General features: G+C 38.3%; 3 protein-coding genes across 3 annotated transcripts; all 3 read right to left on the bottom strand.

Moving 5' to 3' along the window:
• Nucleotides 1-2,025: 2,025 nt before the first annotated feature.
• SLC9B2 (solute carrier family 9, subfamily B (NHA2, cation proton antiporter 2), member 2) lies at nucleotides 2,026-13,507 on the bottom strand (the record flags this gene model as incomplete). Its single annotated transcript, XM_009867987.1, has 8 exons — nucleotides 13,415-13,507; nucleotides 11,749-11,932; nucleotides 10,096-10,266; nucleotides 6,871-7,013; nucleotides 5,041-5,168; nucleotides 3,974-4,149; nucleotides 3,331-3,437; nucleotides 2,026-2,175 (listed from the first exon to the last, which is right to left on the bottom strand). Coding segments are annotated over exons 1-8 (1,152 nt in total), but the record flags the coding sequence as incomplete, so codon positions are not given.
• Nucleotides 13,508-21,007: 7,500 nt separating this feature from the next.
• On the bottom strand, nucleotides 21,008-29,289 carry BDH2 (3-hydroxybutyrate dehydrogenase, type 2). The gene is made up of 10 exons (XM_009867985.1): nucleotides 29,215-29,289; nucleotides 27,752-27,830; nucleotides 26,693-26,789; nucleotides 26,066-26,174; nucleotides 24,825-24,885; nucleotides 24,077-24,190; nucleotides 23,510-23,568; nucleotides 22,735-22,827; nucleotides 21,223-21,427; nucleotides 21,008-21,067 (listed from the first exon to the last, which is right to left on the bottom strand). Exons 1-9 carry the CDS (start codon nucleotides 29,284-29,286, stop codon nucleotides 21,374-21,376), a joined length of 738 nt encoding a protein of 245 aa, XP_009866287.1. The 5' UTR covers nucleotides 29,287-29,289; the 3' UTR covers nucleotides 21,008-21,067; nucleotides 21,223-21,373.
• A 4,768-nt stretch (nucleotides 29,290-34,057) lies between these two features.
• CENPE (centromere protein E, 312kDa) lies at nucleotides 34,058-71,243 on the bottom strand (the record flags this gene model as incomplete). The annotated part of the gene is made up of 42 exons (XM_009867986.1): nucleotides 34,058-34,155; nucleotides 34,793-35,055; nucleotides 35,508-35,670; nucleotides 36,241-36,338; nucleotides 36,861-36,973; nucleotides 38,153-38,356; nucleotides 38,980-39,201; nucleotides 39,767-39,976; nucleotides 41,405-41,614; nucleotides 43,013-43,225; nucleotides 44,697-44,843; nucleotides 44,926-45,126; nucleotides 45,774-45,911; nucleotides 46,957-47,174; nucleotides 47,387-47,549; nucleotides 48,706-48,927; nucleotides 49,812-49,970; nucleotides 50,083-50,367; nucleotides 51,221-51,430; nucleotides 53,071-53,229; nucleotides 53,441-53,752; nucleotides 54,578-54,892; nucleotides 55,709-55,863; nucleotides 56,299-56,476; nucleotides 57,095-57,229; nucleotides 57,593-57,715; nucleotides 60,142-60,309; nucleotides 60,384-60,440; nucleotides 60,717-60,811; nucleotides 62,054-62,195; nucleotides 62,575-62,733; nucleotides 63,708-63,827; nucleotides 64,079-64,205; nucleotides 64,405-64,492; nucleotides 65,286-65,337; nucleotides 66,664-66,735; nucleotides 66,811-66,878; nucleotides 67,075-67,156; nucleotides 68,099-68,218; nucleotides 69,266-69,384; nucleotides 69,457-69,546; nucleotides 71,150-71,243. Coding segments are annotated over 42 exons (6,567 nt in total), but the record flags the coding sequence as incomplete, so codon positions are not given.
• Nucleotides 71,244-71,277: the final 34 nt, after the last annotated feature.

Genomic DNA, 71,277 nt, shown 5'->3' with positions numbered 1-71,277 from the left:
TTTGAGTTGGGCCCCTGATGGATTACCTGGATGGATTATCAGTCGTGCACCTTTTGAAGGTCGGAGCATACCTAGCTCTGCTAGTAAATAAATGCTTGCTATCTCAAGAAGAGCAAAATCACTGACATTTGAACAGTAACAGAACAGTTTGCAGACAAGGAGAAGGAAAATAAAGCATAGTTGATTTTCAGTATTTAGGAAGATGTAATTTTAACAGCCTTGCCAATAAAGTTTCTGAGCCTTTGGGAACTGCATGCTTAAACATGTTCTGTTTGTGTCTGAGCAGTCAGACCCTCAGAAGTTTCAGTCACGACCTAACTCTGCTCTTGCTCCTCCGTGTGAGCGCGAACAAAGTTAGACTGAGCAAATCAGAAATCCCATACTAGTAAAAAGCGTTGAACTTTCTAGTGCAATGTACTGTATAAGGGAAAAGCCATCCTTTCTCCTTGTGTTTGAATGTTACACCTAACAATTTTTCTAAAACTGGTGCTGTCAGAGTAAACAGGAATCTTCCACTTATGTGAAAAGGTACACATAGAACAATATCTAGTAGCACTGCTTTTTAATTAAGTGGGTTCTACAGTAGCTAATGAATGTTCAAGCTGGAGTGTGTGGAAAATGTAAATGCAGTGCTCTATCACTTAATAATCAATCCAGAGCCTAGACACATTCTGTACTTGGTGTTCTGTCTGAAACTGATCGTGCGGTATCTCTTGCTCTTCAGTCCATGGAATGGTAGATGACTGTAGTACAAAACCCTCTGTAACTATAGAACGAGGTGGAAACGTACAGACTTCTTAACAGTTTTCTGAATTTACCTTATTTCTCCTTTTTATCTCACCCTCTTCTTTCTTGGCAGAAAAATAATTCTCCTTACAGATATTAGCATTATTGCAGTCTGTTCACTGCTCATTCAACTGCTCCAGCAATAGGTACAATGTTCCTTATTCTGTGGACAGTATTTGCCAAGTGACTTCCACCAGGGACCACAAGAAAACCTGAGCAATATGTTGAGTATACAGTATGCAGACATCTCTGACCGTATCTGATAAAAAAGAGCCAAAGTATTTGAAATCAACATCCTTAAGGCCAAGAAGCTTAATTCACTGATCAAAAGAACTTAAACTAGCATTTACAGACTGCATAAACTCTTTTAAGGTCCTTCCTTCTGAAATGTTTTAAAAGCCATTCAATAAAAAGCTTTATCAGTTGTAATGTCCTTAAGTATTTAAATCCCAAGATGAGTTTTTCTTCTAAAATTGGACAAAAATGTAATACTTTAAATAGAAGCCATGGTTTCTTTTTTGTTGTATTAACGAACCTTGAGATCTTAATGAAGTCAGGATCTAGATGGGGATAATAATGTGAATTCTACTATATCTGATGTCCTTTCTCTTCTTCTCTCCTTCTCCTATTGAATGCCGCAAGGCTAAAGCTGTGAAGAGAAAGATGCCCTTAAAAAAATAAGCATAGATAGTATCAAGCAAAAGAGGCAGCAACACGTGTCAAGGTACAGAAATGCAGCAGGCCAGAAATAGTAAGAGGAAGCAGGCTTAGTAGCTAAGAGAAAGTGACTAAAAAGCAGTCTTTTGTGTGGTTTTATATCACCATTTTTTGTAAGCACCCTGCTCTCTAATTTCTCCATAATACATTGGCTGGGATTTGGAAAAGAAGAGAGAGGATGGTGAATTACTCTTTTCCATTTCACCCCCCACCAAAACCTCAGGGAACAAAACCTCGTGGTATTCAGGCTATATGCACAACCCTATTTTGGACACCTTTTGTAAATCTTACCATAGAGAGACTCTGTATCTATATATATTTGCATACATTTTCACTTTCTATCATGCTAAATATTAAGGACCTTGAAAATAAACATAGAATTGTTTTGGTTTTTTTTCATCCATACACTCCCTAAAGATTTACAAATGCACCATTACCACTCCTGACAGAAATTCAAACTCCTGTCAGGCTGTACATTCAAAGGAGTTTTGGTATGGTATGCTTCTTTATGTAAACATTCACCTTTTCATCAGACCATCCCACACCTGCAACAAAAGCCAAGACTAACGTGCAGAGCCCTCCTGATCCAGGGAAGCCAAAGTAGATGCTCCCGAAAACAGCAAACATGGACAGTCCATGTACAAAATATGATCTCTTCCATGCCAAAGATGCCTGCAGCCAAGGAAAGAGACAAAAAGTAAATTTCTTTTAGAAATGGAGGAAGAAGGTTACTTAACTTTTAAAATACAAATTAGAAAAGTTGCTATTAACCATTGTGAAACAATCAAAGCTTTCAAGTGAGACTTGAACTGGTCAGTTGAGTTGAGGTGAGTTTTTTTTTTTAAATTTAATTTCTAAGAAGTTTAAATTTTGGAAATATAATACTCTCTTTCCTTTGCCCATCCAAAAATCTTATTGCCTATAGGCTTTTTGTATCACAAGGAACATGATGCTCTGTTCTAATAGCTCTGCTTCAACCTTGTGATAACAAGATTCTCTACCTGTGCAGTCACGTACTAGAACAGTTTATTCAAGGAGAGGTGAAATTCTGGCCACTAGATGTTTCTAAGAACAAACATTTGCCAAGGACAGTTTAGTTTTATTTGATCCAGTCTCACAGCAGACACTTATATCTCTGCCATTGTTCCCCATTTCTATTTATCCATTTAGCTCCTGTATCACACTTCTTATGTTTTTTAATAACAAGAAAATTTTGTCCCACAGAGGGCAATAAATGCTTTGCAAACTGAATTCGATAGTCCAGAGCATACCTACTTTCTTCCTTAATTTTCTGTTCACTTAATTGCTCCTTCATAGTAAATTAATCTATCACTTTATGTAATTTTTATTGAAAGTAACATATTCTAGTGAGCACTAATGATGTGCCCAATCACTTAAAGCCTCCAGTGTGTCTGCTTTACTCATTTTTAATATTAGGCCTACTGGAAACATCTTATAGAACTAGATGTGTCACACATCAATCTACTTGATGATTATTTGACTGTCTGAAATAGATATCAGACCCTTTCTCCTTTACATGTGGACTTTTCCACCACCTTCAATGAGAGCAGGATGGTGAGCTGGGTTCCAGACTCTGCATCAGAAAGGCCTTTGAGATCATACATTGTCATATTTGCAGTAAACAAGTAATCACCTCCAAAACACATCCTCACTTGACAGCCATAGCAACCGGGAAGCTGTTAGCGCTGTACACAGCTTTCCCAAAAAGCAGCTTCACATGAAGCTTGGAAAGGAGTAACTGAAGAACATCATCCCTTAGCAAAGAATCTCTATTTTATAAAAAGGTTTTTTTCACTGAGTTTTTACCTGATCATGGCTTGGAAAATATCGAACAAACATTCCCAGAATCCCCCCCGCTGCTATGCCAACAGCAACCTCCAGCACTCCACGGAGCACATTGTACAGAGTAGAACCTATTTGGAAAAAAACCCCCCATGTTCAGTGAGCCACACACAGACCCTTCATGCAAAAAACCACACTGTAGACCTACAACTGTGATTCCAGGACAGTGTCTGCATTAAATTACTTGGGGGCAAAGGACTTTATGAGGGAATCTGTGGGCCTGAAGGAACTGGATAGTGCAACTTTCTCTGAAAGCTCATGCCAAGAAAGTATGCCAGAGAAGCAAGAGAAAGAGCCACTGTGAGAACACTGCCAAACCCAGGGAAATTTGAAAGCATTACGTTGGGCATGCAGGGACCAGACTTGGCAGCTAAGGGAGCAGACAGGTAAAAAATGTTCTCTGAAAGTTGTTGTGACCCACAACTCAGAGCAGACAACATTACAGCAAGACTTTTGATCGTGGGCAATTTCCCTCTCAATATTCAAGTCCATACATGAACTTTATAAGGAGCTGTCATTAAGTTACAAACCATTCAGTGAGAGCATACATTCTCTGAAATATCACTGTTTATTCTGGATTTCACCATGTACAGATTAACCAGCATACCAGAAGAGAAAGCCATCCCAAGACAAGTGTTGAAGCCTGTGATAGCCAGAATGTCATCGATACTGCCAGCGGCCATTAGCAAAGTTGGGACACCTTTCTCCACTCCGTATCCCCCAGCTTGTAAAATCAGCATTGAGGGAACCACCACGGCAGGGGAGACTGCACCTAGAACAAAACTGAAAACACACAAGTTCAGCCCCTCTTAAAAAGAAAGCACTGAACTAAAAAACTTCAAAAAACTCTGACCCCAATTCTTTTATAATATAAATATACAGACCTTTACATAAGGTATTTTCCTTACCTTTCCCCTGTTATTACAAGCAGAGATATTTTTATAAAGATTTGCAATCAGCTCTTACTTCCTTACTTTCTTACTTCCTGCCCAACTCAATAGTATTTAAAGTAAGTGGCTCCACAGTCTACACTGCATGCCCGTTAAGCTTCCTGATACATGCTTTGATTGTCCCTTTTATGAACCTGGTCTAGACATGATTATGACACAGTAGCCCAGTTCCTTCTCACAAAAATCTGGCAAAAGAGAAGTTCATCCATCTTACCCCAGTATATGGGTCCGGACCAAGTTTGCCAGTTTAGATAGGACTAGATGAAAAACTTATCTTCTTCAAGGATGTTACTCCAGAATATAACATGCCCTATCCTTATGCTTGACTTGTGACAGAAGACTCTCATAAGTGCACATCCCTACGAGGATATTTTGAATTCATGAAGATTCTCTAAATTGTGGCATCATTTTCTCTCCCTAAAAGCTCCCTGCGTTCTGGATAAAGACTCAGGGATTGCACCATTCTTATTCCTTAAAGTGCTCAGATGACAAAAACAGAAGAGTAATGATGCAAGTATTCCTCCACAGCCTGGAGATGTGACCTTTAACTTGGCCACAGAGTCAGACATGAATGGTAAGCAAACAACCACAGGGGCTCAGCTGCGCTTCCTAACTCACATTAAGCTGAGGTCTCTGCTTGGTGCAGAGAAATAACTGCATGTAGATCTAACTGTAGCATGAAAACATGCACCTTTGTCATACAGAAGAGAAGAGAGTACATTACCCTAATATGAATCCCCATTGCCAAGGCAAATGCATGAACAAGTAGGCAAGAACAGCAGCTGTGCATGTTTCAGAGGCGCAAGGTCCAAAAGAAAGACGTAAACAGACTCCTTTGAGCTTCTTAAGAGCCTGCAACATACAAGCACGTTGAGACATTAGTTTCAGTACCCTTGGCTTTACAGAGAGGAAATATATTTATGATCTGATACGGTTTATTCAAAGAATCCCCTCTGAGCTGCAGTACAGGATGCGACAGCTTTACATGGCTTTAAGCCAGAGATAGGCTCAAGCACAACTGGACTTGGATATAACATACCAAGTGTGGGAGTAAAACCCACTGTATCTAGGTTCGACAAGGTTCCTGCATGTCACAGGAATGAGTGGCAAAAAACCCTGTTTGGCTTTTTGTGCAGAGCAAATTAAATATGAGAGGCTGGACTAGCTGGGATCCATTTGGAAAGCACACCCTCAGCCCAGATGACTTGAGGACATTTGCTCCACCTATAAAAAGATTTTGCTAAAACACAAGAAGTTGCACAGACATCCCCAAAAAGTTGTCCCAAAAATCATGCACGAATAATGGAAAGTTGTAGAACTACAAAAACTTGGCACAAGGAGCCAAGCATCTCTTTCAGCTGTCTCTCACTTGATATCCAGAGCATAATAAGCTCCATTTGGCTCAACAACTTCTATTCAAAAATTTCTCTAAACCAGAGTATTTACTTGTAAAAGCTTCCCTTAATAGCTGGTCACAAACATGACTCTGCTAGGACAGATCCCTGCATCAAAGCATTGCTACACACAAGAGTTCTGATTGCCACATGTATCAAAGATGAAGTTCCTTTGGCAAAAAAAAGTTGTCACTGAATAGAAAGAAAGGCAGTCTCACAGAACTGCGCCTCCAACACATAGTTCATGCTCATACAAGCTTCAATGGTTTGGAAATTAAGACGATCATAATCTAGGAAACCAGGCATTTTTCAAGAATGACAAAACCCTGTGTTCCTAAATATCTGAAGCATTGGCAACTCCCTAGCTTTTTGTGGTTAAGAAAAATCAGTTTAGTTGTTCTGCTGAACTAGCCATACTTGACCTAAGTTTTATATAAAGCAGTCCCTTAAAACTGAAATAGACAGGGGCCACAATGGTACAGCTTTATTTCAGCCAGCCATACTGCTCAAGCAAAACGTTGCTTTCATTTAATTTATGCGTAGTGGGGAGAGCAAGACTATCTTTTTGTTCACTCTGATGTGAGGCATTGTGCAGCAGGACTCATCTTTGCAATTAAAATATTTGCATTAAAATGGCAATTACTCCAAAAAAAAAAGAAAAAGAAAAAGAAAAAAGTAAAAAAGACACACAGGTTTGGATTTTTAGTGGTGTGGGTTGGGTTTTTGGGGGGTATTTTTTGGTATTATTTTGTGTTAACACAAGCAACATTCTCTTTCAAGGAATAAGGATCCCTTCCCTTACTGATTTTAGCTCACCAGTGTAAACTGACAGGGAGCTTGTCAGGGAGTGTAAACTCTTCCTGATAGACCACGATAGAGCATATGCCCTCAAGAGGTTCTGCTCACAAAATTCAGGAAACTGTTTTAAGGCAAGGAAGTTTTCTTCAGGTATTTTTTTGGATTGCTTGCCTATGCTACAAATGTAACCGCCAGTATTACTATATGTATGACTATGTAATAGAAAGTATGCTTTCTGTAATGATCTAATTTGCAGATCTCTTCTAAAACTGAACAGTTCAATATTTTTAACTTAACCAAATATTCAGGGATTTTTGAGGGCTACTGTATACTTTGCCTCACACAAAGGGCTGGTGCCATACCTTTGGATCCAGGCCGAGTCCTGCTCGAGTCAAGATAATTGAAAGAGCAATATTCCTCAGTGCTGCAGACCAGCGTAGGTTTATCTGGACGATGTCACTAATGAACGGGGTATTTCGGATTAGGAAACCAGCAAGCAGCATCCCTTAAATGAAAGCAAATAAGCTCCTGTCAAACAATTTGTTTTTATTACATGAGAAAAGCTTGCATAGCATTCTATAAAATAGATACCTTATTATGTATTTATGAGAGACAAAGAAACAACTCCTGTTCTGAATTATTAATCATGTTTTAACACTGGCGACTGAGGCATGAAAGAGAGAGACACATTTAAAGCAGTGAAGGTAGCCTAGAAAACACACCAGGTCACCAATTAATAAATCTGCAGGATGCAGATTTATTCAGCTTTGTTCACCAGGTGCAGGTCGTATTGACCATAAGCAAAGACACCTCTGCATCCTTAAAGATATTTTTCTTATCTTGTCTTAACACGAAAAGAGGAAAATCATCCAATATTGCATATTTATCTCAGAAGTTGGAAATCGTTGAAAATACTCTTAGGTGTAAGAAACGCAGGTGTCACAGAAACGGTAATACTGAGTTCATTGGGAAATACAGTCTAAACCAGCTAATCATGGACTACTGCATTTTAAAATGCTCTTGCAATATAACTGTTATGCTAAGAGGGGGAAAAAAGCATGGGGAAAAAATTAGAAACTTGGTCTTATCCTCCATTTGAGGTACTTGCAGGATCCAACATTTTGCAATTAACAAAACTGTCTAATCAGAGACTTCCTGCAAAGCTATTGGAACTGTAGTTCTGGAAAGATACAGAAAAGCACACAAAAGGCTGATTATAGATCTGCAGAGATTCATTGTAGGTCCTCATGATTTTTGTGCCCTGATTTTATATTAGCCACATTAAGAAACAGAAAACTAAAAAAGACAAAAATAAAACAAACACTGTGCTCAGGTTGGTCTCAGCTTGGTGTGAGCCTTTCCTGTGGACTTGATTTGTCCCAAAAGACAAAGTTTTGGACATTGTTCTTCCCACCACGTCCCGGAAAAAAAATTTAAAAAGTAAGATAATTAATCTGCAGTACCTCATGATGATTATTTCAGGCTAGCATAATGATCATATGCTATTTGCAATGTTTGCATGAGGTTCAAGTCAGTGGAGCTACCCTGATCTAGAAATATATTTAACAAAGCAAAAAAGCTTCACCTCAAAGGGTATCTTCACTCTCCTGCTCCATGTTGCCTTCTGCAGAAACTTCTCTGCAGCATATACCTAATGTATACTGTGTGACTGTTTCAGTAGCAATTTCACTCCTTTTCCTGAGACAGGCTCGCTATAAAATACTGAAGTGCTCAGCAAACCACATCACTCTGAACTGCACCTAGCACAAGTGGATTAAAGGCAGGTAACACTATGAGATTTGTACTTCTAGTGTAAAACAGAATACTCAAAGACCTTGTCTATCTCTCCTTGACTTACAGATTTCTCCAATTTTCCTAAAGACTGTAGGTCTGAACATTGAACTCTGTCCTAAGCAACTCAACAGACGTGCTGTCATGCTTGTTTCTGTTATTCGGTATTACCTGTCTGACAAACAGTTTCATGCTAAACTTGTAACTTTTAGATAAAGTGGGAAATATTTTTTTGTTTTAAAAAAGCAAAAGGTCAGAACCTTTTTTGTTCATAAGAGGGGTGTTTAACTGGAAAGGGCAGACTCCCTGTGTGTTACATTTTGTATTCATATTATTGCAGGCATGCATGCTATACACAACACTTTGCTCCCTCTTATTTGAATGTTTTTCTCATTAGTGAAACTAAGCAGTGCAAGAATGCACAGGCTACCTGAACAGAGCCCCATATTAAGCCACCTAGCGCTTCCGTAAGCAGTGCTACCATGTCAGGCACACCACCAGCTAAGCTAAGCAAGCTACAAAAATCACATCTGTGCACTACCGGCAGGTATTTGCAGCCCATTCTGCCATGGTGAGAAGAACCTGGAGCATCATTTTTCAGCTTCATTAACATCAAAGCATTTCACAACACTGTGTTGATCTAATCAAAACATCCTCTAGGAAAGAAGTCTGAAAAGAAGATATGGACACGCTGGAACATGTCCAGAGAAGGGCCACGAGGATGATCAGAGGGCTGGAGCACCTCTCCTATGAAGACAGACTGAGAGAGTTGGGGCTGTTCAGTCTGCAGAAAAGAAGGCTCCGAGGACACCTTGTTGTGGCCTTCTAGTATCTTGAGGGGGCCTACAAGAAAGCTGGTGAGGGGCTTTTTGGGATGTTGGGTAGTGATAGGACTAGGGGGAATGGATTAAAGCTAGACATGGATCGGTTCAGACTGGGCATTAGGAAGTTCTTCCCCATGAGGGTGGTGAGACACTGGCACAGGTTGCCCAGAGAGGGGGTGGAAGCCCCATCCCTGGAAGTTTTTAAGGCCAGGCTGGATGGGGCTCTGAGCAGCCTGATCTAGTGGGGCATGTCCCTGCCCATGGCAGGGGGCTTGGAACCAGATGATCTTTAAGGTCCCTGCCAGCCCTGACAATTCTATGATTCTATGATGTCAGAATTGATTTAATTTTCATCTCCCATTTCTATTTTTCATTTTTAGGTAAAATCAAATAAGATGTTGATATGAAAAACAATGTCATGATTGGTTCAAAATAACAGTCTTCAGAAGAATTATTCCTTGTGGTGAATGTATTTTCTCAGGTTTCAGCTACTTTGAGAGACAGAGAAGAGTGAGGAAATGCCTGTAGTGTTTTCTTTGGAAAACATTTTCATTTTGCAAGATACATGTGAAATGGCTCAGCAATCATTTCTTTATGAAGTAATTATTGTACTGTAACAGAATATTTAGATTAAGACCTCTGTTTAGTGATATTAAATCCAAATATTAAGTATCTGTGACAGAGGAGACTGAGGGACAATAGCATTTGAATCTGTAGGAATATAGTTCTCTGCCCCCCAAAGAATTAAGAGGAGAGCCTTAGTATCATATGGGCAGTTTCAATTGAGCCTGTTCAGGGAATCTTGCATTCCCAAAGAAAGGACCAGATAAAAGCCACTTAAAAAAGCTACAGATTTTGAGCATGATGCAGTTTGTTTCTTCCAATCCAAACATACCTCGTATGCAGATACTAAGTATTTGACAGTTTAAACAACACAAATATGCAGGAAGAAAAGAAGGAAGGGTGTCTTACCCAGAAGAGCAGGGAGAGGCGGTAGTGTTCCTATTTTAATGAATCCAAAAATTTTACCTCCAATGACAGCAAAAAAATAAAGAAACATAATTCCGAATAGATTTCCACCTGGGAGACACTCAGTCCCAGTGATGGACCAAACCACAGCCCATACCAGGACAATGGCTGCAACTGGAAAAAAAACAAAGAGATGTTCATATTTAATGCTCTTCAGGAACAATTTTCTTTGCTATGAGACTCACATTTATTCTTCTACTAATGAAAAAGGTACTGTGACTTTCACTAATAAAATTACTTACCTTAAAAATTAGTTTAATCATAACTGTGTTTAATCTTTGATGCTCCCTAAACTGATGTTCTGATTTTATAGATGCTAAGCTACTTAAAAAAAAATGGTAACAGGAACATCATTAGGGACTGAAAAGTACTAACTGAGCCTTAGGCCACTGTGAAAAGCACTTAAGAGGTGCCAAACTTGCAGCAGAGACATCTTGCATTTGCTTATCTTCCTTCAACTACTTCAGAACCGCATTTTGAACCTGCTACTATACAGCCTGGCAAATCTTCTAATGACTGCAGGCTCCATGCCAATTTTTGAAAGGATTTAAGTATCACTTTTTTGACTGGATGTGCTGGTGCAATACATTGCCGTGTATTGCAATAAAAATCTGGAGGGAAAAAAATATTCTGAAGACAGTCACACCTCTGCACAGCCTGAAGCAGTACAGATACTTCTCTTGATACAGCAATCAAAGAGGGATAACACACAGGGAAGAAAAATCCTGAAAAATATTATGAGAACATTAAGTGAAAATAAAATATGTGAAAATGTTATGCTCTTTCCAGGTTCCCAAATCTGTTTCTACAGTTATCCAACAGGCATGCATAGATACAAAAGCAGAAGACTGAAAAAGAGCCAAAAATGCATTGAATAAATCCCTCTTCTCATAATCACAAGACAATGCACTGCATTTTCCAGCTGGGTTTTTCTTAATCTTATTTGACGGTGACAGGTGGCAAAGAGAGGACCAGTAGATTTCCAAGCATAAAAGATTAAGAATTCCAACTGAAAATGGAGACTGTGGAAGCAGTCAAAGCTACAGAAGTGTCTTTTGTTGGGAAAAATCTGAAATAACTGGCTAGCCAGGCTTTTCTTCTACAAGCCTTCAGCATAAGGCAAATCTTAAATAGAATGGGTCAGTTTGGCTTCTAGTTTGGACTCTTGGCTTTGCAAGCCTGGTGTATTAAGGAACAAAAGAAGGCATCACTGCCTCGTATTTGCTGCCTTAACAAAAAGCCATCCAGTGTGCCAAAAATACCACTCTGTTTATAATCATCTTAAACACTAAAATGAACTATCAAGGTGAGAATTAGGAGGTCTTTCTTCTGATGAAAGCAATTTGCAATGCAAAAACATACCTAAGCACGTTAAACACAGAAGAGAGGATGGAGGAAAACACCCTATACATTCAAACGTTTGGTTTGTCTCTTTTTTTTTTTCCCTGCTAAAACACTGAAACAAAGATGTGATATGTAAAACATAGCTGTTTCCCTTCATTGTTTTTAAGGACAATAGACATCATCACATCCAAAGAAATGAGTACTTCATTTGCCATTTGTCATTTTAATTAAACTCGTGTCCTTCTTACATACCATTTGTCACTGTTCGGGCCAGTAAACCCTGAGGAGGACAAGTAAATATTTGCCTCCATGTTCTTGCAGGTACTGAAGACCCTGTTGTCAGTTCTGGAGGTTGCTGAGCACAATGATTCAAGAGAGCAGTTTCTTCTGTTTGCGTGTTCCCCTCGGTACCTTTGGCATCTCCTGTTGCTCCCTCCTGAATGAAAATGAGACTCTCAGAAGTGACACTGTATACATCTGAAGTAGTGTACAAGACCTGAAATCAGTTGTATGCACTAGATCCACATTAATGAAAAAAATGGTGTAGGAATGGTCCAGCTTTGTAGTATATCCGGGAATTTTGGTTGTATGTTTGTTTTTGCAGGGCACAAAGAACTGCACGTGAGAGACTGCAGGACATTTGCCTCTTTATCTGCAACTGGCAAGGCTCCTGTCCCATTACAGCATCTGTTCAGCAACAATATCAGCAAATTTGATAAAGAAACAATATTAACAGGTCAGGTTCAGCTTGTCTTGTGCACAAGCTAAATAATTATTAATATTTTGTACAGTTTGATAAGGTTCGGCTTCCAGATGGGATTTCACAATATGGTTAACAATTAGCATAATTCCAGCAAAACAATGTCTTTAATATAACTCCTGAATAACTTCTGTTGCAAAGCCTTAAACCACAATAACAAAACCTGCTTTTGATTAGGCAAAAAAGAAACAGAACAGCTGGCCAGTGCAAGCATTACTCACATGATCCATTGCTTGAAGGCTCAAGCTGGTAAATCAAGGTAGAGATGGATAAATACTACCCTGGGAGTTGTTTCCTTGAAGAACGGTTTCTTGGAGCTGTTCTCTTATACTGGTTCATCTACTTATCCATATTCATAGCCAAAGCACTTTTTGACCATTTTTGGATATGTCTTGCTTCATTTTAAGGTCCTTATTTTTGACAAGTTAATCATCTACCTTCTCGTACGATTATTCACCTTCATGTCAGCTCATTGTCATAGCATGGACATGGAATTCTTGCCTATACTGTGGTTTGGCCTTCCTCCAGTAACAGTTCCACATTTCTGATTATTTTTGTCTCATCTCTTTCTCTCTGAATCTCTCTCTCTCCCCCTTACTCAGAGTCACAGCTGGAACACAAATCTTGTGAGTTTTCCGCATGGAATTACTTGTTTATCAACCCTGTGATTCTGTGATCACCAGCTACCCGTGTGTGTAAAGATACGCCATACGGTACTTATCTTTACGGTCAATACTTTGTTTACTCTGCCCTTTGTTTATTCTGCCCTTTATGTTAAGAATTTTATTCTTACTTGCACTTACTGTAGATATTTTTTAAAGCTGTAAGTTTCCAAGATAGAAAGACACGCATGAACAACTTTCAGCAAGTGGACCAACAGGCACAAATTGAAAGCAAAGAAGCAATCTTAAGTCCATGCAACTCTCTTCCACTGCTGACTGTAAATCATACGCTGGTGCATTTTCCACTTCAAGCTGAAATTGCAACTACTGATTTCCAGCAATCTAACACACCAGTGACTTTTAAAAACTGAACATTAGTTAATTGTAAGAAATTCCAGCTGAGGAGATTTCTCTTTGTATTCTCTTCAGATGTAGAAAGAAAGGAAAGGAGGGTTCCCTCTCACTACAATTGTACTTTGAAATCCTAATTAATTACCTCACTTTGCTCATGCATGGGAATCATGTCATTTCTCTCGCATACTGATGGCTCAGAATCTTCATTGTTATTTACAGTATCCTCCTTTACCATTGTTGCAAACCTAAGGAAAGCAATAAAGATAGAAAATCTAGAGAGAAGCAAATAATACGGTTTTCCGGACAGAATACTTGTCAGTGATGTTGTCTCCCTCCCCATACACGAGGTACAAAAACCCTCACAGTCCAATTTGTAAGGTATGGTTTTTGCATACCTGTGTATGCTGTATGTAAGAACAAGAGACAGAAACCAACAGAAGAACAGTGTTAAGTGTATAATGCTAAGCAATAGAAAAATAACAAAAAATCTGAGATTTAAAATCACAGTGACCTGTGCTAGCCTGTTACTTCCTGCTTAAAAGTATGGCTGTAATATATGTATCTATTTGTGCCTCCTGTCAGCACAAGATAAAGGTTATTTGCTGTCAACACCATCTACCAGGACCACTAGTTCTGAAAGCGTCACAGGCTCTGTGTGCACAGCAGTGCAAGCAACCATTTTATACAGCTATTAACTGTAGTTTCTAAGTTTCTAAAGTATACACAAAAAGAGTCACTTTCGCCCTATCTTAAATCTGCTCAGATCCAGCTTGATTTTGAGGGGAATTTTCAAGAACGTAGTTCTGTTGGATGCCACTATTCACAAACACATTGACTGAGTATTTAAGAAGATGCCTATTTGAATAAAGCTCAGGACTCTGCACAACGTGCACTCTATATTCTGGTGAGGCAGATAAAACGTGGCTCTTTTTTACTGCTTATATCCCATGGAGATACTTCTCAGAGTGGAAAATAAGGTCTAAGTTGTTTGTGGGTAATTGTCATTGTATTTACTCAGTCTAACTGGTCCACTTCTTATCCCATAGATGCTAACAAGCGATACAGCAGCGTACTGCTCTGTATGTCAGAATTTTTTTGTGTCAATATTTACTGTAGTTTCACAAGTCTGAGCTAGCAAGAATGGCATGCACGTATCTGTAGGCGAGGCTTGCTAGTATCCTTCTCTGTTACAGGTAAAGTGGCATATATTCTCCACCAACTAAGTTTCAGTGGTAACAACATTTTAAGTCTTTTACATTGTTTGGGCCATAGAAAACATCACTCAAGCCAGAACGTTTGAGCCAAGAAATTCCTTGTTAAATTGCTGGAACCAAGTCAGAGGCACTGATTCTCACAATTATCAAGCCTTCAGTTTATAAAGATATATTTCATGTTTAGGAATGACTGATGCCATGAACAAAGACAGGGGCTATTGTAACACCTGGGTGGTTTTGTTTGAGCCATTCTGATATGAAACTGGCTTGAAACATGGCCAAGGCATAGAAGAAGAATACAGAGCCCTAGGCAAACACTTTCAATGTGTTCTAAGGTATTAGTTTTGCTTTCTTTCCTTTTCAAATGTAAAGTGTAAATTTACTCAAATTCCAGTACTTTTCTGTATCTTTAATTACTACTCGTGGAACCAAATAGCTGTGGAGTACCGGGCTCAGCTAGGACATAGTTAGTTTTCACTGGAAGCTGGGCATAGCGGGGTTGCTGAACCAAACTAGCCACTAGCCCAGGGGCTATTTGATACCATCATGACTCATGCTCGGGGTATATAGAGGGAGCTGGCCGGGCAGGAATCTCTCTCTCCTTTCCATCTCTCTGCTGCGTCGCTGGGTTCCGGGTGGCGAGACGTCCGCATTACATATTACTCGCGGTGTATCTGGTTTAACACTACTGTTATTTCGTTGTTATTGTTATCATTTATGTTTCATCATTAAAACAAACTGTTTTTATCTCAACCCCACGAGGCTTTGCCTACTGCTCCTTTCGGGCTCTCCTCCTCACTCCAGGTGGGGGGAAGCGAGGGAGGGAGCGACCGCCTGGTTCCTCTGTCTCTCCCTGCTGGTCAGTCGGCTTGAACCACAACATGTGGTCTCGGAGTTTTTCAATGAAGTGATACTTTGGGGTTTTTTTCATAGGATTGTTCATCCTTTCAGTGGGAATCCACAAAGGCCAGTCTACTAACTAGAACAGAAAGTATCGGCAACCTACCAGTGCGCCCTTCCTTCTTTCCTTTCGCTGTTCACTTCCCCAAGTTATGTGCAGCATTTAATTTTCTAATTCTGAAAGGGTTGCTTATAGGCAAGGGACAGAAGGATATTGCTTTCTATCTAGCTCTGCATGGGCAACATCCAAATTTTTGGAATCATGTAGCTGTTGACATGGAATATATTAATACTTCTGAGAAACCCAAGTCCACAAGAGCTTCGACTCCTGAATGAATTGTTTACAACAGTGTATAGAAAAGAAAAGATTGACAGATCAAGGAGCTTGGATGTTTTGCGTAGTAGGTTTTTGTGAAGGAGGAACCCTGATAGTGTATGTGCTGTCCTTATCTCTTTTGTGACAGGTCTTCACCTTGTCACGTTCTTGATACTGCTGCTTTTAAGCAACAGCCAGTTGGATTAATGAGGCCAAAGTCAGCAGTTAATTTACTCACACCAGGGTGGGGTTTTCTGGGATGCATGGTATTTGGTTGGTTGTTCTGGGTTTGTGCTGTCATTTGGTTGTTTTGAATTATTCTGGGGGGGGGAAGGATGGGAGTTGTCTTGTTTTTTAAGCTTCATCCCATAAACAAAACAAAATCAGCAATTGTGAAATCATGGAGCAGAATTCATTCCACAGGGTTAAGGTCTGTACCATGGAAACTAGCCAGTAAGAGCCTTATTTCAGTACCTCCTTGTAAAATAGATTTTATTTTGAAACAAGAAAGACTATTATATATTTTTATTAGATCCTCTCACTTCACCTGCTTTTAACTGGTAGAGAGGAAGAAAGGGAGGGACAGCTGAACTGAAGAGATGACTGACAGGGGCAGCATGTGCGTGCCTATAGCAGTAGCTCTACTGCCCTGGTGACTGTCAGCGTTCAGATTTGCACACACACAGTACGGAAAGGAATCCAAGTAAAATACCACAACCACTACCAGCAACAAAAAACATTCAGGAAAACAAACAGACCAGCAAAAAAACCCCAACCCAAAGCACGCATCATCGTCCATAAAAGGCGTAAGTAAACCCTGATGCAACCTCCTTCCTCGCCTCACTCGGCAGCTTCCCGCCACACCAAAAAACCCCCGTGAGATTAACAGCCCCACCACCACGTTACCTCCCTCCTGCCGCGGGGGCTGGAGATGCAGCGAGAGAGGGGCAGAGAAACTCACCTGGGGAATGGCAGGGACCAGTGTTGGACCCGCTCCCTGGGCTGCCTCTCCCGCACGGCCGGACCCTGAGCGCGGAGGCGGTGGAGGCGACGATCCGCTCCCAGCAAGCCGCAGCCGCGGCTCTGTGCCCGCTCTGGCCCCCACTCCCCTCTTGCTGCCACAGTCCCTCCTCCACAGCCGACAGCTTCGCTAGACCAGCACCAAAAACCTCAGTGTGGAGCTTGGGAAGCCCGAGAGCGCTTCGCGGGTGTCCTCGCTTTTTGGGCACTGCGGACAGGTCACCGCTGGGCAGGCGGCGGGAGGCTGGGGAAGCCAGTGGTGGCTGAGATCTGACCTGTCAAAAAGGTGTCAGGTTGGCCCAGCAACGGCCCAGCCCTGAGCCCATGGCATCCAGGAGGACGAAGGACAAGGAGGAAGCAGATTTTTGGGTCTCATATAGCCAGGCCTCTGCTTCCCATGTCATTTCACTGCAACCTGTGCACACGAAGAAGGTTGGTTTCCTGTGTCCGTGGGAAGAGACGTGGGGAAGCTACACAAAATCCTTTTACTCAGACTGCAGCACCGCAGTTGGAGGTTAGGTGCGAAGAATGGGTAAAGATCTTTAGATTATTCTGCTCTGGGTGCATGCAGAAGAATTGCACTGGGGCAGGCAGGAGAATAAAAATTTTAAAACCCATAACAAAACAACAGAAGCTTGCAGATTTGTGGTATTTCCATCACATTTCTACTTTTAAAAGAAGAATCAAGTGTGTCCACCTTATCTGTAACTGCATATGGGGGAATGAGACGGACTCCCTCTCTCAACCTCATTTTGCAAGCTACACTGAGTGTATGTGAAAAAAGATTGAAAAGCAATGTGTTGCTACTTTGCTCCTAGTAGCATTGCACAAAATTAAGCTGACTACAAGTCTGAAAGAAAAAATACACACAGCACTGTTTTTTAAATGGATTAAATTTTCCAGAAGGACTCCAAATCAGTAAGGTGTTTTCTCCCCTCCTCACAAGGAAAAAGTTTGACCTAGAATCTGAAGAGTCAAAAAACTCCTCTTTATATTATCACTGGAGTGGAAGGAAAACAGAATTACCCAGTTCCATTAAAAAGAGATCAGGAAATTAAGAGGTCACAAGAGCATTAAGAAGCATTCTCCTTTAATGATTTCAGCAAGCCAGCTGCGAAACCCCTATTCACTAGAACACATTTCAGAGGTGTGGCTGTTAAAACACCTATGAAAAACACTGCTGATAGGGCAAGAGACAGCAATCTCCACTGCTTTTTTTTTTTTTCTGGTCTATCAGCTTTTCGGCCTACCACTGAAAAAGTTGTGTCTCTCTGCTTTTATTGTAATGTAAAAAGCAGATGGTATCTCCTCTTCTTGCAGGAGGGCTTTGAAAAAAAAAGAAGACATTTCTGAGTACCATCTATATATTACAATCACCACTGAGCTTAGAAATGTTAACTAATAAAGTTCAATATTCAATAATTGTAATACATTTTGCCTGAGATTCTTAATTACATTTTCAGAATACGCAGTGCAAGTTTCCCATGTTACTGCAGTGGGAGATTCTCTTTTCAAGGTAAGCTTTCTACACCTACTATAGAGGAAGTACTGTGAAATGATGGAAACAGTATCCTGCCAGCCTGAACTTTTAACATTTGAATTTACATCAGTGAACACCAGTGGAGTAATTTTAAATAACTCTGGATTTCTTCCTCACCTTGATCTTGCTTGGCTACCAGGGTTGCTTTACTCAAAAAGCCCATAAACTTTGCAAGATCAGAATGCTCCAGCCACAGTTGAAAGTTAATTTCATGATAAGCCCGAGGAAGCCAATATCTGCAATACTTTCTCATTTGTAAAAGTTATACAATGCTTTAAAATAAGAAGTCGGATTTGAACTAAACATGTTCTATTATCTTTGAAATCGAATTATTTATGAATGCTTTAGATAATATTGAGAAAAGCTTAAGCAATGATTTTAGAAACATGGCAGTTGTTACAGAAACATGCACAAAATATTGTACATTTTTGTCTGTGATTTCTGATCAGTCATACTCAGTATCATTTATTCTTTAACTCCTTCCCTCACATATACATGTATTCAATACATGAAATTACATACACCTTCATTCAAAGACTAGATAAATGGAGCTGCATGCAATTTTTAAGACAGCCCATGTCATTAACGTCAATATTAACCATATGTTAGCAAAACAAATAGTTTTGGAATTCAGGTTATTCATTGCCTTAGATTTCTCGGTCAGCATCTATGCGTTTTCCCAGAGTATGAGTCTTTATGATAATACATTTCTGATTCATATATCAAAGCTAGAATGTGTTATCACAATAAAAACATCAACACAAACACTTACAGAAACAGTCATTTTCAGAGTAACTTAGCCTTGTGTTTTAGCATGAACTACAGTACTAGCATTTGAGAATCAAACCATAGAATACTAAAGCCTAGTGCCTAGCATACTCATTTTACACTATTTGTTGAATATTAATACATTCTTTTGAGGAGGAATATATTGTCTCTATTTAGAGTGGTAAAATCCACTCCTTTTTTGTGTGGCAGAAGTCAAGCGTATTCACAAAGATGAATAAATAAGGCACAAGGCCAAGTGCAGGGTCCTGCACCTGGGTCAGGGCAATCCTAAGCACAAATACAGGCTGGGCCACGAGTGGATTGAGAGCATCCTCCAGAGAAGGACTTGGGGGTACTGGTGGATCAAAAACCGAACATGAGCCAGCAACGTGCACTTGCAGCCCAGAAAGCCAGTCAGATCCTGGGCTGCATCAAAAAAAGGCATGGCCAGGAAATCGAGGGAGGTGATTCTTCCCCTTACTCTGCTCTGGTGAGACCCCACCTGCAGTCCTGCATTCAGCTGTGCGGCCCCCCAGCATAAGGGCCTAGACCTGTTGCAGCAAGTCCAGAGGAAGGCCACAGAGATGCTCAGGTGTTGGAGCACCTCCTCTATGGGACAGGCTAAGAGAATCGGGGTTGTTCAGCCTGGAGAAGAGAAGGGAGACCTTAGAGCAGCCTTCCAGTACTTAAAGGGGGCCTACAGGAAAGAAGGGCAGTGATAGGAAAAGGGGTGATGGTTTCATACAGAAAGAGGGTACATTTAGATTAGATCTCAGGAAAAAATTCTTTACTATGAGGGTTGTGAGGCACTGGCATAGGTTGCCCAGGGAGGCTGTGGATGCCCCCTTCCTGGAAGTGTTCAAGGCCGGGCTGGACGGAGTTCTGAGCAACCTGGTCCAGTGGGAGGTGTCCCTGCCCATGGCAGGGGGGTTGGAACTACATGATTTTTAAGATCCCTTCCAACCCAAACCATTCTATGATTCTATAAGATCCACCTGTGTACATAAAAATACTTCTCACACATATACTCCCATCCATGCCTACCAGAGTGATGTCGTCCTTGCATAGTATTTTCTGTATATGGAAGGAGGAAGAAAAAGATAGATATAGGAATGATATTTCCAAGACCATTTTAGGAGTGATACATATCATTAATTAAATAGTTCCAGTGTCTATTTCTCCCACCAGGACTTCTTTTGTACTAGCTAATGTACCCATTCTCTAATCGATTGTAAAGCTACACGAGATTCTCTATGCACTCTACATGCTATAAGCTTTATTCTTAACCATTAGAGCGAGCTCCTCTCCATTATTTCTCCTTCATGAAAACAGTGTATATAATGATTATGCACTTAATAAACCCCTCCCAAACTCCACGAAGTGGCCAATCCTATTGCTTCTAACGGTAACCTGTTGCCCTGCCTTTTGCGCTACTGTTTCTCCAGATTCCAAGAGTCTGACTTGCCCAGGATCTGGAAAATGGACTCGGCAGTGGCACAAACCAGCTGTGCACGCACACTGACTCTTCGCTGCAGGTGTGGGAAGTTTAATGTGCCCATATACCATGTACCTACAGGGTCTGACTTCCTTGCACTGCCCACTGGATCTGTAAGTATTGTCAGGCTTGGGACATTCTTTCCAACAATTCAGACTGGTTTTACACAGCTATTACAATTCTAAACTATTTGGCTAACAAGAGTAGAGAGCAGAAAGAGCTTTTCAACTTGCAAAGCAGAATGTATTTTCTAGTACTATTCACAACTAATATGTTCTCTAATATATAAACATCTATTACCAGCAACAAAATTATTCAAATGCTCCAATCTTCAAATTTGTTATTATTTCTGCTTAAACTCCATTTAGTTTGGGATCAGTTTGGCTGATTTAATAGGAGTTGCTCAGTTTTCTCTGGATAGTCTGTCAATGCTAGTAGGAAATATATTTGTGAATGTTTAGCTTCCAAATACTTTGAGGAATGAGAACAAAGGTGGCATTTAATTCCTTTCACTCGGATTTGCTTAAAACACAACTCAGATTCTTGCACCTTAAATAGCATTCTTTGCCCTCTGAAATCTTAAATGTTAAATTGCTATTCTTTCATGTTTTTCGAGTCACCATAAACTGAAGCCACATGAAGTACATTTTACTCCAGTGTTTCACTATTTAGGGAAAAGTGTATCAGTAAGATCAACCTAGAAAGAGATCACATAGCAGTAAAAATGCATCAAATTTGCTTTGAATTCCATCATGTGTGCGATCTAAATCTTTGCAAGCTTAACTGAGAATCTCAATCTTTGCTTTTTGCCTTTCATAATATGAATTCCCACTTGCAAGCAGGGTCAGTCACAAGCTCCATCCTCCATCAATGATTAGTTCATTACCAGTCACGTAGGCAGACTGAAATTACATAAAAATTAACAATAATTTTAACTAATTTTATGGCTATTAATTACAGGAAAACACTTTTTCTTTAAATTAAAAAAAACCCCAACCCAACAACTTTCTTCTTACATGAACTTTTTTGTTTTACAAAAATATCTGAATAAGTAGAATGTAAACAAACTCAGAAATGGAACCCTTTCAGCTAACTCAGGTGAGCTTAGCAAAAGTATTTATTAGAGGCATTAAGATGAGAAGGCATCCTAAGCGTACAAATTCATATAAACTAGACTTCAGGTATCTTACCTTCAGGAATAACAGCTCACACTATGTGTTACTAGCTCTGTTCAGCTAGCAGAATCTGACCAAGTCAGCCAGTAATTATAAGGGAACCTAATGGAAAATTTAGGTTATGCAGACAGTGCACAACTTTGCTGTTGACATTCTTCTCTGCATCAGTACTGAAGCACACTGAGGGTTGGACTAGATGAGCTTTAAAGGTCCCTTCCAGCCCAACACATTCTATGATTCTACACTGGAAAACTGGAATTCTGTCTATGCGTGGTTGAAAGCCCTATGACCAGACTGGAAAAAATTAGTAGCTTTACAGAAAGAGTAGAACCAAGATGAAAGTGAGAAACTGATTACTGACAGATAGCAACATTAAGACTGAATTAAGCTCATTACAGCGTTATGTTCGCTAGAACTGCTGGGCAAGGCCAGTGGGACCCAGTTCAATTTTAGCTTCACAGTAAATTTATAGCATGTGAAAAAACCTTGATATGTGCTTATTGGTGTTGGTGACATTTGCAGTGGTCATTAAGAGTTTGGTATATAACATCCTCAGCAGGTCTGTTGTTTTCCTTATGCTGAAAGGGTAGTTTCACTCTGAGCATTAACCCTTTTAGCTAAAATCCCCAGCAGTTCTATGCACATATTTGCTCTTGAATAGTGAAAGTAGGTGATGATTACTAATTCTACCTGCTTGAAACATGACCTAGCCATGGTGGAAACTTGGAAAGGTAGACAAGCCCACTTTTCCCATCAGTCAGGATGATTCTATGGTCTGGTGTCAGTCAGTGTGATCATAACATGAAACCACTAGGCTATGGTACCAAGTACATAATGTCTTAACAATCACTGTCAGCATTCAGACTACTTTTTGTATCGTAGGTTGAACTCAGTAAAAGATCATAATTTTAAAATTTTTGTATATAATCCAGCTCAAAGACAATATAAATCCTCCTAAACCAAATCCTCTCTATTGTGAAGCAGCAAAGTAGCACAGGATTCTGTAACAGGAAATTTTATTGTTCCACACTTACTTCATCGGAGGCCAAGTACACAAAGAGATGGGCCACTTCTTCGGCAGTGGCCATCCTACCAGTCTTCTGTCTGGCTAGAAAGTCTTTCAATGCCTAGACATGCAAGAGCATTCAGTATACAATAAAATATAAAACCCCAATTATTTTAAACTGATTAGTATGATAGGTACAAAGCAATACTAGAAACAGGCCACAAATCATAACTTTTTCTAGTACAGTAAGTAGGAAATGTATGTTAAAAACGAAATTAGAAGATTAACAGTGATGTGAACTTCAGGTTGAAAAACAGTAGGAGACTGGACCTAAATCTCTGGTTCCAGAATAAAGCCAATGTATGTCCTTCTTTGGTGGTAGATATTCCCAGGCCCTTCAAATGAGGGCTCACAGATCCAGCCAGTATGATTAAGCATACCAAATAGCATTTTACTTCATAGGCCAGAGTACTCTCTCTTTCATGGTTTTGCACTAGTTTGTGGCTGCCACATCAGAGTAGAAAATGTCTTCTACAGTATCTACACTAGATATTCTAATCAATGTTTGCAAATGCCTCCATAAATGACACACCCTCTGTATTCACTAAGCAACAGCACCCTTCTGAGGCATTTTAAGACTTCTGTCCTGAGGACAAACTGACCAAACTGCTACCAAAGGAGACACTACTGTTATCATGGCTATTCTGAAATAGGGCAGAAATGCCACTATATATTTTTTTTATTTTTTAAAGGGAGTTAAACATATGTACATACATGATCAAACTAATAAATTGCTTTCTCACCTGTTCTGGGTTAGGCCGGGCTTGGATTCTTTCCTGTAAAGATGGCGTGTCAACAGTTCCTAAACAAAATTTTAAATTCAGTGTTATAAATCAACTGCATCAACAATCAGGAAAAAAACCCATCAAACAGTCCATTGGTTCTATTTGTATGTCCTAACACTTAAGCTTAACTTCATAATATGATCCAAGAGAAAGACTGCAAAACAATCAATGTAGCATAGGATTCTAAATTTCAATAGAAGGCAAAACTTTGGAGAATTAGATTCAATTTCCAGATGACTAAACAATGACTAGCCTGTTAGCAAGCCCTCGCCTGCTTCTAACTTCTCAGAGTGTATCTTTGAATTACACAGTATTTGTCTGTTTTCATATATAGGCTTAACAGATTAAATGTACATCTTAACTAGAAAAGTAACAGCTTTTCTACTTTAATTTTCAGAAATGTTTCAAGCATATCCTGCTCTTTTAGGTTGCCACTTGCAAGTCTAGTCTTAGTTAATAATGTAAAACTAAACCTGGCCTTCTAGCACCCGCTCCTAGTTTACAAAATAACGTAAGAATACTTACCAGGACATATGCAGTTGCATCTGATGCCTTGTTCAATGAAATCAGCAGCCACAGACTTTGTTAGACCAATAACTGCTGCCTTTGAAGTACTATATACACATCTGTTCACGACTCCTAACAGAAGGCCAGTGTGAAGGCAGCATAGAAATGTATTTAAAAAAAAGGAAAAAAAAGCCAAGTTAGTGGAGTAGACTCCAGCATTTCCTATAGCACCTTTAGTCTCTCCATAAGGGTGGGCTAACTAGAATGCTGACTGCCTGAATTCTACTCAGGCACACACCAGAGCAAAGCACATAATCTTTCAACAGTGTGAGTTTGGGAAGCAGTCTAGAAAAAAATTACAAAGCAAAGATTTAGGAACAGCAGAGAGCTATCTGTTAGTCACCATAAGGTTTCCTTGGGAAGCACAGCTATAGCATTTACATAACTGTAATTTCTTCATTGTTTCTTTGAAGAACATAAGTACTAAGATATCACTAGAAGTAATTCCTTTTCAGTTATTACAAACTGATAAAAAGGATGCTATGCAACATTTAGGACAGATCCAAAAGCTACAAGGCAAGGATCTTAGTGTTTCTGCAATTTCCCTTTATGTCTGTGTGTGCCTGTATGAGTGGATCAATTTTTTTTATTAATTGCATGTCTCCACAAGATTGGCAGTGTCCTCTAAATTCAAAGCTGTGCAATACTTATTTTGCATTCCCATTATTTTAAAGGTTCACATAAGGAACTCTAACAAGCTACTGACCTTTAATGCTGGATGCCACAGAAGACATATTTATAATATTTCCAGATTTCTGTTCAAGCATCTACAAAAGAATACTTATGTCATTCAAATGTAAACTATTTTGTCATCTGCAGGTACAGGGAAATAGCCCATAACAACCCACAGAACAGCCCTACATGCAGCTGATATGCAGGGCAACAAAGCTTAACTGGCACCAATAGGTGCTTTTCTCTTTTTGACCTACTGACTGAAGTAGTAAAGCAGAATCTGAAATTCTCAGTAGTTTCCCTGAAGTTATTTCAGAAGTGAAGATAATGACAGGAAAGGATTTTTTTTTTTTCTTCCTTGACAGCCATCTCTTGTCACCACGGGAAGTTGTCCTACATAGACATCTGCGCATGTCACCTACCAATGCACTAATTCCCTTCTCCACTGCTTTGGAGAAGACTAAAACACAACTCCCTGGCATCTTTGAATTAGCTAAATTTCTTGAAGTTATAAACCTTTCAGGCATCTCAAAACCTGAGAAGCCTGAAGTTGTTGTAAAGAACCTTTGAAAATGAAGATCAGCTAAGAAAAAGAAAACACAACACAAACCATAAAAACCAACCACACAAAGAGGACTGGAACAACACTGAAGAGAGTAGTTGTCATCCAACTGTGGTCATGGCTTCTACTTCTGGCCTTTGCATTTACAGGAATAAAACATCTTATTCAGTCCACAAATTTTTGTAGTACCAAACCCCGTGTTTCTACATCAAACACAACAGGTGTCCTCAAGCTGTCCTCAATCCTAATTGGATTGTTATTCTGATATAACAAGTGTGTTGGTGAGAGTGGCACCCACTTACTTCACAGGATAGTTTCCAGATTTACATAAAATTCATATTAATATACATATAAATATTTTCGAGCAGTGACACGCAGCTGTGTGCTATAGTATAATACAGTGGCACCTTACTGCAATGTCTCCCTCACTGCTCTGTGCTGGAAGGATTTTAGTTACAAATGACATAGGGTAAACCCCCTGAATTAATCTTCTTCACTGTATCCTTTAGACAGATTGTCTACTTGAAGGACTGCACCACACAGGGAATGCTTCAGAGTAGCATCATTATAATCTAAGGGCCTCCCCTATACAAAGCCGCACACTTGCCTTTTAATCTCAGATCTCGTGCTGTCACAAGTGGCAACACCTTAGACCTCTCACACTTCAAACACAATGCAGCAGAGTCTAAAAATCATGAGCAGTCAAGAGGTACCTTAGGAAGAAATGTCTTGATCATTAGATACATGCTGCGAACATTGAGATTCATGGTGAAGTTCCAGTCTTGATCTTCACACTCCAAAATGGTTCCATGATGAACAAACCTAGAATAAGTGCATGAAGTGAATTACTGTCTGAGATTTACATATGTATGACTTTTTATGAATATTTTTCCATTGCTATTTTGCAACAGCTAATCCTTCCAACCTTGAAAAGGAGGTACAAGAGCTCTTTCAAAGAAAGTAAGCAACAATAGTAGATTTCTCTGCATGAGTGTCAGGGAGACAGGACAGATCTGAGATGTGCAAAGAAATTTTTGATAATAGGGAAATTTAAAAAGACAGCGCACTGGCAGACCATCAGCTTTGCTGACTGTTGTGCTAGGAGGGCCAAAGCCATCAGTACAGGGCACCCATAGCGTGGGTAAAACATGAATTCTAGAGCTCTTCTATCTTGGCCTGAGTAACTCAGCTACGCACAAAAAGTTCAGTGTTGATGAAAACACATGAAAACTTGCATTAAAGATATAAAATGCATTTAAGTAAAAGAAAGTACTTCCGGAGAACAGAAAAAAACCCAACAAAAACAGAAAAAGAAATAGGACCAAGTAGAAGCTGGTTACCCTGCAATATTACAGAGAACATCAATCCTTTCAATCTCCATGGCCAAATTTTCTATCTGCTCCTTTTTGGTGACATCCAGAACCCGTACTTGAATGCCTAGGAAAACATGGTATTCATTTCAGTGCATCTGGCTAAGGATCAGTAGTTTATTTTTCTGAAGTGCTGAGGACTGCATCTACAATTCAAGTTAGTGGCTTGCCAGGAACAGTCCTCTCTCAGTGGTTCCCCATGACATGGAGAATCGCTGAGCGAGAGCTACACTTACTGATTAAATTAGTGCAATAGTTAAATTAGGTCAGCAATGGACAGCATGGCATGCCATCTAAAATTTCAGGAAGGAATTAGAAGAAATATCAACTGATTTGATTGTGATATGGCATCACACAAGCAAAAGAGCTAATGTCATTTACCATAAGAATATGTCCAATAAATGTGAATTCCACTGTACTTTCAAACTGAAGAATTACAGAGCCTATATTTCATGTATTTTCTCCAGAGAAATCAGTAGCAAAGCAACCTTCAGGCCTGAGCATTTGTACAAACAGACTAGGCTTCTCTAGGACTGGTGGAATTAGCTTCTCAAGACATACAAATTCTGCTAGATGGCTATCCTTTTCATGCATTCCTTAGTAAGTACGGACAATGGAAATGAAAGACACTAAATCTATCTTTTGCATAGCTGGAAGTTAGTCCCTTCATCCAGAGAAAAGTATTCCATGCCTTTTAGAGTGATACACATTTGACAATTAGCCTAGTGATCTCAAAAGGTAACTGAAATGGGTGCCTTTCTGGGAAGCAGAAATCAACTGCTTCTGTGACACAAGAAAGTCGAAGTTATTCCATATGCCTGGAATAATATTCTGCTCAATACGTTGATGTTGCAGTATTTCACACGCTAAATCTCTACCATTCCACACCACGGTATAAAGTAAAGCCAACATCTAAAGAATCAGTCTAGATATTTTCCATTTTTTCTGTCCTTTTGAAGTTTGCCCTTTCAACCAGTCTACAACAAAACCTTAGAAGAGCTGAACTAAAGCCTACTGTAGGCCATTTACCTGGATGTTTTGCTAGTTCTTGCAGCTTAGACTCATTGATGTCTGTAGCAATGACTTTGGCTCCTTCTTTGGCAAAAGCCTGAAGAATACAAGTAAGAGAAGTTTATATTTAGCTGTCCCAAATTTTACCAGAAATAAAATCCGGTTTCTTCTCATTTCCTTTCCAGCATGAAATAAAAGTTGGCTGAAGGCAGCTAATCTCACACTTTTCATTCTGTGTATGTCAGGGAGCAAGGCCCACACATGCTGCGGATAACTAAGTAACCATATGTGATATAAAACAGATGTTAAGATCTTCTCCTTAAAGTAAGAAATCCATGAATAAAGTACAAGAACAGTATCCAGACTAAGTCAACTGCTATTATCATTGCCCATATTAACTACATATACACTAGTAGGCATGTTACAAACATGTAGGTCTAGAAGTGTCTGTATTGTTGAATTTAAATTAAGTTATGGGATTTGACAGGTCAAGGCATGAGTCTTAAAAAAGGAATGGTGGTATATAAACTTTATGAAAGTCTTTTGCCTCCAAATCATTGGAACAGAGCAATTTTAAAAGAAGCACAACTGTACTTTGATACTTAACCAGAGATATTTCTTCATTCCTAATGCTTCCCTCAAAACCTGCTTTCACTGCATTGTGATTACTGATAATTCAACAGCTATGCTAACAAAGTAACCTTCACATCAAAAGTATTCTGACATCTCAGATGGTAGCCTCTAATCTTCAAAATAAGTGTCCCAAGTAAAGCTTAAGAGGATAGTGGCACTAAACATGCCAGCCTTCTGTGGCTTGTTGGGTATTTAGAAAGTGAAGTCATCAAGAAAATTACCTACTCAGTGTTTTAATCTAAGTGCCAGGATCAGCAGTCTTTTGCATTCCTAATTGCACACATGAGAAACTAACTAGCAAAAATCCTACTTGCAGGAGCTCTTCCTGGCTTGTTGATTATATTAGAGATACTGAGATATCTCTACTAGTTTATCTGCTGTGGAAGAAGGAAGGAACAGGAGAAGAACTGGTCAAAAATAATTGAAAGGTAAGCAGAAAGTTAATACGTATGTTGAATTCTGTTTAATGGTAGTTAATTAAAATTTGTAAAGAATTTCTCATAGTTGCTCATTGTGAACGCTGTAGCTCTGCTGTTATCACATAGACTTGGTTACATCACCTATTAATACAGATAAAATATCTTAGCTCTACTGTAAGGGATCTTTCTAGTATCCAGCCTTGTAACAGGAAATATTCCCTCTACCCTTCTTACCTCCTCTCGTAACAAAGCAGCGGTGATATTGGATGAAAGCATGCACAGTGACTGTATTACTCCCTGAATTTTTCCATGGGTAGTTCTGACATCAGCTATGGTTCAAGCACTCGTTTGGTGCAGGTGTCATTGGACAATCTAGCATTAGATACAGGTACAACCTAGGTACAGGAGAACAAACATTTTCCAACTTACGAGAGCAGCTGCTCGTCCAATCCCCTGTGCTGCTGCAGACAGCAGTATGACCTTCCCATCAAGCCGACCCATACTGCCAACCTGTGCAGACACAAGACATCACAGAATCTTTAACAAGGAGAAGAGCTACAACACTCCCTGGGAGTGAGGTGCAAATGGATGAGATGCAAATACATTCCAAAAACTAGATGTGATTCAGAGTGCCTCTGCCATTAAATCATATAATGGATTGTCCTGTCTGGCTGCAGTATGACCGTGAGTCATCTGTCTGATAGGGGGTTACTGCCTCGAGATTTTCTTAATTTTTTTAAAATATAAGTAAGGATGTCAAAAAAGATCAAAAGGCATTTGGGCTCAAAAGCCAAGCTTTATTATAACAGAAACTGGACCTCATTTTACCTTAAACAGAAAAAAAAAAGTCAAGATAAAATAGAATCACAGAATGGCCTAGGCTGGAAGGGACCTTAGAGATCATCTAGTCCAACCTCCTTGTCATGGGCAGGGACGCCACCTGTCGACTAGACCAGGCAACACATGGGGACTGAACAGGAAGTACAGTAGCTTGTAATTTAGTGCTTCCACTGTCCATTATGTTAGAAAGCAGGTCTGCCTTCTATTCCTCTCTAGCTACAAACTCATCAACTTCCTAGACTACAATAAATTCCACATAATACTCTGGCCTTGGCATCTGCTCTGAATTGTTTTAGGAATCCTGCAGCAGGGCAGATTCCCGCTCCAACAAGTCAGAAGGGCAGAGGCGGGAACGAAGCTCTGTCCTGTCTCACCTCCACTTGCTCTCATGGAAATACCGAGCCTGCTTGGGGCAAGCTGTGAAGAACTTCTGGGAGGTTCCACTCTACTCAATGTGTAGCGGCCAAAGGGCAACATGCCCTCCTCTGCCCACACGCATCCTTTCTAATGCTGCATTATGTTTAAAGAAATACAGCGTGGACTTGCGGGCAAACAAGTTAAAGCAAATGCCATCCTTTCACTCCTATGGATTCAAAAGTTTGGTTATTCAAGGAGTAAGCTACTTAGTAAGAGGTTTCGAAGAACTGCCTAAAAAGTAAGGTCAGTGTGTTCCAGTTAGAGTGCAAGATCTGGGTTCCCAACATACAAAACTTTCTGCACTTTTATAATTCACATAGTAAAATTTGTTTATGTAGCTATAAGTGTAGAATGGTGTCCTAGGAACCTGAAGTCTAAACATATCCATGAATCCAACATCCTAAGTACCTCCCTAAGATTTTAAGATGCCCTGTCTCCCATAGGGTGGCATCCAATGTCATCATCTAGAGATGATCAAATCCATGCTGTGATTTGGATTTCGGTCAAATTTAGTGTCCTATGTCTTAAACCAGAGTATTCACTTCTCTGATTTTGACCAGAAATTCTGTTTTCTCAGCAGCTTTTCCTGGCAGAAGTTGCAGCAAAACTAGTGTTAACCCCTGAAGGTTAGAGATTCAAGAAACCAGACTTTTTCTAAAGCAATTTAACTGAAAAAAATCTTTCCATTCTAATATAAAAAACATTACCGCTTTTGATTTGAAGTCACACTGAGTTACAGACCATGTTTCAACACAATTAAATGCTTCAGTGTAGATTTTCCCCCCACAACTAGGACACACATGCACACACACAAAAAAGAAAAAAAGCAAACGGTAACTGAGAAGCACCTTTCTAATTAGGGGAAAGCATGATACCTTGAAAGTAACTTTTTAGGTTAGCTGGTAAAAAAAGATATGCCTTTGGTTGCCTCTGATAGTAGACTATATAAAGTTTATGAGATTTGGCCTGTCTTAGCATAACCTTTTTGCATTGACAGGTGAAAAATACTAAGTTAACTGAGAAAAATGAGATTACACACACAACTAGGTTGCACTGTCTGTACTAAGCTTTCCAAAATGCAGCTCCTCAAACACAAAATTGGAGGAAATGCTTGTAGCAATGCCTAAGCATCTCAACAATCAGCTCAAAGTGCTCCCTCAAGGCAGAGGAAGCTCCTTCATATTCTTTGTTGTCATCATATACATCTTTTCAGTGTAAAAACCCCCAAACTGATTAGTTCAAGTACTTACCCAAATCATCTTAAAGTTTTAGAAGCAAAATGTACATAAGCACATTTTTCAATCTAACAGTAAGTTTTAATGAACATTTCCCACATCGATTCCGTGACGCGTTTAAAATTAGTCTCTCACCTGGAGATCTCAAACAGCTCCTTAGAGTTACTGACCTTTGTACAAAAGGAAGTTTTAGACTCTTTTTCTTGCGCTTGATGGGATTTGTAGTCTAACTGGTCAGTCTCTCGAAATGAACGTAATTTCCTGTTGAAGCAGAGATGCTGCCATCTAGTGAAACTCAAGATTTTAAAAGCGTGATTTTTCTCCTGGACTGGAAAGGACAAAAAGGGATCCCTAGCATTAGCTGTTCAGTCTCTGTAAGGAATTCAAGAAATCAACAGGAACCCCCCCCAAAAGATCACAAACATGTTTTTCCCAAGCAATCTCTCTTTAGAAATATAAGCTATCAAATTCCAAACTAGGACAAAACGCTTGCTTAATGAATTTTGTTCTTTTTGGTGGTTTGGTTTTTTTTTGCTGTTGTTAAACTGGTGATTTACCATTTTTTCTTTTGTATTTAGTGATTTTACATATATTTCTTAAGGCGGAGATGATATTATAAGACTGGGAAATTCTAGGACAAATTAAATCTAATTACAAGCTCTCACCAGACCTAAAGCTATCCTAACAGCTTTCTTAAAAAGAATTTGGAGTTCTGCCTGAACTTCTGTTAGCTACACTCTCCTCAGAAAAGTCACTTCTGTGGGTAAACTGGGAAATATCAGTAATACTAAGTTTATCTTATTTTCTGCTAAACTATGATAGCTTTCTAAGGCTTTTTAAGTCATCTCCACAGTAAGCAAAATCTTTAACGACTAGGTTTTCTAAAAGCATTTTCTCTTCTCTCATTTACTTTTTGCCTACTGAATTCAGACACAAGCCTGTTGCACTAAGTTTCTGTTTTTCAGCTCAGTGACCTCTCCAGATCTAAAAAAAAAATCTCCAGATCTAAAAGCGTTCCAAGCAAGTAATAATTAACAAAAAACCAAACCCTTGAAATTGCATATAAAAGAGGTAGACCTACACATACATCTTGTTCCCCCTCATGGAAGAAAAAAAAAAAGCCAGCTTATTTCATTTATCACAATGCTAAAACGAAGGGAATGAAAAAAACTGGTACCTAAAGGAAATATCTTTCAGTCACAGTGTGAAATTGAAAACACAAACCACCCAACAAAAAACCAAACCACCTCCCCTCCCAAAAACCCACAAACCCCCCAAAACCAAAAAAACCCACCTCAAAACCCAAACAAACCTCCTACCACACAAACACCAGTGCTTTGCACTTACCAATGTCAAGAAATAAATTGTCCCTACATATCTATGGCTGTGCTAGACACTGCAGTGCTGAACTCAAAAGCTTCCCAAAATACATTCCAGGTCCGAAACTTAGAGAAATGCTTGCACTTTCTTAGAAGTTACAGTAGTTGGCAGTTTTCAGCTATTCAAGGTAAATAGGTAGTTGGTTCTTTTAATACAAGACCTCTGAAGCACCTCCAGCCAGGTAAATAATCCTTGTGCGATCCTTCCAGTAACTGCTGAGCATTGAGGAACATGTCACTGTTACCATTTGCTTATTGGTTTGGATAACTCCAAACGAAGTATTTCAGAGACAAAGCATCACTGAGAGCTTTATTCCTATAAAATAAGGATGATGGGTTTAATGCAGGTATCTTTCTTAGGTATGACTTTCTCATCTCCTAATGATGAGTTTATTCTTAAACAGAGCTGATCTCGGATATTGAGTTCCAGGTTCCTATTTAGTTGGCAGTGGAGGGCATGTGGGGAGGAAAGGGAGGACCATCTATCTTTTAGACTTCAAATATTTCCTAACAGAGAGACTCAGTTAGAAAGAATTAAACAAAACACCAGTTACAGACTTGGGCAACAGCAAACTTCTGCACAAATTATTGCAGAAAGTTGAGGACATAGGCAAGAAGCATAATAATGATGAAAGTGATGAGATTACTATAAAAAATAGTCTTTAGAAACTGAATATTGTAATCAATCTCCTCACAAGTGACCAGCAAAAATATCTTAAATACTTAACACATTAAACTTTATTGTCAAAACAAACATTCTTATACAAAACGTACAAAAAAGCAGGTCTTCAGACAGCAACTGGAAGTATATTGAAAGATGACACAAAAGTTTCTCTTGGTACCATAACTGGCCGAGTTGTGGATAATAAGAACCCTTGATTACATGCTCTATTATATAAACAGAAAATTAGTAACCTCAGTTGCAACGTCCAGATAGAGAGGTTAAAACTGTGGTGAAAATACAGTTGTTGTGGACATAGAGAAAGCATAGTATAAAAACCATATGCTGAGAAACAAAAAAGTATAGTTCTTCAAAGGTACAAATATCAACCACACAGAAAATGGCTGTTTTCAGGATGACAGAATGAAAAGTTTAAGACTGAGAAATTTCACAGTAGATTAGTTTGTGATCCATTCCTCTTTCCATTCTTTTTTCTTCAATACATTGGGTTCTCTTTCTTTGTCATCCGAAAAAAACCCCACCATCACATCAGCAGGCTGACTGCTTTTTCCATTTTTTGTTCTTTTCCAACTGGGGGACTTAGCAAGTCCAAGAGAGTAAGGGATTTGCATGCCACCAGAGCTCTTCTCACAATCTGCAGGAGAGGCTGATGGCTTCTGACGTGAAGCTGTTATCTTCCATATACGCATATTCTGGCTGCAGTCACTGCAGAGGCACCTTTATTGGGTGGTACAATCAGGGGCTTTAGCTTTCTCTGAAGGTGCAGACCAGTTCTTAAGATGTTCTTCTGTGGGCTCTATTCCCCCAAGTCGTGTATCTGTACAGAAGACAAGAATGCTCAAGTAACACTTCAATTTTCCCAGTTAGAAGAGCAATAGGAATACGACAATTTACTCTTGATTAGTGTTTCACATGTCAACTACTAAGCTTGCCTCTGAGGAGCTTTGTGTTGTGAGGATGTCTATATTATTAGCAAGTTGGCCACCCCAAGAAACAGCAATGAGCCTTTCTTTCTGGAAGTCTGCCATTAATACCCTGAAAACCAGTTAATTCTTCAACATAGCGTCTGGGGCCTTCTGAAAGTTTTTAGAAGCAAACATAATGGCGAGGACAGTAGCATTAATATGCTAGCTTAGATCACTAGGAAACTTCCCCAGAAGTCACCAGGCCAGTTATAAGAAATCCTGAGTAGGGCTGAGGAACAGAAGTCATCAAAACAGCTATTACTGCAGCTGGAGCCAGGCAGATTCAACATCAAAAGACAAAAGTCTACCCTCTTGAAGAAGTTAAAAAAAAATTACCAGCAGTTAACTTTGAATAGTTTTGTCCAAAGTCTGTGCTTAACCAACGTAAAGCTAAAATCCAAAACAATTTAGAGCACCCTCAACTCACTGACCACCCCTTGTATCTTGCCTCCCCAAATCTTTATAGGACACCACCACCACAGTATATACCTGTTAGTATGCCCAAGCTGGAGTTATCAAAGAAATTTCTTGGACAAGTCAGTGGCAGAGGCTTCGATTCATCCCGAGTCTGAATTTCCTGAGAAACAGGTTCCTTGGAAGGTGAAGGCATTTGCTCCTTCAGGGAACATGACACTGGCTTCCTTGGAGACTTTGGAACCGTCTCTCCAGTGGCTTCTCTTGAGGATCGTTCTTTCCATTTTAGTGCTCTTTCTTTCCATTTTCTAAGTTCCTCTTTCAATTGAAGTTCATTACTGAAAAAACAACCCCAGCATTTATTTAAAACAAAATTTTAAAGTAGTTTCTTTAAGGAAGAATTCCTGACAACACACATTTCCTATATTTGCAGATGACATACTACAGACATGACAATGCAAGACCATATCTGTGTATCTTTCTTTAAGAGGCAAATTAATTTTTTTTATTTTTAAGTCAAAATTCCTGACAACATATAATTTCAGTATATCTTCTAGAATTTAAGAGAGTCTTATGAAAGAAATCAATTTAAATTTCAAAAGCCATAAGGATATACATAAGCAATAAATCACCAGCTTTAAATAAAAGTTTGCTGTGATAGAATCTAGAAAAACTAAAATCAATAATAATTGCTCATTTTCATACGTCTCCCAAGAAAGAAACACTAATGACACCCACAGTTAAATAGCAGCACGTGATTTGCCATGCTGCTGATCAGCTTTATACTCACCTTAGTAGAAGGTCATTTTGTTTCTTCAGGTGTGAGTTCTCTTTCTGTAGCTTAGTTCGTTCGGATTTTAGAACAAGTATTTGTGTGCTCTGCACAATACCACTGCCTCCACCACAAGTAAGGGGTGTTTGGGATTGCTGAGGAGCTTCTTTTTCCAGTGCCACTAGAGAACAGTTTTATACACATGTGCGTGTTATTTGGACAGTGCTTAAAACCAAGTTAATATATATTTTTTAGCCTGTTCCTACCTATGGTCTTGTATGTAAAACCTTGCTAGATTACAAGTGCCATTACAAGAGCTATTCTTTTTTACACACAAGCACATCTCCCAGTGTCCAGACCGCCAGGCAGGTTTTAAGAAACTTAAAAGATTCTTTAGTGGGTCATTTAGAGGCAAAACAGTCATAGCTTCAGGTATGTCATAGCTCTGATTAGAACTAGCACTTTGTATGAAGTCAGTCAGGAAAAAAAATGGCGACATGAGCTACTACGACTGCAGCATGGCCCACTACAAGTGCAGACACGGCTGGAGAAATAAACACAAGAACTGCTGTGATTCTGATGCCGTGTATGTGCAGCTGACATTGTGCTTCCCATCTCATCTTCCAGTGCACCCAGTCCTCATACCCTTTGAGGTAAAAGGCCTGCATCTCAATCTGAACTTTAACCATATAACCTCAAAACTGGATGTTTAACACAAAACAAGTGTCTCTTGTATTTGTCTTGTATTTACCAGTAACATCGTGCTCTTGCCGTGCTCTTCTAAGTTCTTCTTTTAGCTTTGTTAACTGTTGCTGTTGGTGTTCTACAAGAGCTTTATAATTAGCAAGTCTATATTGGGCAAGAAGGGAGGAAGAAAAAAAAGAAAAAATCCTCAGTTTAATGATTATTGCAGCTGGAGGAGAGCCATCTGATTTCCAAATGAGCTATCAAAGATGAAACATACCCAAGTTATGCAGGTAAAACTACACAAACCTGATTGTCATTGTAGATTTTAAGTGCAGAAATTCAAAAGTTGTTCTAGAATTAATGTCTATGTATCTCTTCTCTCCAGTGAACTAGAGAGTGCTTTCCGATACTGCTTTCCCCTCAGCCTTCTTTTATTAGAACAGTTATTTAACTTATGACTGAACACAGACTGGTTGTGAAATTTTGACTTTTAGGGAAGCAGTTTCGTAACCAACTCAAGATGTGTATAGTTTTACTGTAACTAGATTCTGGAGAAAGTAAAAAACATAGGACACCTGAAGTTGAATGTTCACTACTTACTCTGGGGAGAAAAAAAGCAAATTGAAGATTAGGAACTAAGAACTAAGCAGTCAAGAATTGTAACAAAGTAAAATCTGAACTTACTTCATTTCAAAAGAGTTGGCTTGTTTCATTCTTTCCATATCATATTTTACCAATTGGTTTTTGAGATGATCAATTTCTTCTTTGTACAACTCACCACCTTTATCTAATTTTGCCTGAAAATAAAATACTTATTATGAGCCAGCAGTGTGCCCAGGTAGTCAAGAAAGCCAGTGGCATCCTTGCACATATCAGAAATAGTGTGACCAGCAGGAGTAGGGAGGTGATTGTCCCTCTGTACTCAGCACTGGTGAGGCCACACCTTGAGTGTTGTGTCCAGTTTTGGGCACCTCAATACATGAGAGCTATCAAGGGGCTGGAGCGAGTGCAGAGGAGGGCAATGAAGCTGGTGAAGGGCCTGGAGAATAAATCTTATGAAGAGCAATTAAAGGAGCCAGGGCTGTTTAGTCTGAAGAGGAGGATAAGGGCAGACCGCATCACTCTCTACAGCTACCTGCAAGGACATGGTAGAAAGGTTGGTGCTGGTCTCTTCTCACAGGTAATTAGCAATAGAACAAGAGGGAATGGTTCCCAACTGCAACAGGGTAGGTTTAGACTGGACATTAGGAAAAATTTTTCACAAAAAGAAGTACTCAGACATTGGAACAGGCTGTGCAGGGAGGTGGTTGAGTCCCCATCCCTGGATGTGTTTAAAGGTTGTTTAGATGTGGTGTTGGGGGATATGGTTTAGGGGTGAACTTTGTAGAGTAGGGTTAGTGGTTGGACTCGATCCCAAGGGTCTCTTGCAATCTGAATGATTCAATGATTCTAAGAAAGGCTTGTTACTTAAGAATTAAAATGGTTGCTTACTTTGTATCTTTACTATGGTCTGCTAGATTTTGAAGGACTAGACTGGGAGCAGGAAGTTATTTTTGGCTAAGATTGCCCACTAGCACTATAGTATTAGTTGGCATCCTAAATCTGGTGTATTATATGTAATCATATTTTAGCAGGTTGACTTGTTTGCAGATATAGGTCTGGGAACTTTGAGCTAGTATGTATGGAAAAGAGCTTATGCTTCAGTTTCAAAATAGAATTTTTTTAGACGGTTTTAGAAACGTATCACTTAAAAGTGATTAAATTTAGTGTCTGATATCACAACGTGGGTTCTAAATTTTGTCTCTGAGGGCTGCACTTGTAGATGTGAAATTTCATGCTAAACAGGCGAGTACAGTTTTATTCTAAGAAAGTCACACAGAACAATAAATTGACTTTAAAGCTATTTCATCTACAGCTGTTCTGAAGCATGCTTTCTCTCTAAGATCAGAGAAGAACGAGAAGTATTTAGCTCATACCTGAAGACTCTGATTCTCTGTTAAGGCAGTTCTGAGGCACTTCGCTGTCTCATTCAGTTTGCCTTGAAGCTGGGCAAGCTCACTTGTTGCTGTTTTCATTCCTATCTGTGCTTGTAGCTTGTTTATTCTGTCATCTTTATCTTTGACATTTTTTCCTGCTTCATCTATTGCATTTTCCAACTTCTGAATTTTTACTTCCATAGCCTATAGAGATATATCCATCAGTTATGAGTAGTTATGCTATGAGATCTAACAGTAACAGCACGTGGTCCTATTCTCCATGAAAATGAAAAACTCAAGCCACACAAAAAAATTCAACACTGCAGGCTCTATGGCAACTCTTGGGTGTCTACCTCACTGTTGTGTCGCCTTTCAGCATTAGAGAAACACTTCAGTCTAAGAAAAAGCTTGTTCTGAACAAGGGTAACTGTGACATTAAGAAAAACATAGGACAGAGAGAAAATGAGTCTGCAATTCCTCAGACAGAATTCTTCAGCTTCCAGTTTGACACAGCAAATAGCATATACTTAAAGGAAGCATCAGGAGTGTCACACTATTAAAATCAATACTTGAAAAACAAATGAGAACATTTTATATGGATTTCTAAACTAATATCTATTTGTGTATGGAAGACAGAAAATTAAGATAATCACATTATAGGCAAGAGCTTAAACTTTCCTTTTGGGAAGCTACAGAAGTACTCTACCAACGTACTGTGTGGCACAGATTTACAATTACCATTGATTTTTGTTTTGTTTTCAGTTTGCAGTACTCTCATTTAGAAAGCAAGCATCAGAGAAGTTGTCCTTAGAGACAAATATTGATACCTTTATATCTTGTTCTGCAGCCTTTAATTTGTTATGGAGCCTGTAGTTTTCTTCTTCTAATGCAAGACTGACAGAGCCACCAGGAGCCAGTTGTTCTTTAAGAGTGTTTAGCTCTTGCAGCAACTCCTCACTTTTCTCTTTCCTCTGTTTCCCTTCAACATCAGCATTTTGACAACAATTGGCAGTTCTAGCATCCAGCTCTGAAGAAAGTTGAAGGAGTACCTGATAATAAGTAACGTTGTACAGATAAATTTTAAATAAATTTTTGAATCAGCTAAAAATAAGGCAAGTGAAGAAACAGGAAGTATCTCAGCCTGTATTAATTTCACATCCTTGTTTCAGTGTCCTATTTGAAGATGCTTGCTTGAATATGAATTGAATTTTAAAAATGGCTAAAGTAGTTTTGATAAAGTTGGCTTGAAGAAAGCAGACCCTCTGATAGGCCTAAGTCCTGGAGGAAGTGATTGTATCAGGCTGCCAAGTTCTACGAGCAAAGCCATAAAACAATTTTGAACCTAGTTTCCAGAATTCAGTCTAATAAAACCACATATATATTTATAACCTAGAAAGTCTTTCACAAGGCAAGTTTTAAGTCTGGATGCATCAGAAAAAAGGAATTTTAAAACATTCTTCTAAGTATTACTACATTCATACGGAACTATACAATATAGGAAGTGCTAATAGTAATGACTAATCTTTAGGTTTCTTGTGTGTTTTGTTTTCAATCCGTTTAGAGGCATTTTCAGAGTACTTATACAAAATATATTTCTGATTAAAGATTTTTTACCTTTACTTTAGGAGTCCAGAAGTTAATGATTTGCAAAAGTCTTTCATTATCTTTCTTTAACTCTTCTTTAAGTTCTTCTGCATCGCAGTGAGTGCCTGAACAAGTTTCCCAGAACCGTGCTGTTTCTTTTCTAGCACTTTCTTGCTGCTGTAAGTCTGCCTCTATACAAAGAAGTTCACTTTCCATTTCTGATACATCTTTGAGAACGTTCTTTAAAAAAAAAAAACACAAAAAAAGACAAAAGAAGAGAGGGAATTCGAGTTTAAATATTACTTTCATAACTATGTGTCTAAATATAGAGATTTTGCCCTCCTAGGCTATCAATTTTTGCAGGAGGTCTTTTTTTAGCATCTAAATACCATAAAAAAGGTTGTTGGCCAGGCAAGAGAGACTGGAAACAAACACCTGAGAACGATCAGCTAGGAATTAGGACTTCCACTCACAAAAAGGTGTTGGGAGCATTAGCCCAACTGAAGTGCATCTACAGTAATGCACATAGCATGGGCAACAAACAGGAGGAGCTAGAAGCCATTGTGCATCAGGAAAACTACCATATAGTAGCTATCACAGAAACATGGCGGGATGTCTTCCACAACTGGAGTGCCACAGCCAGTGGCTACAAGCTCCTCAGAAGTGATAGACAAGGAAGGGGAAGTGGTAGGGTAGCCTGTATGTTAGGCACTGTCACAAATGTTTAGAATCTGGCCTGTGTCAGGAATATTACAGCCATCTCGAATCCTGTGTTTAGTTTTGGGCCCTTCACTACAAGGAGGACACTGAGGTGCTAGAGTGTCCAGAGAAGAGCAACAAAGCTGGTGAAGGCTCTTGAGCACAAGTCTTATCAGGAGTGGCTGAGGGAACTGGGCTTGTTCAGCCTGGAGAAGAAGAGACTGAGGGGAGACCTCATCACTCTCTACAGCTACCTGAAAGGAGGTTGTAGAGACAGAGATCGATCTGTTCAACCAAGTAATAAGTGATAGGACAAGAGAAAATAGGCTCAAATTGTGCCAAGGGAGGTTTAGCTTGGATGTTAGGAAGAATTTCTTTACTGAAAGGGTTATTAAGCATTGGAACAGGCTGCCCAGGGCAATGGTAAAGCCCCTTTCCCCAAAGGTATTTAAGAGTAGGGTAGACCTAGTGCTTAGGGATATGGTTTAGTCAAGGACTTGTCAATGTTAGGTTAATGATTGGACTCGCCAATCTTAAAAGTCTTTTCCAATCTAGGCAATTCTGTGATTTAGTGAAAAGCAATTTCACTATACTTAAATTACACCTTACTGGGAAAATGAGAAGACAAACTACGCTCCTGAGGCAGGTGGGAAGGGGAAAAATATAGTCATGTTAGTATGTTTCTCTCATTGTCTTAAAAGTCATTTGGTATGATTTAGTACATATTTGACAGGGCAAATGAGTAAATAACATTCCCACTATCTTATAACCTCCTAATTTAACTTTGAGCCACTTTACAAAATAGAATCTTCATATTACAGAATTAGTAGTATTAAAAAAATAGGAAATCTATCCCCTCCTTAAGTAAAGTCTTCACAGATAAAAGCAATGCCATTAGATTCGCACCACCACATTACCCCATGCCTTGGAATATGCAAGTCTTTCTCTGAAAATGGTTTCAAATACTACCTCTGCATCCAAGTGCAAACTCTGTAGCACTTCACCGATGTTTAACTCTTGAGAAGGTATTTCATTCTGGTTCAAATAAATCTTCTTGAGACACTGAATCTGAGCTTGTAGCTGATCTTGTTTTCTCTTTTCCTCAAGCGATTCCATTTTATACTTGTTAACAGTAGTATGATATTCTCGTTTCTTTGAGCAAATGCGACTGAACAGAAACTGTTGTAAAAGCACAGAATGTATCAGCGAATATGCTTTAAAATGATACCCTAAATCCAGATAAAATTCCATATTTTATAGTTCAATCTATTTACTCTTCTAGTCCATAGGTGTCCAGGACAACTAAAACATGACTACAAAAATAAAGTTCAGACATGTTGTATTGCAGTGGCATATAAGATTTTTACCTGGGTCAGCATTTCTAAGGTATACTACTTTTGTAGACTCCTAAAAAGGCCAAACAGTCTAAAAGGCTTTAGACAGTCATCCACGAATCTAGACTTTGAAAAGCAAAGCATTCTACGTTATATTTAATAAGCTTGTAAAAGGTGCAGATCTACACAAAGAGTATCACTGTGCTGGTTTAAAGCTTTTTTCTAGTTGAGATCATGTTTTGTCATAAAAGTTAAAAGGCTTCTGTAGAAAAAAAGAAAATCAAACCTAAACCCCCTACTTGACATTATGAAATAAGGCTCTTTGGAAGAGTTCTTAAACTTTTTAGCTAATGGATATTTATAGACAAAACTGAATCTCAAGATCATGTCCAGTATTTTTACAGGACATGAACCTCAACCTCTCCCTGGGCCTGTCGCAACAAAAAAACAACCAACCAACAAAAACCCAACAAATGCCAAACAAAACACCCAACCTTTAATGTTTCATGGTAAACAAACAGAAAAAAAACTTCATCATTTGCTGTACTTGTGCATGTGAGAACAGGAATCCTCTCTCAATTGACCTTAACTTTTTCCTGATAATTTGAATCAGTTTCTCCACTGTACTAGAGGTTGGGGATGGTCTGCAAGGTTATAAGATATCCAGCTACGTGGGCAGTCTTGCAGAGTAAACATGCGTCTTCAAGGCATCTTGTGTGTCTCTTTCCACCCCAATACAATACATACTTTGGGGCCCATAATTTGATTAATGGAGTACAGAAAGAAAATTTCTTTTCCCAATGAAGAAGGATTAATATTAATTAAATACTGTACAAAGTGGCTGAACTACAGTCAAATAGTTCCAGTTTTCCAGGACTGTAAAGCATTTACTATCAATTTATTTCGTGCTGGCAATAAGAATCAACACCGAGGTTGCGGGTTCGATTGCCGCTCGGTCCCCATGTGTTGCCTGGTCTAGTCGAGAGGTGGCGTCCCTGCCCATGACAGGGAGGTTGGACTAGATGATCTCTAAGGTCCCTTCCAGCCTAGGCCATTCTATGATTCTATGATTTCCCACTAGATATAGATTCACAAAAAACAGAGCTAGAGGTATAGAATCCTAGCTGTAAGTATTCAGAGCTTATAAAAAACCCCACAAAACAACCAACGAAACCAAACTACAAACTAAAACCAAATCAAAGCAACATGAAGTATCCATGTATTTATCCTTTAAAGTTGGTACCTTCAGTTTGTTCAATAAACTCTGGAGATGACTGTTTATTTTCTCATTTTCAGTTTGAAGTCTTTTGACTTGCTTACTCTGTTCCGGTAAAAGCTGAGTCAGTATCACAGCTATCAGTGCTTTCTGACTGTTCAGTTCATTCTTTAGATTAAGAGACACTGTCGAGAGACATTCATACCTCTTCCCCATATTTGGGAATTTCTCAAGAAGCTCCTAAGTGCAAGTGAAAAATTCAGTCAGTCACAATAAGTTATAGCTTGAAATAAACCACCAGACTCCAAGACTAACCCATACAACATGTATTGGATTCATAACAGAAAAGTTAATAGAACTAAGACTCCAGTTTTGACTTGCCTTTGTCGGAGGATTACAACGAAGACACTAAGCCAGGCACAAAAGCTGAGAATTTCTTAGTTTTACAAAAATTAATTTGAGAGACTCAGATTATTTTGATGGTTTAGATTGCCTGGCCATATCAAGCCCTGTAGATCAGGCCTGAAAGGAAATTGTTTCCTGTTTACTGGTTTGCCAGCTGGGCTGCCCTCAGGATGGGCTCTCATCTTGATCTACACTTGGACCTTTGTTGAAAAGAAGAAATCACAAAACTGTTCCTAGGTCTCTGCCACAACAAGTGAGATGTGATCAAGCAGTGAGCAGAAATGCACTAGACTTCAAGGCACTCCCAGTAAACCGCAACCCAATTATCACATAGGAAGCTAGGTTAGACTTTTTAAAGTAGGTATAAAACTTCCTAGGTATACTGCTTCCATCTTTGGGTCTTCATTGAAAGAAGCAGCATTCACTGGTTTAACTCTTCCCTGCACAGTAAAAACACTGGATGAAACACGTGCCCTACATCCAACAGGAGCACATACAAGATGCTTAAGAAAACTGCACAAGCAAGAGGCAGACAGGATCTTACCTACTGCAAAAGTCATAAAGGGAAGGTGCCAGGAAAAGGGATCAACTGATGTTTACTTCTCTGACTATTAGCTCCCTACTCCTGATGTAGGACAGAAAGACAGTGTGAATGGAGAAAGCTACATAGAACTGATTTTTGCAGGTTGATCCTTTACCACTGTCGGTATTAACTGAAGCAGCACTCAGAACTTCTAGCATGTATAGAATGATGCCCAAATCTGCTGCTCAGACTTAGACTGCAGTACAATTGTACTCTTTAAAGTGTTTCACACATACTCATAAATCCTGGTTTATTTTGGCTTTCAGTAGGTTAGTAGTACTTCTCACATCTGTGAGAAAGTATATTCAGGATAATTAATTACCAAAAGCTCTGAGGAATGACAGGAGCTTCCTATTTGGAGGAGAGAAGTTATTTGAAACCAATTTATTTTTGATGTGGTGTGATGGAAGAGAGGATTTTGGGGGGGAATTTTGTAAAACCAAAATGGTGAGATGCTTCTACATGACTCTTTATTTTCATTGGAGTGGCTGGACAGCAATGAAGTTAAGTGAGATGTCTCAACTGAGAAGTTCAATCTAACACTCTCAGAACAAGATGCACGGTTATTGAACAGCAAAACCAACTGATCCCATAGTTTACAGCATTTTAGCAAGATATACAAACAATTTTATACATTGTATACAGAAGCAAGGTTTCTGCACCAGAACAACTAGCATTCAGGTTTTACATATATCCTTAAAATAAGCAGAGAAGTAAGCTTACCTTAATTTCCAAGGTTTTTTCCTTCAGGCTGTCATCAGCCACCTGCTCTGCATTATCCAGCAGGTTCACCTGAACGGGGATATCATTCACATTCCTCTGCTTCAGTTGGTCTAGAGCACATTCCAGTTTTGCGTTTGTTTCAACACACTAAAATAAAAGCATACATATTCAAGTACCATTCAGGAAGAGAAGCTATGAATAATTCAGGTATGCAACTTGCAACACCAACCATCTCGGAATTTTTTTGCAATTCTCTCTTGAGCTGATCCCGCTCAGATCTGACATCCTCGAGAAGTTTTTGTAGCTCATCTTTTTCTTGATTTATTGATGAGATTTGTTCTTCAAGTTGGAGGTAGCAGCTAGTTCTTTCAGCCAGTAACTGGTCTTTTTCACACGATACACTCTTTAGCATCTCAGTTATCTGTTGAATCTATAATAAACAGCAAAGAAGAAACAAGAATTACGATGTGGTCCTGGTCCATGTACTCCCTATGATGTACTCAAATCAGTTGTGTGAAATACAAAGAACACAATTTACAATAACTCTTAAATTCACACTAACAGCAAGAGAAGAAGTTTAAAAATAACTTTGGAGTTCTAATCATGCAGAAAAAGGAATTAAAAGGAAGATCTACAGACAAAGGAAGAGTTTGACAAGTGAAAAGTGAAAACTGCAAAAAGATCGAGTTAGTGAGAGATAAGTGCAAGACTTTCTGAATAATGGGTACAGTTTGAAAATGTGCAAAGCACCAAGGATTCTAAACCCACTTACGTGCATGCCATCTACACATAGTCTAAATAAATGTGTGCAACTACTGACTTATATTAAGCCTGCACACATTACATAAATCAGTGTCCATTCTAACAGAGTGGCCATTCCAACTAGTTACGAGGCTGAGACAAGCCGAGGATGCAATTTCTAAACATCACTGAAGAAACTTGTACAAAATCCTTTGCCCATGTTCATGCATATTTAGGACTGATAAAAGAGATTTGCTGGGAATTAAAAATCAAATAAGGTTTGTCTTGAGCAATACCTCAGGAGACAGAACAGCTATTAAAACCAAAACTCCTCACCTTGCTTGTTAGGCTGTCCTCCACAATCTCTGACCGCCTCTGAACCTTTACCAAATGTTCTTCCCTTTCTTCAGCTTTGATCTTCTCATTGCTGAGGAGTTCTTTTTGCCACTTCAACTCCTTTTCAGTTTCAAGAATCTGGAGTAAAAATAGAGCAACAAATATAAAACTAAGTTCTGAGTTAACATGGGAATCTTCCTCTCTTGCACTAGGCTGTTCAATATTTCGTAGGACTCAAAATACCTGGCACAAAAAACAAACCCACAAAACCAAATCTGCTTTAGTTTGAGTACAAGAAAATTCAGGTTTTGTCTTAGAAAGTTTCTCTTTTCACTAAGCAAAGCCTACAAGTAGCACACTGATAAATCCTTAGTAAAGAATTAGACAAAGTATGTTACAAACATTTGGATACATTTTCTGCAAGCCCTGTTTAGACAACTGAGTAAGACAAAGCAGAGATGTAATTTGAGGAGAGTTCACATCCAGAACTATCTAGAAATTATTACTTAACACAATTCTATGAGTTGGACTGCTGTCAGAGTGCTGTAATATTATCTTGGATAATGTATTATAGAACTATCACTCCTTTCCCTAAACCTCTGAATTTCCAGTGAAGTTGAAGTTTAACAGCAAGACAACTGATACTCAAACTCAAGTGAATTGAAAGGTATTGGTAGCAAGAGTAAGAGGATTCTTCTCTCGCCATAGATTTGAATTAACTATAGATATTTAAAGTGATTACTCAATATCTGAACAAGGACTGCTACTCAAGGAATACTGCCCAATGTACTCATCTTCACGGTTGTGAAGAGATGCCGCATCCAGAAGAGAAAAAGATGTGAAAATTTGTCAGCTTTAGTTTCAAAACTTTGGAGCTCAACTACAAAACATACTATTTCATCAAATTCCTTAAAAATATGTCTGTTAAGTGTTTTGGTCAAACTCATGTATATTCTGGTTCCTCATTTATTCCTAACTAAAGCAGCCTCAGATGACATTTTTGCAAGAATTTGTATATATCTTTACGTGCCGTTCCACAGGACAGAAGCTAAGGCATGACAATATTTTTCCATCTGGGTATATAACACTGATACTTGCAAGATATTTTTCAAGACAGCTTCAGAAATTGACCATCTTCCTCTACCAAGGTTATGGTTATTAACTTGAATCAAAGATAAAGCACCTTATCAATACTCTCCTGTAGGTTAATCTCCATTCTTTTCTTCTCTGCTTGAATACCTTCCAGCATCTCCTGGAGCTGATCTTTCTCCTGTGCTAACAAGTCACACTGTGTCTCCAGCTGTTGAAGTTTACTGCTTTCACTCTTCATTTTTTCTTTCAGTTCTTCCAGCAGCTGATGCTTTTCCTTAGTTACCAAATCTAAGTCCTCATTCAGCTTGGCTACCTATTAAAAATATTTTTTAAAAGTATAAAATCTACTAGAACATATATAAGTATTAACAAAAATTCCTCTTCTGTTGCTAGACTGTATTACCATGACATCATCTATTGGACCAATAAACCAGCACAAATTAACAAATAATCTGTTATTCTAAATGAGTCCTCGAGGGGACACACTCTACTTTATTTCTATGAGTTTCTTAATACTGTACTTGCCTTTTCTTTCAGTTTGTTTATTTCTTCATTTAGTTTTTCTTCAGTGTTCTGCAATTTCTCTTCTCTGTTTGCTAGCATGTTCTTTTGGGTATCAGCTTGCTCTTTCTGATGCCTTAGTTCTTCCTGTAGATTTTCCATTTCTGCCAGAATTTTTAAAGACTGCAGAACAAGATATTACATGAATGTCCACTCCATATGACTAAGTTTTACTTATCAAGAGTTAAGAATTATAAGTCAAAGCACTTGAACTTCTAGAAGAGAGCTACCAGAAAAGTCAGTAGTTTACTTCAGTTGTCATTCCCTCATGCCTAGTTTTGAGAACTCCAAAAGGAAGAGTCTTTAGAAATAGTATTTACTAGTTAAAAGAAAAAAAAGTAGTCAGAAGTAAAAGGAAAGAGAAAAATGCTGTGAGGAGGAACAGATTATCTAGATGACTGAAAAGAAAAAAATCCAACAACAAAACAACCACAACCCCCCGCCATGAAAGATATTCTTGTGGCAACTGCCACGAGCTAGATGAACCATTTGTCCAATTGTTTAGCAGCAAGATGTAAATCTAAAATTAAAGATGAACCTAGTTTGCCATTATTAGTTTTTAAATTAGTTGGTCTATACATACATGAGATCAAACCTGAGGTTTGCTGAAATTCATATGAAAGCTTTTATATTTCTTAAAAGAATTTGCAGAGCTCCTATTAGGAAGAAAGCATCTACCTGACTTCCTTTTAACCTTAGAAATTATCAGCTTGATTTTTGTGAACTACATATCAGAACAAATTTGTCTGAAATAATACATCAACATATTTTCATGCAAATACTTGGAACACCAAGTCACTAATCTGTCAGGAAGTAAGACATCAGGAAGGAGAAAAAGAATAGCTGATCAGTTTCTTCTCTGGGTTTAAGCTTTCTCTTCATCAATCCAGAATGAGCAGAAGTGGGAGAAAAATTAAGCCCTTGGATATGAGTAAACCTGGATTACCTCTACTGTTCAGTGCTAAATGCAAAGGCACCGTACGTGGAAGGTAAGACAGGAGTTTGCAGAGCGTTTGTCCAGCAGGTGGCAGACAACTGTGCCTAAACCCAGAGCGGGACAGTGACCCAGGAAGAGCACAGGGGAAATAAGGGAAAACGAAAAAAAAGGAAAAAAGAAAAAGAAAAGGAGAGAGACAGACTCAAAAATCCAGATTGGATCAGTAAACTAAATTTCTAGTTTGCTGCTGCTATGAACAAGTGAAGGGAACGGAAAAGATACTGAATAATTCAGAGGTAGAACCTACCCTTAAAACAATTATTTAGGAGATTTTATACGTACTCTTTCCTTGCTTTCCCGACAGTCAGCCTCTAATTGATCTCTTTCTGCTTTACACACCTCCACCATCTGCTGTAACTCAGCTTTCTCCTGATTAAGTAAAGTGATTTTCTCAAGCTGCTGACAGAGGTGTTCATTCATCGTTCTTTCAATTTGTTCTTTTTCTGCCAGTAGCTTGCCATGTTCAGAAGAGACATGAGTTAGGTTTTCAGTTACTTCAGTGAGCTAAAAGAATAAATAAGAACTGCTATTAATATTTCTAATAATCTCTAGCATGGGTGTAAGTAACTTGACAATTAGTTTGGAAAAACCACCTAAACATTCTAATTTATTAAATTTTCTTGTCCCAATAATCATGCTCTGATTCAAGAAGAGTGTTACTGGATCATATTTCACAAGCACAAGCTGTATGTATGGGTTATAACTGGATTACTTTACAGAAGACACCTCCATTAATTTCCTGCTAGAGTCAACAAAGAAAGATACAAACTTTGCTTAAAAATCAATCAAAATTCAGTGCTTCTGTGTCACTGGTAGAGGAATGTGTAAAAAAAGGTACAGGCCATTATAACTCCATAAAATGACTCCATTACTGTGTCCACAGCAGATTGTCTCAATTCTAACAAGCATTAATGTCTTCTAAAGGCCACAATAGCTTCAGACATGAAAATAGTAAGTAGATAAGAAGTTTATAATAGTGCAGCAAATTAAAGAACGAGTTAAAACTTTTAGTTGCCAAGTATCTTCAGAGTTATATAGCTAAAAGATACATTATTAGAATTGTATTAAAAGACTTGGAAAATGTATTGAGGTCAAAAGAGCAGTATTGATTCCAAATAATATTCTGTCATTCAGCTAAAGGATGCTTAGTTAAAAGTAAGGGTTGTAGCTTGCAGGTCAAATTGCATCTCTTCAGTGCCTCTGTTTCCATGGTATGCTTTTGAGAAGCAGTACAAAGAAAACAAAAAGGAAAAAAATCAAAAAAGGAAAAACTTTTAATTAGGTTCTGTTATTATGTTTACTAAACCCTTACAAACTGAAGTCTGCAGAGGACATGCGTTGCCAATCATGATAAAATTTTTAGTTTAGTTGACAAAACTGCATCTGACCTTCTTCTGCAGTTCATCGGTTGCTTCTTTCAATGCCTCTTGTGCTCTCAAGAGTTGATTTTCTTTCTCTGAAATCCTTTCTTTCAGCTCCACAATAGTCTCCTGATGTTGTGCAAGAGAGTTACGAGCAGATCGCAACTCTTCCTTCATCTCTGAATTCTTTGGACACAACAGAAAGTACATTAAAGCCCAAACAACACTTCCAAAATTTAAGACAGATGTTTACTAAAGCTGTTATCCTAAAGAAATAGGATTTTTTTTTTTTTCTTACCATGATAATTGTCTCCTGTATAGTTTCTTTTAGCTGGTCTCTCTCGTTTTGGAGATTCTCCACTTGCAATTTAAGATTATCATCCTCTCTTTTTGTCTGAGTGCTTACTTCCTGACAGTCACGCAATTTTGGAGTAAAATCTGTACTCCCCATGTTTTCGGATTCTCTTTGACTTCCATCGGCCTTCATTTCCTCCATTTCATGCAGTTTCCATTGTGCGTGGTTCAGCTCTTCTCTCAGAAGAAGCAATTCTTGCTCAAGACATTTTTCTCGTATCTGTGGTATCTATTTTATACAGAGATAGAAGTTTACACATTTGGGGAAGTAGCTTTAAGGGAAACACAATCAACCTGTCAAAGGTCAGATACATAAACCAAGGTGTATGTTTTTGGGATTTGACTGAACTCTATACGCAATTCAACTTTATTTCAATAAGAGACATGTAAAAGTAAAATCTGAAGTGATGACTTTTGAAATAATGTACTAGAAGTAGAATTTCATGGCCAGTTTAAGCCTGAGGGGAAAAAAGAAAACAAATCCAGACCAAAACCCCAACAACAAAAACCAAAACATAAACCTAACTATAGAGAACTTATCATTATTTCTAGTCTCAACAGTAGATAATAACGGTTTCAAGACAATTCTTTTCTTGAAATTTGTTCACTCCCCTTAAGTACTAAAATACATGCACATACTTCACTTTTCCCTAAGTATGTGTTAACACATGTGCAATCAGCACATCCAATGACAAAAAATGTTGGCTGCAATGTCCGTTTCACTACCAGTAAAAAAGTCAGTTCTGTCTATGCTTTCATAAAAGTAGAATCATCCTTTCCACATGAGAAATTTTTAGCTTCAGTTACTTACAGAACCACACCTCTGTGCAGAACATCTCAGAACATTGCTATTCTGTACCAACTTAAAATTCTACTTACAGAAAAATGTCATGGTCTAGTACTATTTGTCCACATACTACAATATGGGTGGAATATATTTCGAATAAACAATAATAAATCTGTTGTTTCACAGTCTGCAGTCAAGCAGCAGGACCCTATTCTCCAGTTTGTTTTGCAAATTGATTTCACTCAGGTGAACGTTTAAGTAAGCATGCTTTCTATTGCAGCGTTAGCATAATTACCGAAGTTCCTTCTGTATACTCTACTTTTTCCAGATGTAAACTGTCCGGCTTATCCTGTAATGAACTGCTGTCTTGTGTAAGGAAAAAGTTTTGTTCTGTTTGCACCTGCAGCTGATCAGCTTCTCTACAGTTACTATTTTCTGATTTTTCCTCAGCAAGCTGGTCTCTCTCGGACGTGATGATTTTTATTTCTTCTGTCATCTGTGATATCTATAGAAAATATATAAAGACAGTATTTCCATCAATTCAAAACCAAAATTAAACACAAGAGTTTTGTTTGTTTCACTCTACTGCAGTATTTTTAACATCAAACCACAGAATCAAAATAGAAAAACTCCAGAACTGAGTCTTTGGCCTTTTGTTTTAAGTGCTAACCTTTTAGAAATCTTCAGCAGTATCAACCAGATTTTTATCTAGAAAATGTCTGAGAGGAAGAACTCAAATGAGAAACATCCGTTGGATTATTTTTATGCATTTCTTCCAAAACATGCAAATGCTGAACTGGCATCCATTCACTAATTGTGTCTGGCAGCTGATACACTTCAAGAGAAATCCAGTCTCACATACTACAGATTCTCCTCGCAGAGAAACGGCAGCGCTGAAGCAACTGTGTGGTGAGGGTTAGGGCTGGGGCGGCCACTGAATGCTGACAGATGCTCCCTAACCCCTCTCCCTCCCCAAAACAGGAAGGGAAACAGAATAAGGTAGAGAGACCTAAGGGTTGGAAGAGAAAACTAAAGCAGCTTTAATACAATGGTAACAGAACTTACAAGGAAATAATAAAAATAATGAGCTATATACAATTTTATACACACCCGATATTGAATCTGACTCCCCCCCTGACAGCAATCCCCACTGATGCTGCAGAGCAGGTGGCATTGGGGAAGCCCCAGGCTCAGTGACAGAGGGGAACAGGACACTGGAGCTGGATTCAGGAAGGCAGGACCCAGATCAAAAGCAGGAGGTCAGATGGAGTCCTCCCTGGACCCCAGCCATTGCAGAAAACGGATGAAACTCTCATGATCACTCAATTTATACTAAATATGACGTATATGGAACGGAATACTCTTATTGGTCACCTGTCCTGTCTATTACCCCCCGGATGTGCAACCTTTTACTTCCTTGTGACCCCTCTTACTACCCAGCACCCCCAGCGTGGCACACAAGAGCCAGCCGTGGCCCTGGTCACTGTAGGAATAAGGGTAAACGAGTAGGAATAAGTATAAGCAAGAGCCTGTCTGCATCCCAGTCCCAGGCAGTAACTGTAAACATCAGGTGTTATCACTGCCAGTAGCACACAATGTCTGCTAAAACATGCTGCTGACTTCAGAAAGTGCAGCCTTTTAGAAGAGACTGAAATGGAAAGTAAAAATCACTGAACAGAACTGGTTCTTTTAGCTCAAACCAGGACACTGTGTAACATACAATAGGTCTCAGCACCGTTCTTTGTCAGGTGCTGAACAAACAGGTACAACAAAAAGTGAATCAATTTGCTGCTGTGTGTTGGGATCTGAACTGCCACACTTCATTGGGACTGAGTGTTATAACCTATGAGCCTCATTTCTACCTCTTAGTAAGACTTCTCTCTCCTTCTATTTGCCATCTGACGTCACCACTCAAACTGACAACCACCAGTTCAGAAAAGGCTGAGCTTATAGCTTGAAGCTCTACAGAAATAGATCAGCACCTGGTAAAGACTTGTATCAGGCACTTGCCCACTTGCTACCAAAAGCCTAGAAATTTTCTAAGGACAAGCAGAAGAGACTGTAAACAGACCAACTAGGCTCATTTTCAGTGCTGGAAAACAGATTAAAAACATTTTTAGTTTGAATTATTACATTATGTCTTACCCGTAATTCAAGTTCCTTAATGGTTTTCCCTAGGGCCTCTTCAACACTCAGAATCTGAGACTCTTTTTCAGAAATATTTTTTTCCAACTTCTTGATAGTGTCCTGGGATTGCTTGAGAGAACTCTGCGTATTTCTCAGTTCTTCGTGTGCCAAAATATTCTTTGGAAAAAAGAAAATTCATGAAAGAAAATTTTAGTATTTTGCAATGTTAGTAAGCACTCCTTGATTAAAAGAAACAAAGCAAAAAAAAAACCACAAAAACCACCACACAAACCCACACTCCCCCATATATTTCAGCATAGTTTATAAATGTCCTCAGACTCTTCCCCTTAACATGTATGGTTCATTTCTATAACGGGAGAATTCCTACCATTGAAACAGTGTCCTTTATATCCTCTTTGAGTTGGTCTGTCTCAGCTTGGAGAGACTCCTCTTTTTGTTTCAGATAATCCCTTTCCTGGGTTAAAGTTTTTATTTCTTCCCGACATTCAGTAAGCTGCTGAAGAACTGCTTGGATCTCTGAGTCCTTGGCTTCCAGTCTCAACTCCATAATCTTTTCTTGCTCTTTTAATTGCTCCATTTCATTTAACTTCTGCTGAGTCCGAATAAAATCTTCTTTTACTTCAAGAAGCTGTTTGTGCTCTGCTGCCTTTTCTTCCAGTTCTTTAATTTTGCTACAGAGCTTTAGTTTGTAAAGGAAAAAGTCACTGTCACTGTAACGCAAAACTGCGTCATGCATGCACGTGCTCACAGAATCTTATATTAGCTTAGCAAGGGTGAGAGATGCTAGTTTGCAACAAGACAATAAGAATGTCATCATTTTACTTGAACTCACTACTTATATTCTTGCTCACATTAACTAAGTATTCATTTATGGAACCTTCCTATGGTTTCTCCTTGGCAGCAAAAGTCTTATGAAAATGTAACGCTAAAGTGTGGTGTATCTTAGGAACTATCAAATTATGAGTTATCAAATCCATAGCTGGAATATGACAACCATATCAGTGCCAAAAGCCTTGTCAAAAACATGCAACTTTACTTTGCTTTTCTGAAATGTTTTGTTTGTTGGTTTTGTAGCTTTTTCTTTTTTTAATTGCCAATTTACATGGTGATTCTCTTTGGTTTGAAAGATCTGTTCTAAGCAGACTCCAGTTCCTGATGAGGAAACTTTGTTTCTATGACTTCAGATAGAATAGGTCATAGCAGCATATTTAAAGGAAATATTTACATAATAAAGATGTAACTTAAGGATGTGAAAAGAAGAATTAAAAGGTCAAGTACTGAAGGAGAACACATAACAGGGAGCAACACACACATTTCTTTACCCCTGAAGAAAAAGGCACCTGACATAGAATAAGCAATACCCACACATGCTAGAGGAATTTCAATGATACTGTTATTTATACGTTTAAGAGTACTTCTCCAAAAAAGGTTTTTTTTCTTTTTTTTAATATTATGAATGAATTCCTTGTGCCTTATCAATAAAAAGGAGCAAGATGACACTGACCTCTAATTTCACTTCATCCAAAGTTGTTTTAGACTCTTGTGCTTCTGTAGATAGAATATCTATATGGAGCCTCATTTGTTCATTGTCTTCTGATGCAGCAACATATTTTTGCTCTAGTTCTTTGTGGAGCTCACTAAGTGCTACATATTCCTCATCAGACTTCATATATTTATGCTGTGCATCTGCTAGATCGTCTTTTGATTTTCTGATTTCTTCAGCCATATATTTAAGTCTAATTTCATTATCAGCTACTTCAGAAAGCAGCTTTTCTCTTTCTAATTTCAATAAGCGTAGCTCCTCACATTTTTCAAGAATCTGCCAACAGGGAAGCAATATTAATAGTATTTTCTAAATCAGTACTTGACATAACTGTGTAATTAAAAAACCATGTTCATATGCACATATAGGAAGTAAAGTACAAACATAGAGCACAGTACATGGGTTTTTTGCGTTGTTGGGAGGGAGCTATCTAGCAAATAATCCTTCAAAGAGAAGCAAGACAGACATGGAACATTTTTGCAAAGCATTCATGAGTCAGAGATTACTTGTTCTAGGCAATTTTTACTGTAGATACTTTGTAGCAAGTCTTTAAGGATAAAGAAGCCTTGGAAATGTTTCTAAACAAACCCTTAAACCCTTAAAGACACATTTGTAGTAGTCTACTAAGCCCTGACCTGCCAGGAAATAGGCTTCCTGAGAAGTTTTCCAGAATTTGCAAGTTAAATCTCTAAGTTCTTAAGTAGCATTTCTGATAAGAAGTCTTGAAAATTTCTGTGTGCCCAGTTAGATAAAACCTCAGTCTTAAAACTGTAATCCAGGATCAAACACTGTTACACGTATACACACAGTTATCAATGGTTACCAGAGCAAACAGGCAGGCAAATGTTTGACTAGAAACTTCCCGTTATAGTAGATTTTGTGACTAAACATGTGATCTTAAAATTATTTGCCTCTAGGAAGAAAAAATACCTGAGGAACAATGATTTGATGAACTTAATTGGAAAATCTCAGATTACTTGATTCAAGCTGACTTTTGGCTTTAAAACTTCATATCCAGTAGGCCTCCATTAATACATTGCTGGTCAAGTATATAAAAACAAGGCAAAAGGTTGGGATTTTTTGTTTCTTTACCTCTTTTTGCTGTATCTCAACAGTATTTGGTAGAGACTGAAATTCTGACAGCCCATTTACTTGTTTTTGTAGAAGTGCATTCTCCTTCAATGCTTTTTCTAGTTCTCCTTTTAAGTCAGCTGCCTTCTTTTCCATCTCGGCAAGAGAGAGCAGATCTAGAGAATTAACAAGTTTAGATTAGTAAGAGAGCAAAAGAAAAGTGTGGTTTAAATCAAGCAGACGATGCATAATGTTTTCTGGACATCATATCAGGATAATTCTAGAAAAGTACATTTTACAATGGCCAACAATTAAAATTTGGTCATCACTTGTTTGGTTGACATCCAATTTATATTAGATTCTCCCTGATAACCTTCATTAACGTGACCGCCTTTGGGCGAAATACAAACCATTCTGTAAGCTGCAGTTTTCCAAATAGTTCAAGAAAGAGCTAAAGCATTTACAATGTGCCAGCAACGCCAGATACTCTAAAATTTCTATACTGACAGAAGCTCCAAGTATTTGAGAAAACAAGAGCCAAAGTCTTCCCTATCCCCCCACCATTATAGGGAAAAGGGAGGAGAGGCAAAAAGCACCACCTGAAACAGTACCTTTCGGAACTTTGCCCTCCATCAGTGAAGTTAGCCTTGTGTTTTCTTGAAATACAGACTGCAACTCTTTCTGCAAGTCAGCTTGCATTTTTTTGTAACTGGCTTTTCCTGCTTCTACTTGGCTTTGATAGACTTGAACATCCTTTTCCATTTGCTTGTAATTATTTAAGAGTTCATTCTTTGAGAAAAAGAACAACATGCAATTCACACACAAAATATAAGTTTATTTGCTTAATACTTAAATATTGCATCCGTCACATTTCCTGTTGTCACTCTGAACAACTCTGGCCTTCATAAATTGTGGCTTATTCTGCCGTATTAAATAACTGCATTCCTGTCAGAGTTCTATAATAGAACATACCTTATCTTAGGGGTCAATGCCATAATTGGTTCAACCGTTTCAGCTTTACTCCTTCAAAGCTCAAGTAAGCTCCAACTCACTTTTGAGTTCACATCTCTTGTTCTCTTTTGTTCTCTGGTAAAATTAGGTTTGGAGTCTTACGTCCCAGTAGCTCGGTAAACACCGTTCATTTGCACTCTTCTCTCTCTCTTTCCTGGTAAACCTAAAACTAGCCACCTGCTCCTGTGGAATAAGCCTCGGTTTTCTCTTTATCTCTCTCCTGAAAACCCATTTTCCATTACTCTCATAACAAAAACATTACTTGGAGCACGAGTCATTAGCCTTGTCCAAATACTCTACCTTGTCCTCTTTGATTGCCTTCCTCACTAGTCTGGGAGCATATGAGCCCTTAATAGCATTTTACACAGGTATAAACACAGTTTAACAAGTACTTGCCATCTTCTCCTTCAGTTCCAAATTTTCACTTCTGAGAAAAGCAGATTCTTTTTTGGCATCCAAAGCTATGGTTTCACTATCCAAGAGGGATTTATTCAGCTGCTGAATTTCCTCAATTAGCTTATCAGAATCTCCCTGAAAAAGACAGATAAACACTCAATGAAATTCAAAAATATATAGCCATAAGAAAGTAAACGTGTTTACTTTTCATTTGTTACAATATGGCTAAAATATAAGTAAAGGTTCAGAAAACCTGATAAGTTTACTCTAAGACATACAGTAGCAGGCTCATTTGACAAATGCAATAACATGCAGCATTTTTCACAGCTTCACCAGAGCACTGCTGTATGCTAATCTAGTAATTAGCATTTTAAGCCTTGTAAAAAGTGTCTTCCTAACATCTGTAGGGAGGTAGATTTACCAAGCTTATACCTAAATCTAACCCACCTCCAAGAAAACCAAAACTATCTCCCAATCCAGCAGAAAAATCACATTTACCACTGAAAGCGATGCGTCATTTTTTTCTGCTCCTGCTTTCTGTAATTCTTCCACACGATTCTGCAATATCTTTATTTTGTTCTCTTTCTCTTTCAGCTGTTCCAATTTAGAGTTTATTTCTGCCTAAAAGTTGGAGAAAAAAAAAGGAGAAGGAATATTCTAGTGCGCAGTTTAATATTTTGGGTAAGAATTTAACAAAAATTTGCTTTGTACATAGTAAGCATTCACGTGTTTTAGGCATATCCTCCTCACAGCTGGCAAGACTAACCAGAGCCTAATGATATCCAGGTTGTCCTCAGCAGACACATTTCAAGATAAACAAACCGAGCACATTTTATACAAGTCTTATGGCATGTAAATTCATGAACAGGCTCACCTCAAGTTCCTCATTGTATACTTCAGCATTTGAAACTAGATTCTTTAAGTTGGTAATTTCATGCATTAGTTGTATCTGTGGAGCAAATTGAAGCAAAATTGCAGAAGATATTAGAAAGCACCTACACCAGTAGTTTTAGTTGCCAACACCATGAAAACAAGCAAAGTCTGTCCTGTGTTTTGTTTTCTATTTGTGGGCAAACCACATACAGACATTCGTATCTATTTAAATAAGCTACAAAGCAAGTTGCTACATATTCCTTCAACTGGACAGACGAGATGCAAAGCTCTAGTTTAGCTTCCCGGTAATTAGAAGGGATTCAGGTACAATTTAACGTGCAAGAGCTCCAGAAGCAAGAGCAACATGATCAAAGCAATTAATGCAGAAATTGTACAGGTACAATGCTTGAAATTCTAGTTATGTTAAGCAGCTTTTTATAACACGATGCAGATACTTATAATTTAATCTGTTCACTAACGAGAATGAGAAGGTGCCAAAACTGAGGCAAAGCAAGCCGTGAACACATTCAGTGGCATCCTCTGAAAGGAAGAACAAGTAGAAGACTAGATAGAAGACCACTTCAAAAAATTGAAGAATTCTTTTCTTATGGTCTTTGTTAGAAAAGCTTTACAATAACCACTCATCTACAAGTACTTCTGTATAGTCACAAGTGTAGGTGAGGATAAAAGCTAGCCTGTAATTTTAAAACCAGTGAAAAGCTTTACAACAAGCACTCTCTGTATTTCTATATAGCTAGGAGTATAGTAAGAAGAAAACCCCATCTGTAACCTTAAGTCCGGAGGACAGTTGTAGAGGACAGGGTACAATGCTACTGTCAGAAATCATTTAATGTGATTATTCAGAATAGAGTTTACGGGTATATAGCTGTGGTGATTTAAATGGATGCATTTTCACTAATGTATTTATTTAAGTATGGGGCCTTTCAGTATTGCTATAATTAATCTGCTACATGGGTATCAACAAATGCTTACATTTTATGGACTATCTTCAGATATGTATCTGAACACATGCATAAGCACATACCTAGCATACAATGGGTCCTCTAAAAAGAATCTTAAATACAAGCTAAATTGTAATCTATTATGGATCCACTTTAAGATCCATAAATATTTGTAGGGAACACAATAGAAAATAAATGGTGGTGATCTTGTTAAGTTGTAACCTGAAACAACTGTGCCAAACGATGTAACTTCAGCTTCACATAAGTTCATGGCCAGAGGACACTAAACAGGCTAGTGTGTACAAATAATTTGCAAAGAAGGTACCAGGAAATAAACAGAATAATACATCCAGTTTTCAATACCTCAGGCTGTTAGTTTTGAGATTTTGTTTGGTTGGTTTTGATGGTTTGTTTGGTTTCGTTATTTTTGGGTTTGTGTTTTTTTTTTTTTGGTTGTTGTTGTTGCTTGGGGTTTTTTTTTTTGCACTGTGACTTAGTTCACAGTGTAGCACTTGGGCAGCTAGAGCCTTATTTTAGGTTGCATAATCAAAGCATAAAACATTTGGACAAACAAAGTACACCTCTACTAACAGCACAAAGAGATGGAGAGAACAAAGCCAGCAGCTTCTGACTTTCGTAAGTTATCCCAGTAGGCAGGTTTGCCTTTTCTGAATTTCTAGCACAAAGTACAATGTTTCAATTTTTCACAGACATTACTAGTCATACGATTATTTTAAAATATTTTATTACTCAGATAATGCTAAAGTTAATGCTCACATATATCAATGTGTTACTACAAGCCAGCGCTATCTTGGTTTGTAAACCAAGATGTTTTGCATAAGAAATATGTGAAATATATTTTAAAAACCATACTTCAAAACAGTTCTAAAATGTATTTACACAGCAAAGCAACTATCTCTTGCAGAAATTTAGAGTGAAATTCTGATCATGTATATATAAAAATATGGTATCGATACATACACATACATATGATTAACCTGACTCCAGTATATGACTCCAAAAATTTAAGTTTGAATTTTGCACTGAGTAAATCCTGTTTAGACCCTGGGTTCATTCATTCTGTTGCCAAATGCAGTTTCTAACACCACCTGTTTGTGACTCAACACCCAAGTACATGTAGACTGAATAAACTCTAGAAAAAGCATTTCACCATAGAGGATTCTTATCTCTTTGTATTTTGATGCCCCTTACCTCATGATCTTTTTGTGTTTGTTTTTCCAGTGCTTCAAATTCATCAATTTCTATTTTTTCCTTAAGTTTCTCCTTCATTTCATGTATTTCTAGTTTCAACTGCTCATTTTCCAATACTAGGTTGTTGAAGTTAGCTTGCAGGATGTTGATCTCATTTACAGCCATATCCTGAAGAAGCACAAGAAACTTTAGAAGCTGTTGAAACATCAGTCTTACTTCTAGAGAACAGAGAACAGACTTACCTTTTCCAATGCTAATGCTTCACAGAGTTGCACAGATTCTTCAAAATCTCTCTGACTCTAGAAAGAGAATTAATTTCAGTTAAGTGATCCACAAGTTCAAGCAAGTTTAGTATTATATTCCTTGCTGCTTGCTTTTTCATGGCTAGTCTTGTTTAAATATCAAAGCTTACTGTATCATCCAGCACAACTATAGAATCATTGAACCATCCCACAGGTTCAAAGAGATGACCAAGAAGAATACTGGTGTTCTTCAAAAGTGTAAGGGAGATCTTACTGAGAAAGATGTAATGTATATGCACTGAATTACACAGTCAAAATAGATTATCATGTTACCCAATTCATGTTAGGTCCAGCAGTCCATTCTACCTCTGAAATTTGATCGGGACCCATCAGGCATTGGTTGTCATGTTGAGAATTCTCTAACACAGCTGAAACAAAACATGTATTAAAAAATACAGAGTAATAGTATATTTTAAACCAGACATAAAGAATTATTTTCTTATCAAAGACTTTTATCACATTGTATGCCATCATTCAGTAGAAAAAATGTAGCACACCAAGTAGGACCTCAGAATCTCACGACTTTCTTTTATGAAAGTGAATAACACCGAAGTTCAGTCCCCGCACTTATGCTGGCCAACTTATCAAAAAACTTCATGAACACTAATCAAAATCCAGAATATATACTTAAACATTTTTCCTAATCTGTAGTTAAGTGTCAAGGAAAGAACTACTCAACAATATCTTGCAAGATTTAAAGAAAAAGAGCACTGCACCACCCCCTACAGAAAACACCCCTGACACACAGGTAGAGAAGCTTGACGGGAGAGGTAATAAGGTTGTAAGAAGATGCAATTCAGCAACAACACGGTCCAGTTATTCTCTTGTCTTCAGTTCAACTTTGTTTGACCTTCACTCCTCTAATAAGTCCTTAAATTTCACTTTATCTCAGCAAGTAATTTCTCTATTCTTGTTGAGGATTTTGCAACCTCATATACACCCACCTCCTCCTCCGTCCTTTTTTGGGTGGGATAACACAGGTTGGATGGATAGTAGTCTGTGTTCAAGAATAACTCTGACTACTTTGACAAAAAAATGGGCGTTGGGGTACACTGCGTGGCAGAGGCATTTGTATGCCCTGCCTTTTACCTCACAGTTCTTAGCTTTGGTTTTGACAAATTAAAAGCTCAATTTCCAAAAGAGGTGAGAGAAGAAAAAAAAATAAACTTCCTTATTAAGTGTGTACAGGACTTTAAAAAAAATAAATAATAATTTGTGCCATCAGAGATCCAACTTACTCCCTTTGGGAAACTAAGTAATGCTTGTTAATTGTAGGAATGTACTACACATTATTTCACCTGGGACAGCAGTAAGAATCATGCTCCCACATTTTAAATAAAATGAACTTTATTTCTAGAACAAGAACTACCAGTGTTATTGTGCTGAAACCCTTCCAGGCAGCATTCTTTGCTGGCAGAGAAATGTAATTTCCTTATGGGCTACAAGTAACTCCTTCAAAATTGGATTCTTTGAACATTTGAGTAGTATAGTGCCAACTAAATATAGCTTTTGTATTGTTAGCAGTTTGTTTTTCGAATTTTTTATAAAAGGATTATTTCTCATTTCAAAGCTGCTTTGCAGTTTCCTTATTTTTTCCTGATGATACTTACAGTCCTCCGTGTCTGGTAGTATTGACAGAGACAATTTAATTTTTTTTGTTTCAGTCGGCTCTGTTTTTTCAAAGTCAAAGTAGCTCACATTTGCCTGGTTTATTTTACCAGGAGCCCAAGTAACTCTTCTTCTTCTCTTGGTCTTTAAAAAAAGAAAAAAAAAAGTTTTTATAGAAAAAGTGATACAACCAAAGGACTAAGTAAAGCATAGATGTTGCATTAGGCTAGTTCTGTAATATTCAGTACCAGCAGCTAACTAGAAAGTGTTTTAAAGTTTCTTCCAATTTTAACTACAGCAAAACAATTTGAAAGCAAGAGACTCTGCAGCCCATCCACCACAAGGCAACGTTGAATTGATACTTAGAAATTATTTTTAAAGAGGTGACTTCTGAAATAAGAGAAATTCTGGGAAAATCGCCTATCAAACTTATTCTTTGTCGTCAGTATAACCCTATATATTTACTATTACCTTCTGCAAAATATTTCAGAGTTAACAAATATCATCTAGAACAGGTGCTTACTTTAGCTTTCTGTTTTGAGGAAAAGGAGGCAGAAGTCACCAGCATCTCAGTTAAGTTTCGTATCCTATCTTCCTGTACTTTTTGAAGAGAATTTTTTTCTTCCAACAGCTGGGCCAGTTGGTCTTTTTCCATTGCATGAATTTGAGTCTTCGAAGACACCTTCCATAAAAAGAATATCAATCAAACTATTCTATTGTAAAGCAACTGCATTACAGTAGATAGACTTTTTGATAACTTCATCATAAGGTTACAATACTGTACAGTAATTTGAAGTTCATATGGGATTTTTCAACAAGCTTTTCTGTACTTAAGTACTTCTCTCACTACCTACTATCTCAGAAGACAGCAAACACTTTCCAGGTGCAAGTTTATACTGCAAATTAATTATCTTTAGAATAAAAAGTTCAGTTATTTTCCTTAAACTTCCCCTACGCCTGTTTTTGTTACTTTCAGGAAAAAAACAACCCACCACCGCATATTTTGATGATTTAATTTGCCAAAACAGTATGTTTAGAATTGTGATTTTCCGGTGCTTCATCTTTTATGATCTATGCTCTAACAAGACTTGCTCCCCAACTCCATGCATTTTTGGAGAAAGATGAACACATGAGACACTACGTTAGTTGGTGGCAAGTTACTGTTGTTCATTTTCTAAATTTATCTTCTATATGACATAACTTTTGCCAGTGAACTTATGCGATGGCAACTTCTTGCAACTCAAACTGAAGTTAAATATCAGTAAGGGAGAAAAATATGAATTAAGTTGGAATCTTTAACTAATATTCAATCACTTTTTACATTGCAATCGATTATTCCTTTTGATCTGTGGCAATAATAAAATGTACAAGGTATGACAAATTTCTATTTCATAAAATATGTTAACCTACAGAGAGAAAGCTATTCAATTAGTCGATTTAATTCAGTGTTAGCATTCACACTGATATGTTGACTGTTGTCAGTTGTTCTAAACTTTACAGGCCTTTTCGATTCCTATTCTCTCAACAGAATGACAGATACAACTTTAAACAGTTTACCTAACCCTCAAAATTTATCCAGTTTTAGTTTAAAACAGAATGTTTCCAAATAGCTATCAGTATTAAGGATAGATTAATTTTAGTAAGTTTGTTACATACTTCCTCCAGCTGCTTTTTCAAATCCAAAATTTCTTTGCGGTATCTCTTCAGGAGGGCATCATCATCAAGTACTTCATTGACTTTTGGAGTGTTCTTCATTCGTTTGGCTGTATTGGCAAACTAGAAGAATATTCTCTCATGGACAATAGTTAGGGAACAAATGTAGCAAAAGACTTACTCTGTCTCATACTTTCTAACAGAATTAAAGGGACAATTTATTAGCTATAGAGCAACATATAGTAGAGGACACAAATATTTATATTCACTTATTTTTCATGTATTCTAAGCTTTGAAAAGGTAAATTTTCTTTCCTTGATATTAATACCTAAGAAGTGAAGCCTAACATTTTGAAAATAGGTGAGGAGGTTTACCTGAAGAGTACTGAGCGTTTCATCAAAAGAAACAGGAGTAATTGTACAAATAATAACCGTCTTAGCATTGCCTCCCAGAGAGTTCTGCAGAATTCGAGTCAGCTTGCTGTCTCTGTAATTTATGAAGCTGATGAAAAGGAGGTAAGATAAAAAAAAGAAAAAAGAAAGAATTCATATTTTTCATATACCAAACACACAGTAATTATCTTTTCTAGAGGTAGCAGGTTATTTGAAATAGTTACCTACATAAAGTAGAATTAAAATCTTAAATTTCCTGGTTTATTACTGACTTATCTTAAAAGACGCATATAAACACAAGTGCTTACCCAGAAGGGTCATCACAGAGTTTTTTGATAACTTGTCCCAGAATGAACAAGCTCCGGTTTATATTGCAGCCTTCTTTCAGGCGGACACCTAAGTTTCACACAAAAGTGTTTTTCGTTATTTATTTTTTCAACTTTAAAGCAATATTAAGATATATTTTCAACCTGTCACGCAATGTTATGCATAGAGGGATTATCAGAAAGTCAAATCTCAAGTGCCACAATGCACTATGATCCATCAGCAGTCAGTATAAAATCCTTTCTATCAGCTGAAATGCATCAAAATAAGGTAGCAATCTCACAAATAAACAATAATTTTTATGCAGTAATTCGCTAGAGCCATAAAGAACTTCAGTTTTGTTTCCTGTTCTGATTTTGCAGATGTCCTTATTTACGTGTGTAGGGGTAACAAGCCAGCCTTAGATACAACTTTTGGGTTAGTTGTTCCTTGTAACAGACAATATTTACTTGTGCTTCTCTCAGATCACTTTTATAAAAATGCATTTTTGTGCAGCTTCATACTGTTACTGTTAAAAATCAAGCTTCCTCTTGGCTAAAGTGTGAGACATTTATTCACTCTTCACCTTTACATATGAGTCCCTATAAACTACTGATTTCATTACTACAGCTGAATCTTTATTGGCTCATCTCCTCTGTTAGTTCAGGACATGACTGCTGCTGGACCCACCATTCTAGAAAAGCCACATGACTACCTAATTGTTAGCACTTTACAGCATTTTCAGTGTTTTACTCAGTAGATCTTGCCCTACCAAGTGAAGAGAAATTATTTATAAACAATAGCACAGAGTTCAAATAACTTCCCTACTATCATAGTCTCTCATAAAGACAGAAGTGGTCATAGCAGAGCCTCACGTAACACTTACCTTCAGATCCTGTTTGACTGGCTCTTTCACTGCCTGCCAGATCTACCAGATTCTGCAAATTCAAACATATCACAGTTTAGTTCTGAAACAGTTTTAATTCTAGATCTCCGTTAAGGATTTCATAAACTAAAATTAAATTTAAGAAAAAAGCAAAGGTTTTCCATACAGAAGTGTTAACTACAGATTTAAGCCATATGAAACTTCAGAGAATTACAGATAATCTGGTCCAGTCTTTCATGGGAAAGAGCCTAGATGAGACCATTTAGGCCCCTGTCCTGAATGAGCTGTGTGACTTCCCTTGCCTGTCATTGTGGAGATAAGGAAAAGATGACACTAAACACCAAAGGAACAGCCTCACTCTGAATCTGGTTGAAAGTCAGCTAGAACATTATCGCATCCCATAACAATTTGCCTGAGCAAATAGCCCTCACTTTAAATGGTTTCTGTTTCAGAAGGATAAAATCCTGCACTAACAAGCAGCAACAGACCAAAAACACTGAAAAAACCCCCTCTCTTTCCCCATGCTGTTAGTAGAGGTTACTATAAAGTCAGTTGTAACAGAGAGACAAGGCAGGGAGTGGTGCAAGAAGAGTAGATCCCATAAGCTATGGTGAGAAAAAAAACGTAGGCAGCAGTTTGCTCAGATCCTGTACAAGTAGCATTTACAGTCAGAGCCCAGAGCTTCTTCACATGAAGCCAGAACAGAAAATTCCTTCCACAATGCTTGTGATTGACCTAATGCTATTCCCAATTCTGAGTAAGGGTGCTCAAATGCTTTCATATTGATCTAATTCCTCCAGTTGACCTGGATTCTTTTCTGAGCATCAAGGAAAGGCTGTACAGAGGAGACTTCAGAAACCAAAACACTCACTTAGAGATCAGCAGTGTATTCCCTGCAGCTTAGGATATTTCATATACTAGTAATCCGCCGAAGAGATGCTGGGGTTACTTTTGGAAAAAATGAATCTTTTTACCATCGCATTAAATTTGAGGATAAGAGAAGCCATAAGGTTACCCACTTTACAAGTTATTTCACTGGGCCTGTCAGTAGTCAGGAACAATTGTAAGAGAAGCTGTGTTTAACAAAATGCAAGAGCACTCTGCAGTAGTCCCTTATACTCCCGGGGGAGGATCCCTAATCCAGCATGAATTGTCTAGGAACTATTCCTATGTCACAATTCTCTTTGGTGGGAAGGCATCCGTCAGATAACACCCCAGGAATCGACCTCTACACATATGATCAGAAACATGATTTCTACTTCAGAAACATCTGTTAGAAGCAGCACACTTGTAATGTCATTACAAAGTAACATTATTCTCTTAAAAAAAATAGTAACAGTAAATTCTCTACTTAAATAACTCCTGGAGTACAGCTTACCAAGTGGGATACCATCACTGCTCCATCGCAGTTTGCATTTGCAATGTCACTTCGTTCTCTGCTTTCAATAATCTAGAAAAGGGTGCAATACAACCTTTGTCATTTCAAAAATAATAAACCCCCTCCCAATAGTGAAACAGTTTTTACCATTCTGAAGATAGTGTGAGAACGACTGCTGTGTTCATTCATTTTTGTTTCTCCATAATGGCGATTTTCTGTCAAAAAAGACATATTGGATTACTTTTGCTTGTATTCTGACAAGCTGGACATAAGACAAAAAGCACAATTTTAACACTCTTGGAGAAACACTGATTTCTGAATATAATCTCAAAGAGATACACTATGATTCTAGATACACTGGTTCATCAATGCTTTTCCAAGATAGCAGCTGGCATTGGCTAAACAACTTACTTTCTCCTTTTCGGATCCATTCCATAACTTGTTCTGGGGAAACCACCACCTCTTCAATCAGATCTTCCACATATGTATTCCTCTTAAGAACAAAAACAGTAACAAATTTCACTGAACTCTAAAACACACTTCAATACATTAACACTACCAGCAATTATGATATTTATTCCAGTTTGTTTCCTTCTTAAAAATGAAAGGACATCGGTTGAATGCACTTTTACTCTGAACACAAGGGATGAGGAAAGTTTAGACCTATGTCAGAACTGAAGGCTAATAAGAATCACAGCAAAGATCTATTAATTTTTCTAAAAAATAAAAATGGTAAGGGAAATACCATTCTGGACATTTTCTGAGGGAATCTAGAAGTATATTTCTCAGTAAATATTTTAAGGCCATAATCATACAACTGATAAATCTCCCTTCCTTCCAAATACCAAAAACATTGCAAGGGCATCAAATGGAAAAAAAACAACCACAAAATCAATAAACCACCAATTTTTATTACTTGCTAAAAACAATGTAAAGGAACTGATGATGGCATTAATATAGATTTATTCTTCCCTATTGATAATCTAACTGAATAGTTTTAGTCTTATGGTTATACTATGATTGCAGTAAAATAAAAGTTCATCTTCTTTGTAGATGATATTAAAGTAATGCTGTATATCTGCTGAAGACTTCTAACACATTGAGCTGGAGGCTTAATATCATGTTTGCAGAAATTCTATTAGCTAGACAACTGCTAAATATTCCGTGTAAAAATGAAATTAAATATACTATCCTGGAAAATTTAAAAGGTGAAGTCTACTTTTACAAACATTTATAAAGACAAACCAGCAAGAGCAAGTCCACCCTCACCATTGTTATTTTACTAAATCAAATGTCCTTCTGCTAATTCTGAAGACAACAATTACACAATCTGCCACAAAAGTTTCCAACTAGATGCCTCCAAAGGCTCTTTTTCCCCCCCCACTTCTTTTAGTCCAAGCAGATACAATACTTACACTAAATAACATCCACTTACATTAACATCCTCACGAATTCCCAGAGGCTTCTTTTTCCTGATATCACAAAGCAAATCTGTAATGGTTTCATTGTAGATTTCCATGTAAGAAACCCTTAGCAAGAATTCTCTGTCTGGAATCTGATGTTTAAAGAAATAAGAAAAAGAAAAGACTAACCAATGAACACCTTTTAATGCAAGTATTCTTAACTTGAAAGCATACTTTTGGATATCATTTCAAAGATGTCTTTCCCCCCCATCCTCTTTGAACATTAGCATCTACCAACATGGAATCATTTTTCTTCTATCTGACCTCTTTCCAGCTGCATTAAAGGTACATCACTTTTAATAGGTTATAAAAGTAAGGTAACTGCCCTGCAGAAGCGCAACAATAATTCTCCCACCTGAATGCCCTTTCCATATCCAATCTCCTCCTGCTTAGGCTCTTGCCTCTGTGTGTTTCTAGCGTTCTCTCTCTTCTGCCTAGGTATACTTTGCTGCTGTTGCTGCTTTTTCCCCTGCCTCCCTGGCAGAGAATACTGGGGTAAGGAAAGGCTGCACAATGGACTCATGGACTGCAGCATCATGGAACATTTTCTTGGCTTCAGCTACTTCTGTAGATTTCCTAAGGCAACTACTCAGTGACCATTTCATGTAACTGGTAACAATTACCTCAAATGCTCAAAGCAGAAGCAAATGCTCTGCAGATGCTTTGGAAATCATTCTTTTAACTTAAAACTTCTCCTTACTTCCTATCAGAATTAAGCAATTAGGCCATGATTCTTTTGAAAGCCTGGAAGAAGTAAACTTAGTATCATATTCTTCCTACTAGAAGTCTTTAATGCTGGGGTTTTTTATTCTGCTATTTTAAAACTTAAACACAGAACTTCATATTACCTTATCTACCGGATTAATGAGTGAGCATCTATTCATACTTGTAATCAAGTTTTAGTATATTTGGAAGTTTAATCACTCCCTGTTTTGTTCTGACTTGATTCCAGCTAATAGAAAGAGCCCTATCTTATTTTTAAACCGCTCATCTTTGCAAGGCTAGCAAAGGAACTGCAACACATGGTCCAAAATAAATTTGTTTCCTTCGAAAGCTCCTTGATACTAAAATGACTTTTCTATAACAATCACAAATATTACCAGTCCTTTCAGTCACTACAATTTAATGAAATCTCTCACCTCACAAATAATTTTGAAAACATGTTGAATTGCCTTAGGGATAATGCCCACAGAATCTTCATTTCCCATCATTGTGTATGTCTTCCCCGAAGCAGTCTGCCCGTAAGCAAAAATTGTGCCTAGAAAGATGGTTACATTTTACTAATTATGAAACACAGTACACAATTAGGATCTAAAGTTTTAAAACTTACCATTATAACCGTGCACAGCTGACTGTATAATTGGAACAGCTACACCTTCATACAACTGCTGAGTGTTGTCACTTGAGTGAAAGACGCGATCTTAAAAAGAAAATTAAAATAAAGCCTGTGAATCCATTATATTGGAAGTCAAAACCAAGTTGTTATCTTACTCAGTATTGCTGACTTAAAATCCAATAAATGGGTATCAGATTGTTTGCAGTATAATTCAAACATAAAATGTAATGGTGACACTACTAACCCATTTTTTTTTAAAAAAGAAATACTAAACCTAGAACAAAAAAAGATACAATGGCAGATAAGTAAGACAGAAGAGAACTAAAAAGCCCCCTAAGTATTATGGACCAGTTAAATAGTCATGCCATTTAATCCTAAAACCAGTTAGGGGTAGTTTATTTATGAGGACCATAAGGTTGACAAGACAGGCTACGTGTTAAATTCCTAGCTTGAAGCATGCTTTTACTGAATCAATAATTTGGGAAAAATCTCTGATGTAGGTACATTCATATTAACAAGTCAAGTGGATCAATAGGAAGACTCAAAGCAAAACAATTAGTTATAAGGACCTAACACACACAGTGGGCACTTTTCAATTTCAGGTCCGGGTTCCTCCACTCCCTTCTCCCTAAATGCTCTGGACTAGCCCTAGTCTAGCCCACTTGTATCTGGAATTCATATGAAAAGAATCCAGCTCATGTGTTCCAAAACCACGCTACATCACAGACCAGGACAACGTCCATCAGGAAGCTGACTTCAAAAGCAGGTTCCATGTACTGACTGAACCAGAAATTCTGTGTGTCCCAAGGGCATTCCTTCAAAATCATGAAGCTGGAAAAAAAGTTCAGGGATATGGTGTGTGATTCTAAGCCAAGGGGTTAAGGATGAGGGTGTCTGCTTATCTGTTGTGCGGACACTGGGGAGGGAGCTCAACAAGGCCTGCACAGAGAAGCACCCAGTCTTCTTGTACCAGGACCGCCCTGTTTTGGCTAAGGAATGTGGACAGACAGAGATTACTAATTTCCACACAATCCTGAAGGCAGATAAATTGCTTCAAAACAGAATCCTGAAGGCCACAATACCCAGAATGAAACCTTTTTCTTCATTATGCCAAACAGCAGACCAAAATCGACACTCCTGACTATTCTAATGAGCTCAGCACAGTAGATGCTAAACATCTACTATATGAGACTATAGCACTCAACTCCCCTAAACGTCACCCTTTGGAGGGGGAGGGGAATAGAGGTTAGGATATAAGGAATATGGAGGGAACACACTGCTGGGAGGAGAGAAAACCCAGAGGAGGCAGCTGACAGGCTGTGCTCCTTCTCCTTCACCCCAGACAGAGACGCCTTCTGGGTAAGAATTGCGCTTCCACCTTTTGGTGAGAAATACCGGGTGTAGGGTTTTGCTAGCATTATTATTCTGCGTTAGCGCTACTCCAGCGAGCGAATGTATCAGCGGCAATCCCGGCTCTGTCCCACTCGCGGCTTCCCCAGGCTCCCTGTTCCGGGCTGGGCCAGCGCGCTGCTCCCCGGGGCTCCGCGCCGGGCTGCCCGCTCGCACAACCTGTCGCACCACACCTCCCGAAAAGCCGAGGTCCTTCTTGTTAGTTGATACGATCAAATAATACAGTAACAAAGACAGACCCACGTAGGCGTCAAAACGATTCGCTTTACACTCTTACCATAGCTGAATACTTTTGTACCATTCACTTCGGAAATGGTATTATCTTCGCTTTTCCAGTGGAGCGACACTTTATCTTCTAGAGCGTTTTCTCTAGAAGAGGAGACATTCTGTTACCCGTGTGAGGTC

The sequence above is a fragment of the Apaloderma vittatum genome, unplaced genomic scaffold (assembly GCF_000703405.1).
Source record: "Apaloderma vittatum isolate BGI_N311 unplaced genomic scaffold, ASM70340v1 scaffold22604, whole genome shotgun sequence".
NCBI classification, from domain to species: Eukaryota; Metazoa; Chordata; class Aves; order Trogoniformes; family Trogonidae; genus Apaloderma; species Apaloderma vittatum.
The sequence above is the reverse complement of the archived record's forward strand: the minus strand, read 5'-3'. Positions and strand labels throughout refer to the sequence as shown.

Excerpts from the sequence above, each read along its gene's own strand:
- BDH2 (XM_009867985.1), bottom strand. The coding sequence starts at position 29,286 with ATGGGTCGGCTTGATGGGAAGGTCATACTGCTGTCTGCAGCAGCACAG. Across the intron at positions 26,790-27,751 it reads AGAACTAGCAAAACATCCAG|GCATTCAAGTACGGGTTCTG; the intron begins GTAAATGGCCTA and ends ATGTTTTCCTAG. Across the intron at positions 22,828-23,509 it reads CCCGGCCTAACCCAGAACAG|GCATTGAAAGACTTTCTAGC; the intron begins GTGAGAAAGCAA and ends TTGCATGTCTAG.